This window comes from Hibiscus syriacus, unplaced genomic scaffold (genome assembly GCF_006381635.1).
Source record: "Hibiscus syriacus cultivar Baekdansim isolate YM2019G1 unplaced genomic scaffold, ASM638163v2 tig00111022_pilon, whole genome shotgun sequence".
Lineage (NCBI taxonomy): Eukaryota > Viridiplantae > Streptophyta > Magnoliopsida > Malvales > Malvaceae > Hibiscus > Hibiscus syriacus.
In genome coordinates, this window is record NW_024062956.1 from 1004126 (window position 1) to 1076214 (window position 72089).

General features: G+C 34.0%; 4 protein-coding genes and 2 pseudogenes across 4 annotated transcripts; 3 read left to right on the forward strand and 3 right to left on the reverse strand.

Moving 5' to 3' along the window:
- Window positions 1-793: 793 nt before the first annotated feature.
- Window positions 794-2245, reverse strand: LOC120150531 (cinnamoyl-CoA reductase 1-like). Its single transcript, XM_039163208.1, has 5 exons — window positions 2241-2245; window positions 1561-1691; window positions 1278-1435; window positions 1007-1195; window positions 794-916 (listed from the first exon to the last, which is right to left on the reverse strand). The coding sequence occupies exons 1-5, from the start codon at window positions 2243-2245 to the stop codon at window positions 794-796; spliced, it is 606 nt and encodes a 201-aa protein (XP_039019139.1).
- Window positions 2246-12643: 10398 nt separating this feature from the next.
- Window positions 12644-29415, reverse strand: LOC120150334 (counting factor 45-1-like). Its single transcript, XM_039163027.1, has 3 exons — window positions 29412-29415; window positions 15025-15033; window positions 12644-13041 (listed from the first exon to the last, which is right to left on the reverse strand). The coding sequence occupies exon 3, from the start codon at window positions 13031-13033 to the stop codon at window positions 12659-12661; it is 375 nt and encodes a 124-aa protein (XP_039018958.1). The 5' UTR covers window positions 13034-13041; window positions 15025-15033; window positions 29412-29415; the 3' UTR covers window positions 12644-12658.
- LOC120150532 (cytochrome c oxidase subunit 6b-2-like) lies at window positions 14500-15894 on the forward strand. Its single transcript, XM_039163209.1, has 4 exons — window positions 14500-14511; window positions 14899-15026; window positions 15108-15189; window positions 15724-15894. The coding sequence occupies exons 1-4, from the start codon at window positions 14500-14502 to the stop codon at window positions 15892-15894; spliced, it is 393 nt and encodes a 130-aa protein (XP_039019140.1).
- Window positions 17300-18479, reverse strand: LOC120150333 (annotated as a pseudogene).
- A 30422-nt stretch (window positions 29416-59837) lies between the features above and the next one.
- On the forward strand, window positions 59838-63646 carry LOC120150664 (very-long-chain aldehyde decarbonylase CER3-like). Its single transcript, XM_039163308.1, has 11 exons — window positions 59838-59903; window positions 59995-60215; window positions 60309-60541; window positions 60627-60846; window positions 61350-61477; window positions 61549-61805; window positions 62473-62580; window positions 62676-62882; window positions 62974-63084; window positions 63165-63338; window positions 63463-63646. Exons 1-11 carry the CDS (start codon window positions 59853-59855, stop codon window positions 63625-63627), a joined length of 1875 nt encoding a protein of 624 aa, XP_039019239.1. The 5' UTR covers window positions 59838-59852; the 3' UTR covers window positions 63628-63646.
- A 2056-nt stretch (window positions 63647-65702) lies between these two features.
- On the forward strand, window positions 65703-66307 carry LOC120150533 (annotated as a pseudogene).
- The last annotated feature ends 5782 nt before the right edge of the window (window positions 66308-72089 follow it).

Below are 72089 nucleotides of genomic sequence, written 5' to 3' on the forward strand. Positions count from 1 at the left end.
GCATCCTAATGGGTTGGCTAGGCAGAGTAGTGACAATCATAAATGATTCATTCGCAGTTAAATTTTCCTCACATTAACACACATGTTAAGAAAATAAACTTAAAATTTAAGAGAAACTTACGAACTTTTAGAAGGACGAAAATAATTATCAAAAAAAAAATCTTAAATTATATAAAAATGTAAAACTTTCAAGACGATCACCCTGTCAATTCCTTCGATCCACCGTCAATTCCCTCGACCCATCCCTAACGATATATATACATTATCTTATAACGTTGAGAAACTACTATCAAGGGATAAGGAAACCCAGGTTTTGCAATTATGCAGTGCCTTCAACCAGTCAATTTCTTGGTCCTCAACCTCTCAGCATACGCCTCGCTCCCATGGCTTTCATACCTGCATTTACGAGCCATCATAAATTCACCATTTTCATTTCTTTTGATCAACAATAGCAGCTTTTCACATTCTTACTGGGTTGTAAAGATATCAAAGGGCTGAGGCTTTCAGCAAGTTTAACAGCTTCTTCCCCGTATTCACCACTTGATTGAAGCAAAAGTATCGCCCCGTCGTAGACGAATCTTCGAAAGCTCGAATATGAACATCGACTAAAAACTCACATCAACGACGGCTAGAACTCCGTTTTCAAACATTTCAGCAGCTCCTATTTCGGATTGAAATCAAGATGGCGTTAGATACTAATTGCGACTCAAATATTATGATGGATGCGTATTGTATACCTTTAAGATAGGACATGGTTGAACAAGGGTTTTGCTGTGCACACCAGGGCCAAGAACTAGTCCAGCGTTGACAAAACCATGTTAAGCATTCGATCCATGGCAAGTGCCCAAGCAGCCTGCTCGGACAGTGTTTTAGCAAGGGCATACCAACTGCACATAAACAAGACATCAAGGGCTGACTACAAACCATTCTATAACTAAGAAAATTATGACAGGGTACCGCTATGAATTGTCAATAGCTAAGAAATTCTGAAAAGTAAAGGAAAGACCTTCATTTTGCGGCAGAAATCTTGATCACTCCAAGACCTCTCATCTACATCTTTCTGTGAACAAATGTTTTCTCTCCAAATAGCTGCAGTTAAGGAAGAAGTGAACACAATCTTCTGCATGCCATCTGTTTGTGCACAGGCCTCAACTACATTGATTGCTCCCCTCACCTCCAAATCCACAATTGAGTTCTGATAATGAAATTTGTTAACAAAAATTCCAGCCTGAATAACAAAAAAATATGGGAATTTAAGAGTTTTGGTCATCACTTACATCATAACTATCAGGACTCTCTAAACAACAGAACAAAGCAGAACACCTCAAAGCAACAAGAATGGTATGGTAATCAAGTATATCCACACTAAAAACTGATAATTTCTTCTCTACACTTTCCATTTCCTTAATTTTCTTCTCTATCTCTGTCTCTGATCCTGTCACAACCCCAAAAACAGGGAAACAAAAACGAAAAGATTCAAACAAAAACCCAACTCGAAGAAAGATCACCACAAGAAGAAGAGGTTACCAAGTAAGAAAGGGGGGAATTTTAAATAGTTACCCTTTATCTGAGCTGCATGAACCGTGTAACCTTTACCCAATAGCCCTTTGAGAATCCAAAAACCCACATAGGTTGATGCATCAAGAACACAAATGATGGCTTTCCGTGATCCATTTTCGTTGTTGTTGCCGCTTTTGATCAAAGTAGTTTATTTCTTCTGGTAATCAGCTTCCTTATATAGAAGTTAAAAGACGATATGAAGGTGAGAGTTCTCAAAGGGGATGACGAGTTGGTGAACTTTTGCTACACGTTCCCATCTACTCTCCCCCAAGTACTCTATTTTTTTTGGGGTAAATTTATGCATCTACTAACCTATTCTTTTAGTAATTAGAATGATTATAAAATAGTATAAATTTTAGAAGTGATTACGAGTTTGGTTAAGTTTAATTTTTGATCAATTCAATTAGAAAAATATCATTTCACTTAAATTCGATTGATTTGAAGAGCCGATTCGATTCGAAGAGCATATTCTCTTTTCCAAATCTGATTCAACTTGAATTTTTAGAGTATAAACCTTATTTGATCCTACTCGACATAAAATAGGGACCTAATTAAAAAACTAGAGAAAGAGAGTATTATATAAATTATCTCTACATTTATAGGAAAAATATACTATTACCCAGAGCCGTGTTGGATCAGATTGAGATTTCACCCTCACGCTAATTCGATGCAATTCAAACCCCATTTTTTATAAAAAAAAGTGACTTGATAGATTAGTCAAATACATCGGTTTCGAGTTAAATTGTCATCTTTAGATGTTCAGAATCTTTATTATTATTAACAACGTATATATACCATAAAACGTAATTTCGAGCTCAAAATATTAGAAAGAATAATATTTTTTTACAACAGAGACAATTAAATAAACTCAACGGTTCATTTCTGTTTTTATAACTAAATCTAATTACATATGAAATAATATAAAAGATGGATTTATTAAAAATTATTTTAATACATAAATACTGTAGAAAAATTGTGAAATGTAGAAATTAAAGCACTCAATAATGCACCAAGAGTGTGTTCAGTTATTTCAACGCATAAAGCCAAAAACAAAAAGATTTTTTTACTTTGAATATTATTATACTATTTTGGGAAATAAGGTAAATGTGAGCTTCTAGATGCCCAACGCACGGCAAGGCCAACTCGGAAGTTGGTCCCACACCTATTACAGACATCGACAATTATGTACGTGTACGCAAATTTTCAAAAACTTATTCATATATGCATTTTTCAAAGTATATCGTGTACTAAATGATGTGAGAGAGTAAGGCTGGGTGTTGGGCCTCTCTTCCAAGATAGAAGGAAGTTGTTTATATTCGAATCACGTCATGTTAACGGATTGACGGATGATTAAGAGTGTGTTTTGTAGATCAATTATTTAAGATATGTAGTGTCAATTCATTATCATATGTCTTATTAATCACATGAGATTATCTTATTTGAATAAAGAAAGACTCGCTTGAGGGCCACAGCTTCGCTCCACGAAGGAAGGTCGAGAGGGCCAGGTTTTGTGCGGATCCAACGCTCTACTTGAAAGAATATCTTATTGGTCATGTTCAATGGTACATTAATGGATTAAATACACATATACCTCATTAATTGAAGAAGGCGTTATACAATGACGTGATATGAAATTATTTCATTTTGAATGGGATGTATTAGTTTTTGAGGCTATGTTTGAGAGGGGAGTCATAGAAGCCACTTATGCTTTAGGCATAAGATTGATTTTACATAATCTCGAGCATCAAAGGGCTATTAGGTACAATCCTTTTTGGTCTTATATATTCAAGAAGAAAGATTGGGTTCTCATGCATTGTCAGGGTCGGGGACGGACGTAGCATCATATACTAGGAGGAGCAAAAACAAATTATCAACTGAAAATACAAAAAATAATTAAAATATATAATTTGAAATTTTTAGGGGAGAAAACTGCCCCAACCAACCCTCCTTCGATCCATCCCTGGTCAGAATGATCTAATTAGGTTGAATTTGATTATATATCCACTTTTATAATGTTTAAATGAATATAAATCTTGTTTGTAACTTTCTTGTTGGGGATTTAATACATGTTGGGTGTATTTTGATGTTAAATGATTCTTGTATGAATTACTTGATGATTAAGACATGTTTTAAGGGTATATTAGGACTTAAAGAAGGTCAAAAATTGAGATTCAATTCTAAAGTTTCAAAACTATGAAGTGAATATCGAAACTATGTAAAAAGTTTCTAAACTTTTAAAAGTTTTAACATCTTTAAACATCATGACCAAAAGTTTCAAACTCTTTCTAAATTTTGAAAATTTACAATTTAATTAGGAACCATAACTTTATCAATTAATGTCTAATTTAATCGTTATTTTTATTCATAATTTTGAAAAAAATATACGTGTTAAAAATAGGTTTAGTCAATAAATGAATATTTAAATGATCTTCAAAACTTTTAATATTATAATTAAGTCATTAAAATATGTAAAATTATATTTTAGACCCCTTTAAAAATTGATTTGTAATTGAACCCTCATGACTGATAAGTTTGATAATTTAATACCTAATTTGATGAGAGATTGATGATTGATTCTCTGATTTAGTTTATATTTGTCTCCGAATAAGTTTCAATCAATCAATACGATATCTCTAGCTCGGATTATGATTAGACTAGGTTAGGGTTGTTATGAAAACATTTTAAATATTAATTTAAATGTTCAAAAGTTCTAATGCTCCAAATTCTCCAACGACTATATGATGAGACGGGTTTTTAGGTATGTCTTTTATCTTCTCGAAATATACTTTGCACATTTTAGATATTTGAACAAACATCCCAAACCTCTCAAATTTGTGAAAACTCTCAAGCCCTAAAAATGATAGATTTTTATTTAAATTAAGAGTTTTAAAGAGGTTTTTAAAAAAACAAATCGATAAAGTGGCAGAAGAAATAAGACAAGTTTATCGATGTCGCGATTAACCATATAATTTAACATTTTTTATTTGTAATTATGTTTAAAATATTTATATTACATAAATTTTGATATTAATAATTAATATTATATAAATTTAATATATTTATTTATTCATGTAAAATTTATATTTTAAAACTTAACAATACAGACATCCGAAGAATACACTATTTCTCAATCCCATCACAATTCACAAGAGAAAAGCATAAAGAATAGAATAGGATAGCCAGCCCCAGACCCAGCCCCATAATTAAAAGGTGCATATTGTTAGTAGTTTTTCTTTTTATCAGTTCTTATTAGTAGATAAAGCCACATAATTCTAATTTAAGGACAAACTAAATTAACTATATAAAAATAGAAAAGATAAAATTAAATAAACTAAATTTAAAGGTTTAAATATATATTCATATATATTTAATGATGAAAAGTTTGGGGAGCAGTGGCCCCGACACTACATAGCTTCCCTACTACTTAGGAGAGGTGAAAAGAGATTTTTGCTCCAAATGATAATTGAATGAGAAATATAAAATGTCAACCGAAAACTTTAACTATATATTCTAATATTATTGGCATATTTTTTTTTATAAGAAACCATCAAACTAAAAAGTACATACATAGGTATACAGTTACATAAATAAAAAGTGAGAAAACTTAACAACATTTTATGAACCATAAAACTTAACAACATTTGATATGAACCATTAAATCTTATATGGACCGAGAGTTGTTATGCGATCGTAATTTTTGAAAATTTAAAATTTTATAATTAAATATTTTTATATTCTTTGTTAATAGTTTAAATTATATCCTAAAATTTTATAATTTATAATTTTAATACAATTTCTTTAAAAAAAACGTACCCTTGATATAAATTTTATATCTATACTTAATAGATGCAATTAATGGGCAATCAACCCACCCTGGTATTTCCAATTTCATTACATGTGTGGAGTTTACCAAATTAATGGGCAATCTCAAAATTAAACGATAACCAGTGTAGTATCATAGATTGATTATACTAACTTATACACTCCTCCCACGTTTCTTTACTTTGGGTAAAGTACATAAATGGTCCCCGACTATAGGGCGTTACGTTGTTGAGTTTCGACTATTAAAAGTTACAAATGATTACGGAACTATTCATATATTCAAACTCGTCCTTTTCTATTTAAATTGATAGTCTTTTGAGCTAAATGTTAATTTGTTGATTGAGATATAATAAAATCATATTTTAATGATATCTAGTGGCAACTCGTTGCTTCCAAAAACTAGCTTGACGACATAATGTTTCAAGCATTGGCTCGATTGCATGATGTAAATGAGAGTCGATTCACAAATACAGCTCAAACAGTTTTGAGATCATATTTTTATCATATCCCATTTAATAGGTTAACATCAAACTCAGACGACCGTCAATTTTTTAAAGAAAATAATGAGTTTGGAACATGAAAACCAGGGGACCTTTTATAACTTTTTAATAGTTGGTGGACTCAACAAAGCAACACTATAGTAGAGACCTTTTGTCATTTTTAATAGTCGATTGACTCAACAAAATAGTACCCTATAATCGAGGGACTATTTGTGTACTTTACCCTTTTATTTTTCATTTCACATTGATATATGAATTTATTAGTCACATCAATCTCCCTTTTTTTTTTGGATAAACCATACATATGATCACTTAACTATTGTATCTTTCATTTGACAATTGATTTCTCAATTTTGTTAATCATCATTTAATTATTTATTGACAATTAAGCCACTAGTTATTAACATTAACGAAGTAGTTACGTGATAGTTAAAAATTTGATTGATTACACACTTAATCCATGTTACTTATTATATCAATTGATCCTAATTTAATTTATTTTCCTTAATTATAGGATGTACTTTTAATATATACAAGATATATTTTATATGTTACTAATTATGAACTAATCTTCTTCTGGTTGAGCAGTTGCTTGGGGTAAGTAAGCAGAGCCTATATTCAAGTCTCCCCTCTCCCATTCTTTGTTAACGTATGGTAGCTTAATTGATAATATTTAAATAATTAAGTGGTCTGATTGATAAAATTAAAAAATCAGCAACCAAAATAAAAAAGACAATAACTAAGTGGTCATAGGATAATTTACTCATTTTTTTAACCTATGACAACACGCACACCCTACAAACGTAAATACTCAACCCATGACTCTAGGAAAATAACATTTCATTTTTACTGAGACCATTCATGTGTTATTTTTTTAAATTCTAAGACAAAAACGTTACATAATATCACTCATCACAGTCTAATTTTATAAAAGAAGGGTCAACATGTGAAAAATTAGGGGCCAATGCAAAGAAGTGTACAAATGAGGGGTAAACATAGTTAAGCCATTTTTTATGATCTGATAGGGAGTTCTAGTAGCAACCAATGACATCCACAAAACCATTAATATTGCAGAAGCCATTCATGCCTTAACAACTGCCCTTTTTCTCTATGTTTTTGGATGTAAGAGGAAAGATGAAAGTCACAAAAAATAAAGTTATGCGTGGGGAATTGTTAAACACTTCACCTGTCTTCATCAAGCACCTTGCTTCCCTACTGTAATAATGTTCAACACGAGATATCGTTTTATATACCATTCAATTTTATATGCTAATTTTATTGAGTGACCTCAATTATGGAGTGTGTTGTTTTTCTTGAGATTTTGAGTTGAATATTTGTATTTGTAAGGTGTGTACATTATAATGACTAAAAAAGATTATGAACATATATATCTTGTAATCACGTCAGACTATTCAAAAAGAAAAGAAGAAAACATAATCTTAAGGTTTATATCTATTTAGTTAAGAGTACATTCGATTCAATTTTAATAAAATATTAACCGAATCATACTATGTAGTTTTCTAAAAATGAAATCAAAACCACAAAAAAATCAGTTAGTCTAGTGAGATGATACATTAGATTTCTTAGCAAGTTCATGAGTTTGAACTTTGGCGTTTGTGAATTGAGCAAACTAGGTTGAGAGGGTCGCCCCCGTAATAAACCTATGCAAAATCTGATATGGATTAGATCAATAGATCGGATACCAATGATTAATTTAAAAATAATATCAAAATCGAGTGATATAATAATCTAAATTTTCTGTTCAATTAATTCAGTTTTATGATTTTTAATTGTTATCTATTTTTCAAACTCAACATCAAACAACAAACTTCAAAAATTGGGTTCAAAATTACAAGTTAAAATAATATTTAGTTTTAAAAGTTTATTTATTTAAGTTTCTCTTATAACAAATTCAAAATAATTTGATTTGGATCATTTTTTAATTCGATTTTATTTGAAACAAACTAATTCCATAAGAAAAAAAACTGAACTAAATCAAATTATGAAATTATATATTTAAAACGAACCAAAACTTAACTACAAATGAAAAACTCAAAGTAAATTAAATCACACAATTCAATTTAATTTTTTGATTTTCACAATTCATTATTCTATCCTAAATTCCTAATCTTAGGCGTTATGTATTATTATATTATTATTATTATTAAGCTAAAAGTAATTACAAAGTACTTTATATTCTAAGTACTCTCTATCATTTGAGAATGAACGCTCATCACCCTTATCACTGATGTTCAAACCTGTGACGTCTAAGATAACAAAACTATTCCTTTAACCACTAAGGTAAGTGGTTCATGCATCTTAAAAATTATTTTATAATTTATTTATCAGTTTGACTCTTATATTATCATCACGGTCTCAAGTTAGTCTATATTTTTCATTAAAAAATTGACAAAATCCAATTTTTTTTCTTTAGTCCCTTTTATTTTTTAATGATTTTACAACTTCAACAATAAAATTTAAATTCAGAACATGCATTTTGGAAATACTTTTACACTTTCATAATTTTAATTTTTATTGCACGTAACAATTTTTTATACCACATATTATTTTTAATAAAAAATAACAAATTAATATAATAACATAATTAGGGATGAAGCTATGCTTCGTCCAAGAGGATCACACCCCATAAATTTTTAATAAAAAAATTACTTGAAGAAAATACTTATTTAACCTTCTTAATTTTAGTTTAATTTCATTACTCCTCTCAATTTTATTATTAATCATACTTTGTCACTTTTGATTTGATATAATGACTTCATCTCTCAATCTAATAATAATGCAAGGATTTTAAACTATTAAGCCTACTCCTAAAAAAATTCCAATAAACCAATATGATTTAATTTGGATTGGATGGTGGACCTACTAAAAGATTTAAGCCTGATATCTAATTTTTAGGCTCATTTTATTTATCAAGTCCATTGGATCCATTAAATTTGTTATATTCTTTCAACATTAATATTAATTTTTTAATACAAATTCTAAATTTAATCCTACTTATACTTAGGGTAGGAGAAGGGGACTCTAAGAAAAAGAAGGGAGTGCTTTAGTGAGTCTGAAGGGGTGTGTACATTTTCAATTAGTCAATAAAATTTTGAACAAATACCATCCTCACCCAGTGCTTGGTACTGGTACCATTTCGAAAGACATTAGTTGGCTTTAAATCCAATTATGAGCTGAAGGGTGGGTCTGATACAAATGTAGGGGCCTACATAAGGCCCAATTAAACAAATTTAAACTAAGGTGTCCTAAGGCTAAAGAAATGTAGTCAAATCCTCAAGTACCGAAAAGGGAAAAGGGAAAAGGGAAAAGGGAAAAGGGAAAAGGGAAAAGGGAAAAGGGAAAAAGTTAAGTAAGTCACCCCAAGGCCTAATGTAATGTTGCGTGAAGGTGAAATGATCAACCTAAAGCCATAAGCTTTCAAATGCTTAAAAACCTCGCTTAATCCATTCTTTGAAGTGAGGAAATGTTCCACTCAATCGTTTTGAAATAATACTTGTGATACAGTCCTTCATGTGTGATGTGTATGGATAATATGATTGTGATGCTTTTGAGCTTGATTGTGAATCATATTGTGTATGAATATTTAGTCCAATGTTATGTGAAATCAGACAACCTCATCTTGAGAATTATGTGAAAATTGTACTGACACTATCTGTTACGGAATTTCTACTAATATGTTCAATGCTATGTCAAAATGGGAAGTCACATTTACTCAGGTGACAATGACTATTTCTAGTGATATGTGTTACCGGGATCCCTATACCAGCAATCGGTGCTATGTGATATTGGATGCTAATTGTAGTATTGTGTTATCTTGTGTAAAAATATATATGTGTAAGTAATGATTATTGTGATAGTCGATGATTGTAATGTGTATGATTTCTAATATGCGGACGTTAATAGATGCAAACAATGTTCCATTGATGCTAGTATGCTCATAATCATGCCTCTCTGTTTATACTATCTAGCATGCTTATGTTTATGAACTGCAAGTAGGATAGTAGAGTAGATGTGTACCACTGAGCTTTGTTAGTTCTATGTTCGGATATTTCCATTCTCAGGTCAATAGATTAGATCATTGAGGAGCATCATCACCACAAGATTACCAATACCGTTGGATTACCAGTGTACAATATCAATCTCTTAGTGGGCATATACTTTTATATGACCCTTATTACTGTGATTTGGTTTGTAAACTCTATTTGGATATTTTATATGGTTTTGTATTAAATAGTCTGGAGCTCCATTTTGTATAAACTACTTAAACTGTTTTATCTTTATCAGTTATAAATCATGTTTGATTTAAAAAAAAAGATTCAAAAATTTTGACGAGTGCTTTGACAACTCGATGTAGTATAGGCCCATCATTCCATGATCGGTTTGGAGTTTTACATTGACAGGTTGTGGACTTACAAAGATGTTTGAGTACGAGATGAGAGATTTCATCTCCTTTGATTCTTTTATGTCAAGAGGTGTTCCACGTCACCACACCAATTGTTGATGGGGAAAGGTAGTTATATTGACTGTTGACGGTTCGACCCTTCTAGTTTGTGTGGGAGTCGGAGTCGATAGTTGAACATTGTTTGGTCGGTCATATTGACGATAAAGAGATAAAAGAGAATATAGAGAGAGCGGAAATGAAGATCAAGAGAGAATAAGCCCTCTTTCTACCTTCATATGGATTTATATATTGATATTTAGTGTTGTTGTCATGTGTGGGGCCATGATGGTTATTTGTAAATCGGCAGGATGAATAGATCGGATTGTCAATAGATCACGTGAGACTACAAGTATAAGATCATAATTGATTGAAGGATATTAAACTTTAAAAAATTTAAAGAACTTTAGTACAGTCTAACGTGATCTGCAGAGAAGGTATAAAAAACTTTACTCAGAAAATAAACGTGTGCACTATAGTTGTGTATAGTGGAGAATTTTGTCTAAAGATTTCGATTATTTTAATGTTATAAAGATTTGGTTATAGTAATGAAAATGGAAATAGCAATAAGATTTGTCGGGGAGAAGCCGGATGAGAAAAGGAAGTACTTTCCCAGGCAGCTTACCAGCCCATTTGAGATCCACTTAACATAGTGCATGAGTGAACATCCACTATAGACTGCAATTCTTTTGTCTCGGGTACCTTGTTCAATTATTTGGCTGGTGGCGTAACCCTTTCGTTTGTATTTCCTTTTTAGCGAACTGCTAGTTAGCTCACCATGTGCTTTTATTTAGGTAAATAGGGTGAATTGAAGACTAGAAAAACACATTTAGAACTCTATGAATCATATATTACAACTTATCATAGTGAGACATCCAACTTAGGGTCAACTTCGTTGAACCGGTGGTTGCATCTCAAGTTGAGGTATCCCTATGATCTCCTTGGCATTGATCTAGCGATAAGGGTGTCCTAAGGGCATCTTCGTTTGTACAAACAAAGACAACATAATATTAAGGGCATTGACAGATTACCCTTTATTGATTTGGATAGAGAGTTACCTACCATCTCACTAGTGGATGTCTCAATACGAGCATCTCGTCTAGAGACATATCCCATTTACTTGTAGAGAGAACCCTCTCTATAGCAAAGAAGAAATTAGGATGGTTCATTTTTTATTGATTTAGGTGGAGAGCTACAAAATTAATACAATTTCTTTATCTCGATGTACTGGTGGAAGCATCTCAATTAGGGGCATCATGAGTATTCATAGCGTCAATCGATCAGTGAGGGATCTATACATATCTTTTTAGCTCAAAATAAAGGTCTGCGAAGGGTAGCATCAATCGAGCAGCGAGGGATCTATGCATATCTTTTTAGCTGTCTTCGAAGGGAGGGATATACGGCATTAAAGTCAATAGTTCTCGAAAGAGATCACGTAATTCACCTTTTATTAATTTGGACAAGAGCTCTCAATTTCAAAATTATGAATTCCAATGTTTTAATTCTAATTCGACAACATCATATGCATGTTGGTTTCCCTTTATCAGATTTAAAACGAAGGCAGCAAGGATCCTTCAAAGATGAACGCCGGTAGGGATCCGTTCGATGATACAAATTAGTGATCATAAAAGTTATTTCAGCATCAAACATTGCTATTTTATCATAACAAATTTATTCCGTTAGTAAGAAAAATAATATTTTAAATTAATAATATTTAGTTAACAAAAGAATACACGTGGAATATTAAACAATCTATACATAAAATAATTTTAAATTTAACTATTTTTATATAGTGTGTGGAGATTACAAGTTAGCATTTTTTTCATAATTTTTCTTAATCGTTGACAACATACACACAACCTGCAAACGCAGTTGCCCGAAGCTATGACCTCAAGGGAGAACAACACTCATTTCAATAACTAAAGTCACTCAATAATTTTTTTAAACTTTTTTTAGAATTCTGCTTAGTATTAAATAATAAATATATATTGCATACAAAAACAACTTAACATATATTTAAATTGTGGTTTTAGTCGTATTCTCGATTGAGTTACATTTATCACGATTGTAAACATAACAAATATAATTACAATGATTGTGAGTATCACGGTCATATAATAATAATATATGATGATATCGTTACAACAATATAACAAATGCTATTATTATAACATACCACTATTTAAATCCAAGTAACGTAATAAAAACTTGAACATCTATTTGGACTCCATTATAATTGCCACTAGCTTACATCAACACACAATTACTCATCGACACATTTATTCATGCACACTATTTTTCAGCTAGGAATGCTTGATTAGTTGCCACGGCCTCGTCCTGACCCAGCCCGGGAGCCAGCAGATGAACCTGCACCAGAGCCAGATCGAGAGCCAGCATAGGAACCAGCAGATGAAACAGCTCGAGAATCTGCACCACCAGATGAACTGGATGAAGAAGAGGATGAGCTTGATGAAGAGCTTGAACTTGAACCCCCAGAACCTGAACCCGAACCAGCCCCGGCTCCTGATCCTGATCCACCACCCAAGCCAACGCCTATGCCTGCTCCAATCCCAATTCCTATGCCTCCAAGATCAAGTCCAAGGTCTTTTCTCGCCACCCGGCTTTCAGATACAATAACTGACATGCTAACGAGTAGAGCAATCATAAGAGCTGTAAACCTGAAAGAAGACATCTTCAATACTAATCTGAACTCTCACTAGGGTTGATTATGGGACTTGAGAGAGACCAAGTTCAGCCATTTATAGCAGTTGAGCATTAGAAATACTAGAAGGGTGTTAAAGGAAGGATTTGTTTGTGTAAAGAAATACAAGTGGAATCATGATGTGGAATATCAACTTCTTAAAGTGGGTTTACCACATCTGTCTAAACGTTGACGACCCATTACCCATGGTGGACCCAGCGTCCATCACTACTCCGGTCTGTGTTTATTGCTTATATTCACGAGGAGCATAAAAACACGCATTTTCTTCTACAACGAACCAAACAATGAATTATTATTATTTTTTGAAATTTCAGATTCGAACATTACTTATATAAACATATAAACGTTTAATGTCAATGGTTAATTATTTGAATAGATATTATCTTATATTTATCTCGAACTGATAAATAAAAAATTAATTCAATAATCTAACTCATCAAGTATCCTCAATTATAAAATTTTGATTTAAACTAATTGGATTTAATTTTTGAATTTATTAGAATCAATAAATAAATTTTTTCAAAAAATAAATAAAATTAAAAAAGAAACTGTTTTGTTAAAATCCCAACCAAGTATTATGTTAATAAGATGATAAAATATATTCAGGTAGTTTTTTTCATAAAAAAATTATTAACAACATTAATAGAAGTGATTAATTTATAAAATTAATGATTTATTAAATTTAACTAAATATTTATGATCAATAAAAATGATTTAAATTCAATTATCAGAATAAAAATCCTTTTAATAAAAACAACAAATCACTTTAAACTTATTAAAACATAATTATAAATCTATATAATAATTTGTCCTAATCAATCAATAAATTAAAATTATATATTTTTATAAAAAATAAATTTTTATAAATAACAACAATCCATAAATCACTTTAAGCCTATTAAAAGTATTACAAAGATAAACAATCAATATTTTAGGGTAAACTATACATTTAGTATCCTGGGTATCACTTTTGTTTCATTTTGGTCACCTAATTACTTTTTGTTTCAAAATCATATCTAATGTTACGTTCATGTTTTATTTTGATCATCCACAGTAAAAAAATTAATTGTGCTACTTACATGTCACCATAAGATAATGTCATGTCATCATTAAAAATAAAAAAATGTCACGTCAACAGTCTATTAAATTTTTAACGAGTGATCAAAATGAAATCAAACATAAATTAGATATGATTGAAAATATAAAATAGTTGATTTATCAAAACGGAACGAAAGTAATAGTTGGGTGCATTAAACGTGTAGTTTACCGAAGATTTAATTTCCTAAATTTGAGGGGGTAAATAAAATCAGAATTGGACCTATTCTTTTGCATAGAATGTGGGGTGTTGTTATTGGTAAAAGGAGATAAATGGGATGATTTTAGTTTTTAATATTCAAAACCTGCTTTTGTTTCTTTGCTGGTTGATAGGATCAGTCATGGCAGACCAGGTAACCTTCTGTATCCCCTTTCTCTTCCATTCTTTTGCACCAAACTTGAAAACAGAAACAATTTTAAAGTTTCTTCTTTTTAGAAAATATTAACAATTTCCTTCATAAATCTCCAACTTATTCATTATTTTCTAACTTCTCAAGCTCCCAACTAAGCTCTCATCATTGTACACATACAGTTTAATGAATCAGATGTCACTTCGATTATGCAATGATAGTTTTCAGATACCATTTTCTGGGATTTTTAACTCGCAATTTTGCCTTTATTGTATGTGTCTTGGTATCCTATTTCCCGTGTATAATTCTTATACGTAGTTGTTGAGAACAAGTTTTTTTGTCGGCTATAAGCGGTTCATTCCAGTTTCGCATGGAATTATCATCTATTAGTTCTCACATACACTCACAATCTTTTCCTTGTTGTCCCAGATTGAACTGAAAACAGCCCCAGCCGATTTCCGTTTCCCTACAACAAATCAAACAAGGCATTGTTTCAGTCGATTCATCGAGTTTAACAGGTACACACTGCTTGTAAATTTTGCAGGTTCTGCTTACAAGAAAACTATCAATTGTATCTTTCACTTTAAAAACAATGACAGGTGCTTGGCTGCTAAGGGTAAAGGGTCTAACCAATGCGAGAGATTTGCCAAATACTACCGGTCTCTTTGTCCTGGTGAATGGGTGAGTATGCCTAGTTTTCTTAATCATAAGTAAATGAGAGTTTGTCTTCTTGTGGAATGTTATATTCTGATTGATATTGATGATGGTTTTTATCAAATGGCATAATGTTAAAAAATGTACTAACGTTAAACTAAATAGTTATTTTAGCTTCTATTCTTTTTTTTAGTATTTTGTTCTCGACATTTAGTCATTTTAAGACAATTGATTAGATGGTCACTTTAGTTTTTATTCTTTAGAACATTTTAATCTCAACATTTTATTTTATGACAAAAATATCTCTATTTTGGAGCGTTGACGGTTTGTTAACTAATAATTTTCATTAACGGAGGAGTTTTTTTGTCCCCAATATGAAACATTATAGGCTAAAATGATCCAAAAAGTAATAAGAGTTAAAGTGATTACTTCATCGAACATTGGGGCTAAAATATGAAAAATGTTTATACTTGAACATCTTATTAGTTCACGAACAGTTTCATAAAGTTGGAGAATTTAGATGGATGATCATGAATGAAGAGTTACTTGAAATTAGTGTAGATTGAGAAGTGGAATGAGCAGAGAGAGAATGGTACGTTTCAGGTCCTCTTGAGTGTGATTACACAACTGGACAACTTATATTTCATCATCGTCTTTAGCTATAGTTTCAATGGTTATTCTTTAAATCTTCAAATTAATAATCTACAAGTGGAGATTTGCGATAAAACCTGATGTTTTTATGTAAGAACCTGCCTTTTTCTTTCTTTTGCTGTAATATTTTGGAAGTGGTCTTTCATTTACAGTTTGGTGGTGTAGCAATGCTTGAATTTTTTAAATAAAAATATATAATTAATGGGGCAGGATTAGGGGTAGAGTGAAAAAATTTAAATTATAATATCTATATTAAATTGTATAAATTTAATTAAAAATATAAGATCAATTTCTTCTTTAGGTATGTCAAAACAAATTTAAAAGTAGTGTCATTTTTTTATTATATATATAATTTAATTAGAGATTTTTTTTTCTTTTAGAAATTTTGAGGTGTCGTTTGACACTCTCATCTTATATGGGCTCTGTCAATGGGCATGTTGTAATTGTATTTTGTGTAAAACTAAAAGTTTTATATATATTTAAGACCGTTGAATGAATGAAATAAATAGTTAAAATTAAAAATAAGAAATAAAAGGGTATTTACTAGAAAAAAACAAAAAATAATATATATATCTATCTATTTTATTTATCTAACAATCCTAAAATATTGTAAAACTAAAAGATTTACACTAAATCTTAATCCACAAATAATCACGACAAATTAAACCTTAAAAAGATAACTTGTACAAAATGTTGTACAGGTAGGCTGAACAACCTAAAGAAGTTTCGTTTTATGGTTGATTTTTTTTTTCCTTCTCTCCCGTATATTTTCCCTTTAGTTCTTTTATTTTCTAAAGTGAAGAAAATGACTGCATACATATATCCATTAAGAAAATGAAAATATTAATTCTAATTTATTTTTTAAATTTTATTAATTAATTATAGAATAATATCAGTGACATATTAGTTATGAATGAATGTCTTGCTCTCATTTTAGAAATGGAAACAGAATTTCTTTTCCTTTTCAGTATTATAACTCTGAAGTTTGAGTTCTTATTCAGGTGACCAACCCACCAACCTAGGAAATGGACATAGTTTAAGTTGGGTCAGATTTTTGACCCATACAAATTTAGATCTCTCAACCATAATCGTTTCCATCTGAATTTCAGAAGGGTCTGACCTGATTTGATTTTTTAAGTTAAAATCACTATAACATCTAATCTATATTTATCATTTTTATTAAATAAAATAAATATCTAATTGAAAAAATATCTATATAATTATTTTTAAATATATACAATATAATAATAATATGTTAAACCAAAATTTTCACTATAAATTTGAGATCGATCCGACTAAACCTTGTAAGAAAAACTCAACCCTACCAGATTTAAACAAGAAATTTTAAAATAAAAAATCGACCTTTTCAGAGGAGGTCGGAATCTATCAAATCCGGATAAAATGATCATCCCTACACCCACCCAGCTTCGCTTGCCCGGAAACACCATTGCTTGTCAACAATTAACAAGTGATGTAGACATTAAGATAACCATAACAACTAATAATAGAATCGATTAAGCATACAATATCCAGAATGTGAAGAACAGTGAATCCAAAGCTATACAATAAAGCACAATGCAGAAAATAACAATAAAAATAAAATCCAAAATCGGCAACCAAGAACAAACACCGCATCATGGCTTCCACGGCTGCTGCTGCTGCTGATAATAATTCTCTCTCCTATTGTTCCTGAAAGCACAGCACCCAACAGAGTAGACGATGAGGAAGACGAGAAAGACGATGTTGACGGCCGCCACCTTCTTCCACGAACTCCTGAGATTATCTATGAACCAGCCTGCACGACTCGCAGTTGAGCAGAGAGTGTCCAATTATTATCCCACAAATTGCAGTCAGGGTTTGCCGATACGGCACTCCCTCTTGTCCAGTTAGTCGGTCCGACATAGTTGAATTGACAGTCGTTTGATGGCTTACAGCAACCCGACTGCAAATTTCATTAAAAATAAGGATTGAATCCACAATAACAGCCAATCCCAGTCCGTAAATCTCAATATATGCAGAGAAATTTAAAACAAAATCACAGATCTAGGGGAGGAAAGCATACCTGAACGGAGGACAAGTGCTCCTGGTAAAACTCCGTGACAGAAACATTCAGATACTTATCGTGGAAATCAGTACAAACTTTACTATCAGCCAAACAGCTCTTGATCTTATTCCAGTTCTTCCATTGGTAACTCTCTTCTGTAACCAGTTTGAGTAATCACCAAGTCGGTATTCCTTGTAACCTTTCCGGACAAAGTTTCTCCGGCCCCTTTATTCGTCACCGCAAAAGCAAAGATCGTGAAGACGATGCCGAGCACAATGAGGAGGAACATGACGACTAGGTAAAGCCAGAGAAGCCAAGTGACGCGACAGCACGCGCCGATTAGTCCCGCGAGTGAGACCAACATGAGGAAGACTCCGATTACGATAACGGGTTTTTCTAAAAACCGTTCGCATTCCGTCACGCCTTCTCGACTGAGCCAGATGCCGGCACTGAGGATGGGGATGGAGAGGAGGAACGTTAGGAAGTTGAGGATTCCAACAAGGTTGTTGCTAAGGCGGAATGCCATCGTTTCAAGCTATGGGTCGGCTTTTTTATTTGGTTTTTCTTTTTCCTTTTTCTGTTTGGACGATGAGAAAATGACGGAAACCGATGGGAATTTATAATATTGCAATGAATTTGCAGAAGCTGCAAAGGAACTGCTCTCCACTAATGAATATGTGGTTTCTTGGAGATTACTATAACGCGCTCTACACGTTTTTCAACCGGCGCGTCCAATTGATAGTGATATTTAAAGCTAGATACGAATTTTTGGATTTTTAATAGTTAACTTTTACTTGAAAGGAAAAAACTGATATTTCTTTTTTATATATTGAGAAAATAACTTCGAAAAAGTAATATGCTTTTAAAGTAGGGTAAAGTACACAAGTGTTACTTTAATTATAAAGTGTTATTTTATTAAATTTTTTACTGTTAAAATTTATAAAATGATCATTTAATTATTTATATGTTTATAATTCGTTATTTTTTATTAAAAATTTGATGGTTTTTTGATCGTGATATATGATAAAATCATATTTTTAATGATGTTTATTGGTACCGTTGTTACTTTCAAGCATTGGTTCGACGACATAATGTTTCAAGAACTGGCTCGATAATGTAATGAAAACAGAGACTCGGTCCAAAATATACAATTCAAACAATTTTGGAATCATATTTTTATTATATCCTAATGAGCATGTTAACAACTAACTCAAACAGTCTCTGATTTTTAATAGAAAATAATGAATTTAAAACATATGAATACACGATTGACTATTTTATAATTTTTAATAGTCGAGAGACCCAACAAAGTAATATCTTATAATTGAATGATCATTTTATAAATTTTAATAGTCGAAGTACTCGATAAAACAATATCCTTTAGTTAGAGGATGATTTGTGTTCTTTTCCCTTTAAAGCAATTTATATATGCAAGGTTTTAAATTTTATATTACTTTGTATTTTTGGTTATTTTAAGTTTTACGTAATGTAATGTAAAATTATAATATAAACACAATTTAGGAATATATGATAGGTCATACCTCTAATTTCTCAAGTAATGTTAATGTTACATTTAGATTTTTGTTTTCGAAGTTTATTGTTTTATCAACGAATTCTTTTAAATGAAACTTGTTTATGGACCGGGTGAGCCATTGACTTGATTCATTAAGTTCATATCAATCTAAATATAATTTAAATATAGTTTTATTTATCAAAATTTATTTTTTTAATATATATATATATATATATATAATTTTCTTTATGAGTAATATAGTACATGTCACATTTCTGAATGAGTGATGTAACACATATTATGTTATTTTTATGAGTGATATAATACATGTCACATTAATAGTTAAGTAATGTGAAAACATCATATTAATAAAATGTATGAATTATTAATTAATAAAAGATTTTATTTTAACATAAAATATTTTAGTCAAATATTAAAATATTTTGAATTAAAATACTCTAAAATAAAGTAAAAAATTAATGATATTTGATGAATGGAAAAAATATTTGTTTAATAGGAATGAGTGGTCAGATTTGTCACCGTGAAATGATACAGATCTCAAGGAGGATCGCACATCTCAAAAGAGCATGGGTTTAAAAGTTTGGAAATGGAAATTTTAATATTGCGTTGCTGTTCCCGTTAAAGCTAAATCATAACGTTAGAATCTTAACAGTCGTTAAAGAATGTTTAAAAATGTAAATATTAATATCAAAAAAATTAAGATTATTTTTAAATAATTATTATATTTTATTATTTGGATTGATAAAAAATTCAGGTACCAATAATGAATTAAAATAGTATTACCCAGCCAAATTCACGCGTCACTACGCCGCCTCTTGTGTTTGATGATTCCTCCTCTTTTAACACGTGTTCTCTAAAATACACTTCTCAATCACATTCTTTATTTAGTAATCCATCTACTTTTAATGATTTAATTTGGTTACTATTTTTTTTAAATCACACTTAATATTATGTTTTTGTTATATTTTGATTATCTGTCATTAAAAATTTAACGATGTTGACATGTCATTATAAGATAGTAACATATTATCATTGAAAAATAAAAATTACAACATGAATATATTTGTTTATTTTTTAATGATGAGTGATTAAAGTAAAAATAAAACGTAACGTTAAATATAATTTAAAAAAATAGATGATGATGAAAATAAAAAAACAATAATAGTTGAGTGAATAAATACTTATTTTACCCTTATTTTTATTAGTTCTTATCCTTATTCCACCATTCTGTTATTATTTTATGTGGTCCAATAAAAATTTACCACATGTAGTACATGTTGAAAGTTTTAAAGAAATAAAAAAAAATAAAAAATTTATAAAAATATAAAAAATTCAAATTTGATTTATTTATTTATTTCTGAAATTATAATTAAGCCTAATATTATAAAAACCGTACCGGTAGCTGAACCGACTGAACATTTGGTTAATTTATAAAGGGTAAGCTAAGTGCAGCCCAACTTTTGAATATTGGGTTAAAATTTATAACAGTTTTAGAGCAACCCAAACACTTTTAAAGTCTTCAAAGGCCCAGTCTATTAATACACTGAATATATAATTATTTTTAGGCTTAACAAACTAAATAATTTCAGTGATTAAAGGATTTATTGTTATACTTTAAAGTTCTGAGTTAGAACATCACATATATAGATTAGGAAGTTTATTTTCAAATAATTAATATAATCTTTGAATATTATTACCCTAGATTTATATACTATATAAAAAAATGACCAAGATCCATCCTGACTAATACAAAGCCTGATACCCATAACAAACTTGGTTTATTAATCAAGCCCTCAATAAAAAAAACTCTAAACTTAATGGGGCCTTCAATCTTATTGTCAGCGTGAATCATGCCATTAAGATGTCTTATTTGCGTCGCCAGGCTGTATCTTTTGGGTCTTGGCGGTCGTCGAACACCTAACTATCGTCGGAGACCGAACGGCTTTTCATCTAATATATGTTGTTTTTGGAGAAGATAAAAGGTATATATAGGTTTAGATAAGAAAAAAAGGTTCGATTGGTGTAGAGTTTGCGGTTCTCTGCCGTTACTGGATGACGATCGCCATCGATGTACATGGTAAACGCGACGAATTACCCTGGTTTATGAGCGTTTGAGAGAAGAAAAAGAGAGATTCTTTTGTATTTAGGACTAAAAGAGAAAATTGAAGGTTTAAAAAAGTTGGCTTTGTTGAGTCGGGTCAAGCCCTGTCAGTGACCCACGCCTTTGCCCGAATCCATCCACACGTTTTACTTTTTTGGGTTTATTGTTGTTGTACTCCTCTCGCTTTTTTCATATATTAATTTAGTCCTTTTATATAATTTAAGTATTCATATTTTAGTTTATTTCAGTTTTACCCTTAACTTTTTGTCTTATTTAATTCCAGGTTTATGTTTTATTATATTTCAGTTTCACACAAAAATCTAAAAACATTTTGCACAAAAATCTCATCTTGCATGAAGACCCAACCACCATTTTTTCAAGAGAAAAGAACCTCAGTGACCGAAAATGCATTATAATATACGATGTTAACCAACTTTTTTTGAATTTGCCAAAAAAACCAACAAATTCGCAACGCAAACTCTAATTTCGCAACCCAGTTTCCAATATCGCAACGCGAATCTGTAAATCGCAACGCGAATTTGTAAATCGCAACACAGAAGTCAAATTCGCAACGCGATAGTCAAATCCGCAACACAAAAGTCAAATTCGCAACACAAAAGTCAAATCCACAACACAAAAGTCAAATTCGCAACGCGATAGTCAAATTCGCAACACTGAATTTCAAATTCGCAACACAAAAGTCAAATTCGCAACGCGATAGTCAAATTCGCAACACTGAATTTCAAATTCGCAACGCGGTAGTCAAATTCGCAAAGCGAAAGTCAAATTCGCAACGCGAAACACAATATTAATTTCGCAACACAAATGTAAACAGTATTATCGACGAAATCCGTCCCCATCTCCGGCGAAATCCGTCTATCTCCATCTCTCAGAGCAACTCTCACAACCATTCACGGTCAGAAATAGAAAATCAACCCGAGGGTTAGTTTTTTAATCTTATTTTTATTTGAAATTTTTGTATATTATTAGATTTTTTTATTGATGATAAATTTACTGGTAATTTCAAATATATAAAGATGAATCATTTCACTGAGATTGCTTAGTAAATTCTTTGTTGCTGCCAATACTGCTAAACTGTTTAGTCTTAACCCTGTGAAGTTAGTATTTGTCTTTATTTTATCTTTTTGTTGAAGAAATGCAATTCATTCAAGTTTCAATTTGCAGAAGAATATTTGAAACTTAAATTCGTAACAGGAAAATGAAAATCGCAACGCGATTTAGTTTCGCGTTGCGATTTCATTTTCGCGTTGCGATTTTGGTGTTACGATTTCATTTTCGTGTTGCGAATTTAAGTTTCAAAAACTCTTCTGCAAATTGAAACTTGAATGAATTGTATTTCTTCAACAAAAAGACAAACAAAGACAAATACTAACTCACAGTGTTGTAATTTAAGTTTCAAGAATAAACTACTACTCTTTATGTTTCCTTGAACCTGCACTAACCTATTGTTCTTTTAAATGTTTATATAAGTTACTCTGGAATTATTTGATGCATTTGTGAACTATGATGGAATAATGACAGCATGTGAATACCGTGCTAGTTGAAACATATTTGGCTTTGTTTTCACTGTTTAAATCATGTCTGTTTATAGTGTATAATTTTAGTTTTTGGTATATCTAACTGGTATGTTTATGTTTTTGTAGAATTTTTTTTCGGCTGCATTGACCTTAAGGAATAAATTAAGCATAGCCACTAAAATTGCGTCGACGCTTACACCTCTACAAAGAAAATTGTTTGAGGATACTTGCTTCGGCCATGGCTGAAAATAAACATACGGGTGGAGATGCTATGTTGACACATTTGTTTCTTCAGACCATGACTAACGATCTACCGAGAGGATACAACATGTGATGAAGAGATATGTTTCATTTCCTCCGGCACCGACATATACTTGTTTTGGGGGGAGAGTTTTGCTTAATCACTGGTCTACGCTTCGGACACGATGAAGTAACCCGGTACACTAGTCATATCTCCCGCCCATCATGGTTATCTCGGGTTTTTTCTGAGCTGGCAAAGTCGAAGCCGAGTTTACACGTCGATGACTGAAGAGATTATTGTTAAAGATGGTTTTACTTGGATGGATGACCTTGATGTTGTCCGAGTATGCCATTTATTACTTTTGCATGCCGACTTTTTAGGCAAAGAGGTAGACAACCTATCTCTAAGGACCTAATATTATTGGTAGAGGACCTAAATGCTGGAACCTGTTTCCGTGGGGTTCATATCATGGAAAGCTACCTGGAAGAAGTGTCGTCTGCCTTTGAGGACCAAAAAGTTTGCGGGCGATGGTTCTAAATACACTTTGACAGGCTTTACTTGGGCCTTTAAGGTAAGAATTCTATAAATGTTTCTAAAATTATAATTAATATTAACAATTACTAATGTTTGTATATTATATTGTTGTAGATTTGGATATTGAGGCTTTCCCCAACATGCAGACATATGCGATAAAAGATCAAATGATATTCCTAGGCTATTACCTGGAAGAGGATTCACATGTTGGATTGGGAAGAGTTACTCCCATATACGACATGAATGATATAAGTTAACACACAAATAATACCATATAAACAAGTTATTACTAATACAAGTTTAACTTTGTTTGAGCTTTTATATTGTTAGAAGGCCAATTATCCATTACATAGGCTGACACCCACGAGGCTGAGCTTGCCACTGATTGGTGGCAAGCTAGTAAGTGGTTTTTGATGGGAGGATGATGAGCACCCTCGCTTCGAGAGCCATCACCTGATCGGGCCGATTCTACAGCTCGACACCCGGAGCCATCATCTGATCAAGCCTCTTCTCCACTCCACCATCACCTATTCCACATCATCGAGCCTCTTCTCCACCATCACATCATGATAGGCGACCACAAAGAGGCACAACATTTATCTCCCTGTTCTCCACCTCCACGATGAGTTACTGGAGTTAGTGATGAGGTCGGTGCTTTGTGTCATGAGATCGATACTTTACGTGAAGATAATGGTGCATGTGAGGTTCGGCTTTACGTGGTGAGGAGGATTTTTACGCGATGACAATGGTGTTACGTGGTGAGGTATCTACTTTACGTGATGAGGTTGCCGCTCTACGCGAGTTTTTATCGTTACAGAATGAGGTTCATACTCTACACATGAGGTAAATTTGTTTAATACTATACTAAAAATGCAAATAACCTTTTTTCGGCATTATTTATTTATTGATTATGTATTAATTTATTTTAACGGCCCGATAAGGTAGATGCTTTACGTCAGGTTTTTCTTGCACGACAGGGTTCACGTATCAGACGTCGTGCACGTGCTATTACGTCTCGTTCACCACTAGTGCCAAGACTCTAAGAAGAAGACTGATGCACTTATCATCATTCAAGACGCCTCCTATCATTCAAGAGGCCCTCTCATCATCAAAGAGGCCCCTCCCACTGTTCAAGAGGCCTCTGTCATCGTTCAAGAGCCCGATTCACATGGCGTCATATGTCGACATATTGATAAACCCCTCCCGTGCCCTATATGATGGATGCGAGTTGGCTTTAGTATATTTTACCGGCCAGTACCATTCCTCAGCATGAGAGGGAAACACTACCGGACACAATTACGGATAATACCCTTTGGCTAAGACCAGTTGATTTTCTATATGAGCGGAGCAAGGGGTGTTATTCTGACCTATGTCAACTCGACAATGTTTGCACTTGTTTCTTGATCGGTCTTGGTGGGGTATTTATTAGGGGTTGAAGATAATGGCTATCTCGAAGGGGTGGTAAGTCTTATATTCTTCTTATTGCATTTGATTAATTTTTTAAATTATTAATAAATTCACTAATATATGTATTTTTTTTAAAACAGTATATTGATGCGTGGGTGTCACGTCTTCTAATAATAAGGAAATTGAGGAAAATAAGAAATACTCGATGGACTATTGTCGACGTCTTTTCACGTAGCTCACTTGAAGGATCCGAGAGATGCTTCATATACGTTGGGTAATGGAAAAACTAAACTTTATCCTGCGTGGTGGGGGTCGATAAGGTTAGTATTTATTTTTGAATTTTTAAAGGTTGCATAAATTTTTTTGATGTGCGTAATTATTTATGATTACAGGTGTTTATCCCTGTTTTGAAATTCATCATTGGCTTCTTGTCGAGCTTCAGCTCCCATCCCTGAAGACAATGGTATATGACAGCATGTTGAATTAATACCATTGTCTGATTTGAGAGATATTTTGTAAGGGATGGAGCGCTCATTTGGCGAAATACTTGAACGCGATTGATTATTGGACTAATTCTGGAAACAAGAAGCCAAAAAAGTTCAAAGTTACAATGATCAGAGATACCGCGCCATAACAAATGGAGGGAGCCAGAGGGATTTTGGTCCTCTTATTGCATGTGCTTGGAGCTTTGACGACATGAAGTAAACACCCTCTACCTCCCACAGATAGAGATAGAACTACAGTAGGCTTATGGTTCGGCATTTTATGGCTCGAACGATATATGCGAGACGTTGCCTACCTGCATCTGCGTGCTAAGTTTGCATAAACAATTGATAAGTTTGAGCAAGTGTTGTTAACATATATACTCTTTGTTGGTTTGAAAATGTTTGGTTAAGTACCTAGAATTCAATAATTTGTGTTTGTTGGTTTTAGATGTGTAGAAAGTGTTGTTTGATCAAATGTTTGGTTTCTGCAGGTTATTCCTGACGTGAGCTGCGTGAAATTGATGTATTTGTGCATAAACAACAGTCTGGGGTACATTTTTTTGCTTGTTTAATTGAATTTTGCATTGAAAGTTGATTTTTTAATTGATGAGGAAATAAGAATTATTTTTTGCTTGTTAATTGATTTTAAAGTTGATTTGTTTAATTTGATGTGTAAATAAGAATTATTTTTTTGCTTGTTTAATTGATTTGTAAAAGTTGATTTGTTGTTTTAAATTCAATCTGCATTATGTTGAAGGCAAAAAGACCTGTTGAAGGTACAAATTCGCAACGAAAGTAAATTCGCGTTGCGATTTTCGGTTTGGATTTCGCGTTGCGAATTTGACTTTGCGTTGATCGCAACATACAATATCAAGTTATATACAACATCAAACACATTTCAAGCTATAAATACAAGCTAAGGACGCTTGAAAAGCAAGAGACAACTATCCAAGCAATCAAACACAAGAGAAAGTCCAACATGATAACAACTGAACAAATCATAGCAATGTTCAAACTCAAGTTACTAATAAATGTCTAACTGAAAATGTATGCATTCACACATAAAATACACATAATACAACATTTGCATTTAAAATTACCTAAGTTAATAAGTCCCAAAAGGTGAAGCCGGTTGTGATTGAGATTTTGATTTTGATTGCGATTTTGATTTCTTTTGCTTGGCACCATATGAGATTTGGATTTGATTAGGATCCATTTTTTGGTAGAGGAAAAGATAATTGATGGCACTGGTGATCCAGGTCAACCTTGTACCACTTTCCTTGCACCGACTACATGTCGATATCATCTTCTCTTCACCCTTAGACGGTATATGATCGTGATTTTTTGGTCGGCCAGGTAGCCTACTATCCATGACTGGTGGCAAAACTATTTGTAAGTTATTTGGTATGTCCCACTCAGAAGGATGTGGACATGGGTAGACAATCTCGGCATAAGTCTGTCGATATACTTCTGTAGTGTAGCAATCCATAGCGTATGCGCTTGAATCATCTTGGTTTAGATGAAGAGCAACTTTATAACATGGCCACACGGATAACCAGATGTTTGCCATTTCTTACAATTACACGTCTTTGTATTTAGATCGACAAGCCCATTTAAGTTATTATCCAATACTTCAAACAAAGTGTTTGAACATGGTTCAACTCTCAATGACGTTGACTTCACAACACGTTTCATTATCTTTTTTTAGTCCATGGTGTAACACGACGTTCCAATGTTCCTGTAAATTTAAATAAATAATACTTAGTAAAATATATGATAAGTTACGAATTTAAAGAAATAATACATGCATGGTTTCTTTTCTAGTAGTACCACTGTTGAATAGAGGCTCGAAAAAACTCCATTAACATAGTAATAGGTAATTTTCGGGAATGACGACTTAGAGCGTTGATTGATTCTGCACTATTAGACGTAATGAAACCATATATTACTCCAAGTTGATGTACTCTTGACCATCTTTCAAACCCGACATCTTCTAGTGTTTGAGCACATTGAGGCAAAACACGTCTTAAATAATTTATATACTTATTAAAATCCACTTCCCGATAAGCTTTTACAGCCTTCCAGTATGTCCATTTGTGATTTTTTATACCAGCAGACCTTGATTTTAGATTTCTGTACAAATGAACACCACAAAGTCCATGAAAAACATCTGGGAAACACCTTCTAATAGCGTTGTCAATTGAGTTTGCCCTATCGGATATGATTGTCATATTGCTAATAGGACCTATGCAATCCCTAAGATGCCCCATAAACCATGTCTTATGAATCAGAGGTTTCAGATTTGCCAACCCCGTAAGCTATTGGCAGTATCCCATTGTTAGCATCCATGGCTACTACTAATAAGTTTACTCCAAGGTATCGACCTTTCAAATGTGCTCCGTCAACTATAATAACTGGGTGCATGCAAGTAATAAACGAACGAATCTACAAAATCATATACACAAGAAATATAATCATTTAAATGTGAAATGCATGCAACTAACAAAAATGAGTCAACAAAATTATAATTATTTACGAACCGCAGCACCAATGGAGATAAACATCAACTCAAAGCGTCTATCTCTATCTGTTTTGATATGAGTTACCGACCCAGGATTTTTCAGCTTTAAATTGTCACAATAAGCCGGCAGTTGGGCAAACGATGCTTCTAGAGACCCCCTCAACAATTCCAAGGCATAACATTTGGCTCTCCAAGCTTGAGAATATGAGATACTAATCTTGAACCGAGCATTCATGTCAGTCATAATTTCATGTCCCCGATATACCCTTCCATTCAAAAACATTAACTCAGCCAGAAAACCACCCAACACCTTTTTGTTTGCCTGTCTATGGTGAGGAAAAACTTGGGTTCTTGAACATGTATGTTTATCAATAAAAGTCCTAACTTGAACATTTCACAATCTTTTATCCTCTTTGCAATCATACGCCACGTACAATTTTTGTCAATCATACACTTTGTTTTGAAACGATATTTGCTTGATTCATTAACTTTTATTTGATATCCATCTTCCACACATTTTGTATACAAAGTTATCTTCAAGTCTTCCTTTGTATCAAAACAATCATCTTTCTTGATATGAATAACTTTTGTGTAACAATCAACTGTTATCTTTACCAACTCTTTTTCCGGTATCTGAAGTAATTCTGGCATATTCCAGTTATACTCCCGTGGCATTTTCTTCTTTTTCTTTTCTTCGGGGACTTCTTCTTCTTCATGGTTATATGAATTACAAAATGGATGTTCAACATGTTCATTCATAGTCGTAACTTCCTCCTCATTATCATCAACAACATCTTCCTCGGCAATGGCTGTTTCATCATCAAAATTCGGGTATTGACCAATATCAAAATCATTACATGCAGGGTCTGTTTCTTCTTCCATCACATCATCAAAATCTGAGTATTGACCAGGATCAAAGTCCGGGTATTAACCAAGATCAAATTTTGAATACTGACTAGTACTCATAATTTTTTCTGTTGGCTCATAATCGTCTAACTGGTCAATACGAAAACCAGAATTTGGTACTAAAAGTTGATTGGGATTTGAATTAGGAAAATGTTGTGGGTTTTGAGATTGTGTTTGATATTGTGTTTGGTATTGGAAATGTGGTGAAACAAAATTTTCTTGATGATGAAATTGTGGTGGAACCCTTAAATTTTGAGGTTGATAACAACGTTGTACAATGTGAGCACCATAAACTGGGGTTGAAGAACTTAGTTGATTACTACCCGCTACTGACCCAACTTCACTACTTCTAGGTTCAACAACATACAATGTAATATCATCTTCTTGCGAAACACTAATGTAAGCAATGAATCGTTCAACATCTTCATTGTCGGTTAACAAATAAACTTTACCTTTTCTCTAATAAGATAACCTAAATCCACTTAGAGGCTCTAAATTCAATTTCTTTGCAACACATAACATTAGAGTTTCATAAGTTAACTTTTTTAATGACAATTTTAGTTGAAGATTCATGGGTAAAGGCATATATTGTAAAACACCATGAACATTCTCCCATGACCCTCCAAAACACAAATCTATCCAAACATGATCAACATTAGATGATTTCATTCTACAAATTGTAAATTAATTTACTAAACAAACGAGCTATAAACTAGATATCATCACTAACTTAGAGAAAAGCATACCTTTATTAAGTTGATAGTTGATAATTTGGGAGATAAATCATTGAAAAATTATATAGAAATAAAATTATGTAAAAAAAAGAATGCCGTTGGATATAGAAACGAATTTCGCCGGAGAGAGTGATAGATGAAGATGGAATGAGTTGCGATTTAGGGATTTAGATTATGAGTTGCTGCTGTTGCGTTGTTATATACCCAAAATATTTGTGTTGCGAAACTAAAACCTGTTGCGAATTCGAAAATCTAGTTGCGAATTTGAAATTCAGTTGCGAATTTGACTTTTGTGTTGCGAATTTGACTATCGCGTTGCGAATTTGACTTCTGTGTTGCGATTTACAGATTCGCATTGCGATTTACAGATTCACGTTACGATTTACAGATTCGCATTGCGATTTACAGATTCGCGTTGCGAATTTGACTTATGTGTTGCGATTTACAAATTTGCGTTGTGAAATTGGAAACTAGGTTGCGAAATTTGAGTTCGCGTTGCGAATTTGTTGGTCATTTTGGCAAATCCAAAAAAAGTTGGTTAAAATCGTATATTATAAGTCATTTTCGATCACTGAGGTTATTTTCTCTTTTTTCAATAAGGCAAATTGTTCCTTGTATTTCTTATCTAGCTGGGGAATACCGCTCCTCATCATTTGACCAGGTTTGCTCCACCACAAAGGAAAACCAAAACCTCCTGGTAACTTCTGAGTCACCTCAATGAATTTTGAGCGCTTCAAACACAGTTTTTGCTTGATAGTCCAATTTATAATGGGTTAACTAATAGCGAGTCCCTTCGCATGTCTCCTTGTAAAATTTAAAAGACCCACATGGTATGGCAAATTTAAATCTACTCTCAACCAGTCATATTTATTAAGTATGTCAACCTACGAGTAGTTATCATGACCCTACGCCTGACACTAGTACTAAAAGAATGAATTGCCTAGCGTGTCACAACCCCAAATATTACATTCAACAATAATGATATGGAGTGACAAAGAATCAGAGGCTAATGACTATGGTGATAAGAGTCAAATAGACAACTACGTTATATATGCGACATCAGTTGCATCTCGTGTTGACAATTCATCTAACTATGGTAGTAAAGATGTAACAAACAATGATTGTGATGGGTTTTCTTTGACAACATATAATTCATCTAACTATGGTGGTAAGGATGTAACAAACAATGATTGTGATGGGTTTTCTTTGACAACATAAAAGTAATATATCAAGAGATGGTGAAAAAAATGGGATTTGTTAATTGAATTGAATCATGCCTTGAAAGATGAAAAAATATAATTGTGAATTATTTGCAGCTTCAAAGGAGAAAGATGACAAGCTTAGGTTATTGATAATGAGACGGGTAATAAGAAGCTTACATGCTATTATTGTGGGAAAATTTGACATATAAGGTTATACGTTGATGGATAACAGAAGGAGAAAACAGAACTGTAACATCCTCAATACCGGGTTAGTGACTAAATTGTAAAGTCTCAGAATTTGGTGGTTAGAATAAAATGAATGAATAGTATAAAGATTTACTTGTAAATTATTGTGTAGGATGGAATTGAAAGGAATAAGGAATGGAAGGACAATAGAGTAATTGCAAGGAAAAATAATTAAAGAAATGACAAGTATATATATATATATATAAGGATACACGTGGGTGGAAGGGGAGAAAACACCCAAGGCTTCCAGAGTTTTCTTCTTCTTCTTTCTTCCTTGTGCGTGTGAACCAAAGCAAAGGTAAGATTTCTGATTATTGAGTTTCTTGTTAAATTTAAGATTGGTTTTTGATTATTAGATGATAACTAAGCTTAAGGAAAGCTTAAGTTATCTTAACATCAAAGGATGATGAAGTTAAGAGAGATTTAAGATTTGAAGTTCTTAAATGAAATCTTGGAATAGAGTTCATAACTAGAATTGAAAGTTAAATTTGACTTGTCATCAATCTAGTTAAGATATTCGAAGTGTTAAAAGTGGAATTCAAATATGTTGAATTATTGATGTAATTCTTGAATTACATATGAATGATAGGATTTAGAGGTTTAAGATGAAATAAATGAGTATAAATTGGTTTAAGGATGTGTACTAGAGTTAAGAATGAAAAAGGGGATTAAACATGAAGGATTTAATCCAAAATGAATGAATTTTCGGGTTCTAAAAGAGGATTCTGGGCAGAGTGCATCGATGCATATTCATAGTGCATCGATTCATCAAGGTTAAAACCCAGAAATTGTTTGAAGGTGTATCGATGCACAGGTAGTGCATCGATGCACTCTTTTAAAATAAAAAGATCGAATGCAATTAGTGCATCGATGCATAAGACATGCATCGATGAATTCCATTAATAATAAAACATCGAATGCATTTTATACATCGATGCACAAGTAATGCATCGATGCATACCTTCATTAAAAGAGGAAATTGGCATTTATCTTAATCTAAAGAGTGAACCATTAGAGTATATTAGCTATAATACTGATATAGATTTATGTGTGATTATGTAGATACTAAAAGTAAGCTTATTCCGGAACGATCAAAGGATTAGAATCGAATCAAAGCAAAGCTAAGGTGAGTGCATACTATATGTATAGTATAATGGAATAAGACTTGTGATAAGTCTAATCCCTATATTGATTTTCATAGTACAATAGTTGTGAACATGCATAATGATAATTATTGTAATACATGCATAAGGCATATATATGTTCATGTGATTGGGTAAATGATGTATATATATGAATATATTCAAATACACATGTGATATGATATGTGATATGAGAACATGACATGAAGTAAGTAACATGAGCTACATGATCACAAGAGAAATGACATGAGTACATGAACATATGAAATATAAGAATAATGCCATAGTATAAGATATGAGAGTTATAGGTGTAATTGGCATGCCAAGAGTAGAGGGTATAATAGTCATTCGGGACGTAGTCCTTCGGGATGTAGTGGCCCTACGGGACATATATAATAGTCATTCGGGACAAATACTGAACTAAGGTTCGGTGTCCCATGAGGGAATTGATACGAGCTGTGGTGACAACATTAGTGCACAACCTCAATGTACTCACATACCTCTATTCTCAATAATATATATGGGCAATTAAAATACAAAGTAAAGTGAAAGTGGTACAAGAAGGTAAGTTTCATACATGCATGATATGATTATATATGTTATTGTGTAATAGATACATGCATGTTGAAATGTCATGAAGGAAATAGTAAGAATGCATATTCATGAAGATATTGTTGCATATTCATATATTGTCTCACTAAGTCTATGACTTAGCGTGTAAGTGATTTACACGTAGGTACCAAGAAATAAGAAGATTTAGAATAGAAGTGGCACGGACAACAATATATTACTAAGAAATCAGATCATAAGTAATTGACAAAGTAGGTATTTTGTTGTGTATAGAGTGTTGGTATATAATAAGTAGTTAATTACGAATGCTCTGATCGATTTTGTATTAAGTGGTCTCTTTTATGTAAATTAAAGTATTTTATTTTAATGAAAGTTTTAAATTTCTCTATTTTTTTAAGAATCCAAGTTTGAAAAGTTAATGTGACATCTCGGACTTGTATTCGGGTTGAATATGAGTTAGGGGTGTTACATTTAATGGTATCAGAGCTACGGTTTAGTCGATTATCGGCACAAACCGGAGTCTAGAGTGTCTGATAATGTATACATACCAACAAAATAGTGGAAACTTCTGATCTGATGGAATAGTAAGTATGATGTTTTGCTAATAGAATTATATGGTTGTATTTTTATAGATGTTCGGACGAGGTAGTTTTAGGAATGAAGCGGGAGATGATAGACCCGTTTGAAAGCAGTAATTCACCTGCCCTGGCCAGGCAGAGTGAAGAACAGACATCTTCTGGAATGCCTGGAAATGATCAAGATATATTCTTTAGAACGTTAGACGCGGTATTAACACGTTTCCAACCTCCTGTTACCTCAACTCCAAAAATCAATATTGCGAAAGAGTTGAAGGGATTAGGAGCTCCAGCGTTTAGAGGGGAAGCCGATGAAGGTCCTGTTACTGTGGACCTTTGGCTTAATGACGTGAAGGTCATGCTTACGGGACTTCATTGTTCCGATGCTGAGAAGCTGGATGGAGTAATTTCCTTGTTGAGAGGACAAGCAAGGATCTGGTGGATCAATGTTACATTGAGGATGTCTAACGCCTAAGTAACTTGGTCATTGTTTTTAGAAGAATTGAAGCATAAGTACATCGGAGATCAATTTGTTCGTCAAATAAAGTAAGAGTTCATGAATCTGAAGCAATGGAATCACACTCTATATGAGTACGAGTGTGAATTCAATAAGTTAAGTTGCTTTACTGCCGAGCTAGTTCCTACGGAGAAGGATACTTGTGAGTGGTTTGTAGAGGAGTTACGCCCTCGGTTGAAAAAAAAATGATAATTGTCTTGAATTTATACTCGTTTCAAGAGGTAGTCAACCGTGTCAAGGCTCTGGAAAGAGCTCAGAACGAGAAGTTTAAAAATTCAAGAGCTCATACAGTCAAAAGAACGGGTGCTTCTTCGAGTTCTGCACCATCAAAAAGGGGCAGATATGCTGGTTTTCGACCCCAAGTTAGATCAGAGTCAGTGGCATCCTCTGCTAGAGGATCAAATCAGATGAGAGGTAGACAAACTCAGTCAGTGGGATATGGAGCTGGGAGATCTAATCAGAGTAAAGCCAGACAATGCCCACATTGTGGAAAGAAACATTAAGAGATATGCCGGATGATTTCTAGAGTCTGCTTTAGATGTGGGGACGCTAGGCATTTTGTTCAGGATTGTTCAATGTTAACCAGTGAATCTACACAGCCAGAGAGATCTATTTCTGCAGGCCAGAGATGAAGAGGTAGAGGCAGAGGAAGAAGCCAATCGGAATCCTCTGCTTAACAGGAGATACACTCTACTGCTGGAGTGTACAACCTCAAGACCAATGAGGATTGTGATGACCCAGATATTATAATAGGTACCTTTCTATTGTTTGACAAAGGTGTTATTGTATTGATTGATACGGGGTCTATATATTCATATATTACAAGTAAGTTAGTGGGAGAATTGAACATTCCGTTAGAAACTACTAGCAATGAGGTGATAGTGACGAATCCGTTAGGACATGGTGCTCGGGTAAATATGGTGAGTCGAGGATGTCCCATACGAATTCAAGGAATTGAATTTCCTGCTAATCTGATGGAATTACCTTTTGACGAATTTGAAGTGATACTGGGAATGGATTGGTTATATCGTTATTACGCTAATGTCGATTGTAGATTGAAAAGAGTAACGCTGAGAAGTCCAGAAGGGGTAGATGTGGTGGTATTTAGTGAAGGATGGAATCCATTGGCAAATGTAATTTCAGTAATGTAGGCGAAGAAGTTATTGCTACAAGGATGTCAATGGTTCATTGCTAATGTGTTGGATGTTATAACCAAGGAGAAAGGGATTGAAGGAATTCCTATATTTAGATAATTTCCCGATGTATTTCCTGCAGAGTTGCCAGGTTTACCTCTGGACAGAGAGGTAGAATTCCAGATTGAGATAATATCGGGAACATCGCCCATTGCAATGGCATTATACAGGATGGCTCCAAAATAATTGCAAGAATTAAAGATTCAATTACAGGAGTTACTAGACAAAGGGTTTATTAGACCAAGTGTATCACCTTGGGGAGCTCCAGTTCTATTTGTTAAAAAGAAAGATGGATCAATGCGTCTTTGTATCGATTACAGACAGCTCAATAAAGTGACTATCAAGAACAAGTATCCACTTCCCCGAATTGATGATTTATTTGATCAATTAAAGGAAGCTTCAGTGTTCTCAAAAGTTGATCTACGTTCGGGTTATCATCAATTAAAGATTCAAGAGAAAGACATTTCAAAAATGGCGTTTAGAACAAGATATGGTCACTATGAGTTTATCGTGATGTCGTTTGGAGTTACGAATGCACCAGCTGCTTTTATGGATCTAATGAATAGGATATTCCAACCTTATTTGGATCAGTTTTCTGTGGTGTTTATTGATGATATTTTAATATATTCAAAGTTAGAAGAAGAGCATATTTCACACTTACAGGTTGTTTTACAGATTTTACGAGACAATAAGCTTTATGCTAAATTTTCTAAATATGAATTTGGGTTGAATGAAGTGACATTCCTTGGACATGTAATTTCTGCAAAAGGAATTCGAGTGGATCCCCAAAAGATTAAAGCTATTCTGGAGTGGGAAGTTCCAAAGAATGTATCAGAAGTTAAATGTTTTCTAGGGTTAGCTGGTTATTATCGAAGGTTCGTTAAAAACTTTTTGATCATAGCATTACCCCTAACTAAACTGCTGAAAAAGGAAGTAAAATTTGTTTGGACTCAAGAATGTCAATAGAGTTTTGAAAAGTTAAAGAAGATTCTTATAGAAGCTCCAGTGTTAGTTCAACCCGAGTCTGGCAAGAACTTTATAGTGTATAGTGATGCGTCTCATAGGGGTTTGGGATGCGTATTAATGCAAGAAGGCAAGGTGGTGGCCTATGCTTTGAGACAACTAAAACCGCACGAGAAGAATTATCCAACACACGACCTAGAGATGGCGGCAATAGTGTTTGCTTTAAAGATCTGGCGTCACTACTTGTATGGTGAAAAATGCTACTTGTATACGGATCACAAGAGCTTAAAATACTTCATGACTCAGAAAGAGTTGAATTTAAGACAAAGAAGATGGGTGGAATTTCTCAAGGATTATGATGTTGTGATTGATTTCCATCCCGGAAAGGCAAATGTGGTAGCTGATGCCTTGAGTAGAAAGACGTTTACAGCTTTGTGAGCTCTTGATGCTAGATTATTGTTAAGAGAAGATGGTGCAATCTGTGCATAACTGACTATCAAGCCAGCATGGCTAGATCGAATTAAAGAATTGAAAGCTAAAGATGGAAAGTGTTTAAAGAAGATACAACAGATAAGGAATGGAGAGGGTATGAATTATGATATTAAGTCTGATGAGAACTTGTATTATCGAGAAAGATTGGTAATTCCGAATGATGATGAATTAAAGAATGATTTGTTAACAGAAGCTCATTGTAGTCCATTGACAATGTATCCGGGAGGGAACAAAATGTATATGGATCTCAAGAGTCGATATTGGTGGCCGGGAATGAAGAAAGACATTACGAAATTTGTATCAAAGTGTTTGACTTGTCAACAAGTCAAAGCTGAGCATCAGGTTCCATCAGGATTGTTACAACCAATTTCAATTCCTCAATGGAAATGGGAAAACATAACGATGGATTTTGTGACAGGGTTGCCTTTAACTCCAAACAAAAAAGATTCAATATGGGTGATCATAGATAGATTGACTAAGTCAACCCATTTTATTCCGGTACGAACTGATTTCTCCATGAATAAGTATGCGAAACTGTATATTAGAGAGATTATACGTTTGCATGGTGTGCCTATTTCCATAGTTTCTGATCGAGATCTTAGATTCACATCACGGTTTTGGAAGTCATTACATGGAGCATTGGGAGCATTGTGTCATTGAATTCAAAGGATCGTGGGAAAGGTATTTACCACTTGCTGAATTTGCGTACAACAATAGTTATCAGTCAAGCATCAAAATAGCTCCCTATGAAGCTCTATACGGAAGAAGATGTCGTACGCCCTTGAACTGATATGAACTTAAGGATCGAGAAGTTATTGGTCCTGAATTGATTTAGAATACGAAAGAAAAAGTTCAAGTAATTCAGAATAATCTGAAAGCTGCAGCTGATAGACATAAATCGTATGCTGATTTAAAAAAGAAAGAGATTGAATTTCAAGTCGGAGATAAAGTGTTCTTGAAAGTGTCTCCGTGGAAGAAAGTATTGAGGTTTGGACGGAAAGAAAAGTTGCATCCTCGATTCATTGGACCTTACGAGATTACTAAGAGAGTAGGACCAGTAGCATATCAGCTAATTTTGCCACCTGAAATGGAAAAGATACACAATGTCTTCATGTCTCAATGCTTAGGAAATATCGATCTGATCTATCCCACATTGTGACTACTGAAGAAATTAAAGTTCGACCAGATTTAACTTATGAGGAAGAACTTGTTCAAATATTAGCTCACGAAGTCAAGCAACTAAGGAACAAGACTATTCCATTGGTTAAAGTCTTGTGGAGGATTCACAAAGTAGAGGAAGCAACATGGGAACGTGAAGAGGACATGAGGATTAAGTACCCCTACCTCTTTGCATAATGAAAATTCGAGGACGAATTTTCTTAAGGGGGAGAGTTGTAACATCCTCAATACCGGGTTAGTGACTAAATTGTAAAGTCTTAGAATTTGGTGGTTAGAATAAAATGAATGAATAGTATAAAGATTTACATGTAAATTATTGTGCAGGATGGAATTGAAATGAATAAGGAATGGAATGACAATAGAGTAATTGCAAGGAAAAATAATTAAAAAAAGGACAAGTATATATATATATAAGGATACACGTGGGTGAAAGGGGAAAAAACACCCAAGGCTTCCAGAGTTTTCTTCTTCTTCTTTCTTCCTTGTGCGTGTGAACCAAAGCAAAGGTAAAATTTCTGATTATTGAGTTTCTTGTTAAATTTAAGATTGGTTTTTTATTATTAGATGATAACTAAGCTTAAGGAAAGCTTAAGTTATCTTAACATCAAAGGATGATGGAGTTAGAAGAGATTTAAGATTTGAAGTTCTTAAATGAAATCTTGGAATAGAGTTCATAACTAGAATTGACAGTTAAATTTGACTTGTCATCAATCTAGTTAAGATATACGAAGTGTTAAAAGTGGAATTCAAACATGTTGAATTATTGATGTAATTCTTGAATTACATATGAAGGATATGATTTGGAGGTTTAAGATGAAATAAATGAGTATAAATTGGTTTAAGGATGTGTACTAGAGTTAAGAATGAAAAAGGGGATTAAACATGAAGGATTTAATCCAAAATGAATGAATTTTCGGGTTCAAAAAGAGGATTCTGGGCAGAGTGCATCGATGCATATTCATAGTGCATCGATTCATCAAGGTTAAAACCCAGAAATTGTTTGAAGGTGTATCGATGCACAGGTAGTGCATCGATGCACTCTTTTAAAATAAAAAGATCGAATGCAATTAGTGCATCGATGCATAAGGCATGCATCGATGCATTCCATTAATAATAAAACATCGAATGCATTTTATGCACCGATGCACAAGTAGTGCATCGATGCATACCTTCATAAAAGAGGAAGTTGGCATTTATCTTAATCTAAAGAGTGAACCATTAGAGTATATTAGCTATAATACTGATATAGATCCATGTGTGATTATGTAGATACTAAAAGTAAGCTTATTCCGGAACGATCAAAGGATTAGAATCGAATCAAAGCAAAGCTAAGGTGAGTGCATACTATATGTATAGTATAATGGAATAAGACTTGTTGTAACCCCCTAGACCTGGCCTATGCGTTTCGACTAAGTCTAGTGGATCACATTATGATTATTAAAGACATTTTTCGCAACCGTTATTCCATCAATATAAAATCACATTATAAATAACATGAAATTATAAACAAATTATACTATCAAAATCCAACTCGTAAATATAGTACAAATAAGTAATAATTTAATTTGAAACATGTCTTCAAATTCAAAATCACAATAAACCGAGTAGTATTAGCAAAAGAGTTATCATTATAAAATCTGATATTTTAAAATACGGTCCATGTCACCAAAATAAAGTCAACTTGCCAGATAAAAACATTACAATCTGATTTACTTCAAGATATATGTTGATCCTCCAAGTGCTCGAACCAAGGTATCTAACCAACAGTATCTGAAAGGGGGAAAACATTTTCAAAAGGTGAGCTAGGCTCAGTGTGTCCCAACATTTCCATAAAATCACAATAGGTACAAATCATAGTCCAGTAATCTCACAAATTCGTAAAAGAGTTTAACTTTTTGAAAATCATAGTTTAAACCCTTTTCTGGTACACCATCAGTAGTTCCCAAAATTATTTTCCATATAGCTTACTTTATGCACATAGCAAAAAAAGAAAGTCGACTTAAGGATAGGCTCTGAAGCTTGTATCCTTAAGCCCAAGTCAATAAGTCCATATAGCTTACCCTAAGCACACAGCAAAGGAAAGCCGACCTAATGAAACATCTTGGGGCCCTCAAGAGTCACATTAGGCCCAATTAGCTTGATCAGAGCTTTTCCATCGTAATTCAATTCCAAAATTCAATTGCACCGTGACATAAATTCCATAAATCCAAAAACATGGTAATCATATACCATTTCAAAACAAAAATTAGATAGCAGCCATATTCCATAAATTGTCACATTAAATTGGTGCATCCATAAAACAATAACCAATGAATTCGGTGTACCACATATTAAAACCAATAAAACAGTTCAATAATAAGTAGGGAACACACATCGACAATAGATTCAAATAACAAATCTACTGATTGCTGGTTTCACCACGCTCTGCTACAGTTTTCGAACGGGTGAATACTGGCACACGTGGTTTAACTGATCTAGAAGAGCTGGGTCGAACTGTCGAACGATCCGGAGAGTCTCTTGTACCTTCAAACAATAATATTTATCAGTCTCAAATCCTATTTAATTGTTCAAAGCTAAACTTCTTAAGTATATACGCATTTTTCGGGTTTGACTATCAATTTGAGGTATTTCGAGTCTGAATTTGGCCAAACGGATTGCGGAATCGGAATCAGGGCGTCGAAAAACATAAAGTATGACTTTTCGAAAATTCAAATTCTTGGTCAAAGTCAAAGTCAACCACTTTGACCGTAGATTTGGAGACCTTCGGATTCGAATTTGACAAAACGGACCACGGAAACGGATTCAGCACGTCGAAAACTATCAGGATAGGTATACTCGGAAAAGATTAACGGTTGTTTAATGCTCGGTCAAAGCCATTTTAAGTTTTGGTCAAAGAAAGTCAACGGTCAACGGTCGGGTCGGGTCGGGTCAAACCGGTTAAGACCGATCAAACCGGTTCGAACCGGTTGAAACCGGTCAGAAACGGTTGAAAACCGGTTAAACCGGTTTCCAGCAGCCACTCGCCCTGCGGCGGCGCGTGTGGCGCGTGAGGCGTCCTCCGGGGCCCTAAAAATCCCGAAAAAATTTCTAAAAATTATTTTGAGCGATTTCAAGATACTTACAACGATCGGTTCAAATTTTTGAACGGCGGAGAGCTCGATTTCAAATCGTCCGAATCTTTGACTGCACCACCTCCTCACGCGCCACCGTCTATGGCGGACAAGGTTGACACCAGTGAACTCGGAACGACACAAGGAACACGATGGTGCGGGAGGTGTCGTAAACAGAGCAACGATCAGCGGTGAATTTAAGATTTCCTCGGCGATAGAGCTAACAAAACCGTCGCTACTTTGACTGGAAATTCCCGACGTTTGGTCGCGTTTCGCTTCAATTAATTTGAAGGGTTTGTTCCTCGCTCGATGATGAACACAACGGTGGTTTCAAAACAACGATCGGAATTCGGACGGCGTTTGGATCGGACTTGAAAATGGAGGTGTGAGAGGAAGAAAATTGAAGAAAAACTTTTGTGTTTTCTGATTGAAATCAGAAAACACGTTAGTTATAACAAACTTACCGACACTTTTAGGGGAAATTCAGGGCTTGGTCCCTGAATTTCCTTTACTTTGAAAATGGCATACAAGTTTTCATAAATTATACTTTAGTCACTTAATTTCACCCATTTTCACAATTTACCTCCAATTTCAATTAAATATTATTTTGAAAATCGGGTTGTTACAATTCTCCCCCTCTACAAGAAATTTCGTCCTCGAAATTTACCTTATGAGAAAAGTTGAGGAAACTGAGCCTCCATTGACTCCAATGTCTCCCAAGTAGATTCTGAGGGGCCTCGATTACTCCATTGAACTTTGACCATTGGAATTCGTCTATTCCGAAGAACTCGTTCATCTTTCTCCAAGATCTGAATGGGCTCCTCTTCATATGACAAATCAGGTCTCAACTCTACTTCTTCAACCTGAATAATGTGACCTGGATCTAGACGGTATCTCCTCAACATTGATACATGAAAGACATCATGAATACGACTTAGCTCAGAAGGCAACTCAAGCTGATATGCAACAGGTCCTACCCTCTTCAAGATACGAAATGGTCCAATAAATCTTGGACTCAATTTACCCTTACGCTCGAATCTCAATACTTTCTTCCAGGGTGAAACTTTCAAAAAGACCCGATCTCCCACTTCAAACTGTATATCCTTCCTTCTTTGATCTGCATAAGATTTCTGCCTATCAAATGCCTCTTTCAGACGGTCACGGATTAATCTGACTGTGTCCTCCATCTCTCGCACTAATTCAGGTCCCAACGTTTTCCTATCACGCAACTCAGTCCAACAGATCGGAGTGCGACATTTACGCCCATAGAGCGCTTCATAGGGTTCCATACAATGCTGGTCTGATAACTGTTATTGTAAGCAAATTCAGCCAACGGCAAAAAGTTCTCCCAACTACCATGAAAATCGATTACGCAACCCCGCAACATATCCTCCAGAATCTGAATTACTCTCTCAGATTGACCATCAGTTTGTGGATGAAAGGATGTACTATAATCCAATCTTGTTCCCAAAGACGTATGTAACGCATTCCAAAATCTCGAAGTAAATCTCGGATCTCAATCAGAAATAATAGACAATGGAACACCATGTAATCTGACAATCTCTGAAATATACAATCTTGCCAGCTTATCCAAAGTATAATTTACTCGCACAGGAATGAAGTGAGATGACTTTGTAAGTCTGTCAACAATCACCCAAACTGAATCTTTTTTCGAAGGAGTCATCGGTAAGCCAGTAACAAAATCCATAGTAATACGCTCCCATTTCCATTCAGGAATCTTGATAGGCTGTAACAAACCTGATGGATGTTGATGTTCTGCCTTAACTTGCTGACAAGTCAAACACCTAGCCACAAAGTCATATATGTCTTTCTTCATACCAATCCAATTATACCACTCTCTCAAATTCCGGTACATCTTATCTCCTCCGGGGTGCATAGCATATGGACTACTATGAGCCTCAGTAAGGATAGTCTGCCTCAACTCAGCATCATCTGGCACACAATATCTACCTTTAAAGCATAAAACTTCATCCTGATCAATTGCGTAATCTGTGTTTGTCCCCTGCTCTACTTGCTCAAAGATGGAAAGCAAGGAGCTATCAAGGGGCTGCTTAGCTTTGATCTCATCAACCAAGGTCGGCTTAACTTGCAATTCTGCTAACAAAGTGCCATCGTCATATAAATTCATCTTGGCCATTAAAGACCTCAACTCTGATACCGTCTTTCGACTCAAAGCATCTGCTACAATGTTAGCTTTACCAGGGTGGTAATCAATCACGAAATCTTAATCCTTTAGGAGCTCTAACCAGCGACGCTGTCTCAAATTAAGTTCCTTCTGGGTCAGAAGATACTTTAAGCTCTTATGATCTGTGAAAATGTAACACTTCTCTCCATAAAGATAGTGTCTCCAAATCTTCAAGGCAAAAATTACTGCTGCCAACTCTAAATCATGAGTAGGATAGTTACTCTCATGCGGCCGTAGCTGACGGGATGCATAAGCCACCACCTTACTTTCCTGCATTAAAACACAACCAAGTCCTGAATGTGAAGCATCACTATACACTGTAAAATCCTTTCCAGACTCTGGTTGAATCAACACCGGTGCTTGAGTCAAAACCGCCTTTAATTTCTCAAAGCTCTCCTGTTGTGCCTCGCCCCAGTCAAACATCACATTCTTCCTTAACAACTTTGTCAAAGGAGAAGCAATGATCGAGAAGCCCTCAACAAAACGCCGATAATAACCAGCCAAGCCCAAGAAACTGTGGATTTCAGATACGTTCTTAGGTCGTTTCCAATTCATAATAGCCTCTATCTTGCTGGGATCAACCTGAACACCTCGCGCAGAAATAATATGCCCCAGAAATGACACTTCTTGAAGCCAAAACTCACACTTGCTTAGTTTGGCATATAGACGATGCTCTCTCAAAGTCCGCAGAACGATCTTCAAATGCTCGTCATGCTCTGCCTCAGTACGAGAATAGATCAGAATATCGTCAATGAAGACCACCACAAATTGATCCAAATATGGTCGGAACACCCGATTCATCAAATCCATAAAAGCTGCAGGAGCGTTCGTCAAACCAAAAGGCATCACTAAAAATTCATAATGACCATATCTAGTGCGAATGGTCGTTTTTGCAACATCAGATCCTTTAACTTTCAATTGATAATACCCCGAACGAAGATCAATCTTAGAGAATACAGTAGCTCCTCGCAATTGATCAAATAAGTCATCAATCCTGGGTAATGGGTATTTATTCTTGACCGTCATCTTGTTCAATTTCCGATAGTCAATACATAATCTTAGCGACCCATCCTTCTTTTTCACGAATAGAACTGGAGCTCCCCATAGTGAAGTACTATGTCGGATAAATCCTCGATCGAATAATTCTTGCAATTGGACTTTCAACTCCTTAAGTTCCTTTGGAGCCATACGATAAGGTGCCATAGAAATAGGTGAAGATCTTGGATAAGTCTCAATCTCGAACTCTACCTCTCTATCAGGAGGTAACCCAGGCAACTCCTCCGGAAAAACATCAGGAAACTCGCTAACTGTACGAATCTCCTCGATCGTGGACAATGCACCTTTGGTGTTCAAAATACAAGCAATGAAGGTCCCATATCCCTTCCGGATCATATGATCAATTTCCATCGCTGAAACTATATTGGAGAGATAACCACACCGTTCACCAATTAACACAACAGTCCGACCATCTGAAGTCTTCAGAGTAGCCCGCTTGTATTCCCAATCCAGCTTTACCTTGTGTTTATTCAACCAATCCATTCCAAGAATTAGATCGAACTCCCCTAAAGGAAGTTCCATAAGATCAGCGAGAAAAATTTCTCCCTGAACCTCGAGAGGACAATGCCGAAATACTTTATTCACTTATACCGCTTGTCCTACTGGACTTGTAACTGTAACAGTATTTTCAGTGTTCTCGATCGAAATCTGAAGGTTTCGAGATACTGAGCTCGATACATAGGAGTGAGTGGAGTCATTGTCCAATAATGCAAAGTATGGGGTAGAATAAATAGTAAATGTACCTGCAATAACCTCAGGCTCATCTCTGTCATCACGACGTCTAGTTGCATAAACTAAAGCTGGCTGTCTAGCCTCAGAAGCTGTTGGCCCTCTATTTTGCTGAGGTCGGGCTCAACTGTCTGTCCTGGACGCTGATCCTCGAGTCTTTTCTTGACTACGATCTCTAATTGGGGTCTGTACTGTAGTCTGCGAAGGCACAGGAGTTTGGGTAGTGGTCTGCTCAAACGAAACTAACTGAGGACAATCCCTCCGATAATGACCACTAGATCCACACTGATAGCAAAGACCCATCTTCTTACGACACTCTCCTGAGTGCTGTTTACCACAATACTCACAAAGGGGCCCATTATAATACGACGAGGAACCGCCTCGACTGACAGCTAAAGGTGAGGATACTGCAGGCCTGAAACGTGTATTGTTTCTCTGAGGGGCTGAAGTACGAGTCCTCTTCCCGGACTGTGCTGATGACTCCATCGGGCCTGAAAATTTCTTAGATCGATCTTGATCAACACACTCTCTACCAGAAGCTAAAACCTCCATCTCTTCCGCATCTTTGGCTCTGCCCACCAGCACATCAAATATCTCATCCTGATGGGTTACAACTTGCCTACGCAGCTCGTATCTGAGTCCAAGGGCAAATTTATGACATCGATCTCTCTCCATAGGTACCATACTGAATCCATACTTCAGCAACTTCAGGAACTCGATCTCATATTCAAAAACAGTCATGTCTCCCTAAACCAGATCTTGAAACTGTTGTCGTCTCTGAGCTAAGTAGCGCTCTCCCAGAAAACGGCTCCGAAAGCGATCCTTAAAGAAATTCCAGGTCAAACGATCGGTAGGAACACTACTGGTCACTGACTCCCACCAAGTGTAGGCATTGCCATCTAACATCGCCACAGCACCCTGATATCTCTTAGTTGAGTCCAAACCCAACTGATCCATGCTCCCTGTATTAACTGCAGAAATTGTCTACCAAAATTCTCATCCAAAGCAACTCCGGTAGACTCTGACTCAATATCGGTCGCTCCTATTATCGGTGTAGTCATGCCAATACCAGCGGCAGGAGGCAGATCCGTTGGGGTCGTAGGAGCATGATCACCTATCGGAGGTGGGGGATCTACCCGTATCTCATCGATCGGATCTGCGAATCTAGCCACTCGACCTCGTCCACGGCTAGTTCGACGACTACGTCTAGCACTCATTTTGATGGATCTCAAGTTTACTACAGAAGATAAAACTTAGGGTTAGATAAGCACTTGGAGTCTCAAACATAGTTAAAATCTTAATAACTTTGTGACATGGCCTTAGTAACGTTTTGTAAAATATTTCAAAACCGTATTTTCAATGTGGACTCATACACAGTCCGAGGGTTAAAAACCAAAAGCTCTGATACCAATAAATGTAACCCCCTAGACCCGGCCTATGCGTTTCGACTAAGTCTAGTGGATCACATTATGATTATTAAAGACATTTTTCGCAACCGTTATTCCATCAATATAAAATCACATTATAAATAACATGAAATTATAAACAAATTATACTATCAAAATCCAACTCGTAAATATAGTACAAATAAGTAATAATTTAATTTGAAACATGTCTTCAAATTCAAAATCACAATAAACCGAGCAGTATTAGCAAAAGAGTTATCATTATAAAATCTGATATTTTAAAATAAGGTCCATGTCACCAAAATAAAGTCAACTTGCCAGATAAAAACATTACAATCTGATTTACTTCAAGATATATGTTGATCCTCCAAGTGCTCGAACCAAGGTATCTAACCAACAATATCTGAAAGGGGGAAAACATTTTCAAAAGGTGAGCTAGGCTCAGTGTGTCCCAACATTTCCATAAAATCACAATAGGTACAAATCATAGTCCAGTAATCTCACAAATTCGTAAAAGAGTTTAACTTTTTGAAAATCATAGTTTAAACCCTTTTCTGGTACACCATCAGTAGTTCCCAAAATTATTTTCCATATAGCTTACTTTATGCACATAGAAAAAAAAGAAAGCCGACTTAAGGATAGGCTCTGAAGCTTGTATCCTTAAGCCCAAGTCAATAAGTCCATATAGCTTACCCTAAGCACACAGCAAAGGAAAGCCGACCTAATGAAACATCTTGGGGCCCTCAAGAGTCACATTAGGCCCAATTAGCTTGATCAGAGCTATTCCATCGTAATTCAATTCCAAAATTCAATTGCACCGTGACATAAATTCCATAAATCCAAAAACATGGTAATCATATACCATTTCAAAACAAAAATTAGATAGCAATCATATTCCATAAATTGTCACATTAAATTGGTGCATCCATAAAACAATAACCAATGAATTCGGTGTACCACATATTAAAACCAATAAAACAGTTCAATAATAAGTAGGGAACACACCTCGACAATAGATTCAAATAACAAATCTACTGATTGCTGGTTTCACCACGCTCAGCTACAATTTTCGAATGGGTGAATACTGGCACACGTGGTTTAAGTGATCTAGAAGAGCTGGGTCGAACTGTCGAACGATCCGGAGAGTCTCTTGTACCTTCAAACAATAATATTTATCAGTCTCAAATCCTATTTAATTGTTCAAAGCTAAACTTCTTAAGTATATACGCATTTTTCGGGTTTGACTATCAATTTGAGGTATTTCGAGTCTGAATTTGGCCAAACGGATTACGGAATCGGAATCAGGGCGTCGAAAAACATAAAGTATGACTTTTCGAAAATTCAAATTCTTGGTCAAAGTCAAAGTCAACCACTTTGACCGTAGATTTGGAGACCTTCGGATTCGAATTTGACAAAACGGACCACGGAAACGGATTCAGCACGTCGAAAACTATCAGGATAGGTATACTCGGAAAAGATTAACGGTCGTTTAATGCTCGATCAAAGCCATTTTAAGTTTTGGTCAAAGAAAGTCAACGGTCAACGGTCAACGGTCGGGTCGGGTCGGGTCAGACCGGTCAAACCGGTTTAGACCGGTCAAACCGGTCAGAACCGGTTGAAAACCGGTTAAACCGGTTTCCAGCAGCCACTCGCCCTGCGGCGACGCGTGTGGCGCGTGAGGCGTCCTCCGGGGCCCTAAAAATCCCGAAAAAATTTCTAAAAATTATTTTGAGCGATTTCAAGATACTTACAACGATCGGTTCAGATTTTTGAACGGTGGAGAGCTCGATTTCAAATCGGCCGAATCTTTGACTGCACCACCTCCTCACGCGCCGCCGTCTACGGCGGACAAGGTTGACACCGGTGAACTCGGAACGACACAAGGAACACGATGGTGCGGGAGGTGTCGTAAACGGAGCAACGATCAGCGGTGAATTTAAGATTTCCTCGGCGATAGAGCTAACAAAACCGTCGCTACTTTGACTGGAAATTCCCGACGTTTGGCCGCGTTTCGCTTCAATTAATTTGAAGGGTTTGTTCCTCGCTCGATGATGAACACAACGGTGGTTTCAAAACAACGATCGGAATTCGGACGGCGTTTGGATCGGACTTGAAAATGGAGGTGTGAGAGGAAGAAAATTGAAGAAAAACTTTTGTGTTTTCTGATTGAAATCAGAAAACACGTTAGTTATAACAAACTTGCCGACACTTTTAGGGGAAATTCAGGGCTTGGTCCCTGAATTTCCTTTACTTTGAAAATGGCATACAAGTTTTCATAAATTATACTTTAGTCACTTAATTTCACCCATTTTCACAATTTACCTCCAATTTCAATTAAATATTATTTTGAAAATCGGGTTGTTACACTTGTGATAAGTCTAATCCCTATATTGATTTTCATAGTACAATAGTTGTGAACATGCATACATGATAATTATTGTAAAACATGCATAAGCCATATATATGTTCATGTGATTGGATAAATGATGTATATATATATGAATATATTCAAATACACATGTGATATGATATGTGATATGAGAACATGACATGAAGTAAGTGACATGAGCTACATGATCACAAGAGAAATGACATGAGTACATGAACATATGAAATATAAGAATAATGCCCATAGTATAAGATATGAGAGCTATATGTGTAATTGGCATGCCAAATGTCGAGGGTAAAATAGTCCAAAAATCATATCGATTTTAGATTAAGTAGAGATTATTCATTTTTTAAAAGAATGATTTCTAACATTTTTCTCAACCAAAATACAATGAGAACACCCTCAAAATCCCATATTACAATCTTAAAATGCATTTAACTATAATACAAAGTATATGATTACTGGCGTAAACAAAAAAAACATTCGAAGAACTGTCGTGAATATTTCGTATAACGTTCGTTTATTAAGTTTGATATAGTTATCAAAACAATTAATGGAAAATGAATACGATCAAATAAAAAAAATAAAAGAAACAAAAATTTATGTGAAAACCCAAAAGAAAAAAATCTCAGTCAAATGAGAAGAAACTTCCACTATGTCGAAAAAAGTACAAGATATTGTTACAATTGTTACATCACAAAACTCCAATCCCTATTATACAAAAAATACAAGATTCTTTTACCACTGTTTTGATTATAACTTCGTGGGTTGGTCAAGAAGAAATTGGCTCATAAATGTAACAAGATAAATAAATAAGCATAAACAAGATTTTATGTTCACTTAATAAACGAACGATCACGAACACGTGTCTACGCTTTATTTATGTTCACACGAACAAGCTCACTTGAAAGCTCATTTATTGACTTGCTTATAAGTTCATTTGTCGACTCATTTATGAGCTTGTATTCCCGGTTCTTCGCTTCTTTCTATCTTTTTACATTTTAAATATTAGTGAAAGTAGATACTACATTGAACATGAAATGAACTTTGAAGTTCAAATGGTGAAGTCTAATGAGCTTGAGGATTAGTTGGATAATTTCAAAATATATAAACAAACATGGTTGTTGTGAACGCTAAAAAAATATGTTTATTTAATTTTGTTTTGTTTGTTTGTTTAGTTAACATCTATGAATATATAAATAAAACATATTCACGAACATTAAGCGAACATGTTGACGAACACTAAATGAATATATTGACAAATACTAAATAAACCGAACACAAACCCTTTTAAAATAAACAAACTTACACAAATAAAATATTAAAAATTTAAACATACACAAATTGAAATTGAACACCTTAAAAAATAAACAAAAGAAAACCTTATTCATTCAAACCCAGAGACAGCACTAAGTATGTCAAAAGATAGAGATCCCAAACTTTAATTCCAACTGTTGGTTCCTTAAAAGATATCATAGTGTGGGGAGTATGGAAAACACCCAATTTTCGTAGTAATTGCGGTAGAGCATATTCCAATACACAGCCCCACGCTGTTGACAACAAGGTTTTCCGTTTCATGTATCCATCACTCTTAATGAATTTTCCTTACTTCTTCAGTACAACTCACGTTATTAATTCTCGGTTGGAAGTTAAGACATCCATGATCTTTCATTTTCCCCTTTTAGGCGATACCGGTGCCGTCCACGAATTTTACACTTTATTTTTGCTTCAAAATTTGTCAATAGAATAACATTGTTACTTCAAGTACTAAACAACTTGATATCATTTAAATAGGTTTTGAGTTTGAGTTTTTGTGTATGTAAAATATTCCTACTAGAAGACTCACCCACTAAAACTAAATATACGAATTGAGTTGGTTCAGATTAGTTAAAACGAAACCTTAGAAACCAAGAAGACAACCAAAAAATATTTGTCAATGACAAGACAGAGATAAACATAAAATTTTATGTTAAAATGATGATTTATAAAATTTTAAGATAACGAAAAAATTTAGAAAAATAAAAATATATTGTCAATAAAAAAATATAAATGAAATATTTAAAATATATAAGATTTTTTTTTAAAGATCGCTCATCTGCTTTTTTGTAAGTCTATCCCTATGGAAGTGCTGGATTTTAAGGCAGACCAACGCATATTAACTACACATACATCAATTTTAAGCTATGGTTCCATCATATCATCCATATTATTGTATGTAAACGTTCCACGATCAAGATAAGAATTTTGGAATTTATCAAATAGGAGGCTTTTCGTCCGTGATATTTCTTTAATTTCGGACATTTAATGTTAAGTTTTTTTTTTAATGAAAAAAAGTCAAAAGAGGGATGGAATTTTATCAAATACGTGTTGTGTTATAAAAGCTTCATGCTGTCGAGCCCGTTAGGCAGAGAGCAATTAAAGCTTATGCCGCTCAAATGTCATGTCCATACTGTTGCCACCCCTAATTGATAAATAAAGATTTTAAAACGTTTGAAAATTCACTTTTTATTAATTTAAAGTTATTATAAAGATAATATTTATTTATAATTTTTTAATTGATTAATAATATATATATTTTATAAATATAATTGTTTGAATTCATAATTTTTAAAAAGAATAATATTATTTTTTACTACTACACCACTTGACGAGTTTTACATGTAATTATATATATATAATAATTCATATATATTTTTTAAAATTGAGTATAATTGCTACCTCTGATTACATGAAAATTAAAAGGGCGTGAAGAAAAATAAAATTGAAATATTTCATTGAATATATACTTCATCTTCCAAAAAAACTCGAACAACTATCAACAATCTACATGTCTTTGTTCGTATTTAGACATAATATTAATATAGGTGTGGAGATTAAGAGAACCAATGTAATAGATTGCTCCGTGAACTGTTTTGAATGTATCAACTAACTACAATAAATAAGAATTTAATTATATAATATTGTCAATAATTTTTTATTAGAATATACACCGTGATGAATACAAAGCAAAAAAATAAAAGAATTTTATTTTAAAAATAAAAGAATTTTATTTTAAAAATAAAGTAAGAATAAGAGATGTGGGCCATGTGGTGATACTTATGTGGCCGCCTAATACCATACTTTAAAAGAAAACTCGAGAATCTTTAGAGAGAAAATTAAGGTTTTTTAACTTATATTTTAATTGCTTAATGGATGGGTGAGAATTAGTATATTAATTACAAGGGTAATAACATTATTTAATTATATATTTACTCTTATTTTAAAATCTAATGTGTGTTTAAATATCATGATGTAATTATATAATTCTCTAATTATTATCCTAATAATTAGGGCAGGAATTTTAATTACATAGACAAGTTTGATAACTACAATGTAATTACACCTTAATCAGGGAAGGGATTTTAATTATATATTTTATCTTATTTTAAGATTTAAGTTTTCTCTCAAATTTTTTTTGTATTAACTTCCTCACTTTCTTTAAATTTTATTTAGTGAAGATAACATTAATCTTAATATTAGATGTTGACCCTCTATAATTATTAATTCTCTTATTTTTTTTATATTAGAAATGACCATCTAGCTCAGTTAGTAGAGCACTAGGTTTCTTAACCTTGAAGTCGTGGGATCGAGTCTCATGGAGGGTATTTCATAATTTGAAGGTCTTCTATGGAAGTTGCTCTCAACTTAGTGTTGGGGGCAGCCTACTATCTTACCTCCCCCTTACCCCATTACATATGGGAACAAGGGACAACCATTTTTTATTTTTTTTATATTAGGTCCATCATTTTTATTTTTAGTTTTAGTTTTTGTATGAACTAGAAAAAAAATTACACACTTCAACAAACTCAAACTCGAATTCTCAAACTTATTAAACCACAAAACTATTAATAGTCCACAAAAACGACATTTAACTAAGAGGAAACGAAGAGGAAGGTATATCCAACGTGGAAAAAAGATTTTGCATAAAAATCCACATTTACCGACATGTGACTATATTAAAATCATTTAATTAATTATATGATCATATTATCAAAATTAAAAGTACGATGGTCATATCGACGTCAACCCATAGTTGAGTGGTGTTTTGATTAGTTTATCCAAAATTTAAACACATAAATTAGGTGTCACGCAAGTAATTCTGGAAACTAAAAAAGAACACATGCAACAAACAAAATAAGTTCAACAAAAATTATATAATTTTGTTTTGTTGAAATTATGCATTGTATTAATTTGTTTAATGATTGGGTTTGTATCCCCCAACTATTCCGATAATTACACCACCTTCCATCCGCCAATTTAATTATCGACATTTTCTTTGTGGTTGTTGGGAAGGAAGGAAGGAAGCCCTGCCCAAAATTTCTTCATATTCCAACTAATCTTTGCTAATTGCAGCTATTCCTTTAACAATAAATTTTGGTTTACCTCAGTGGTATGCCCACCCTCCCTCCTGAGGTTCTTGGACCAATTACTCCAACTGGCATAATTCTCTTTTTGTTTGTTTTCTCTTTGAATCGATGGTGGCACGTGTTATCACCTGATTGATGAAAAAAAATATTCAATTAAAATATTAAAATTAATTTAAAAAATCTCCAACTAAGCGGTGGTGTCGATCACTAGTGAAATGTATCGCAATAAGTTAGTATTTTTTTCATAATCTTTATTATTCATTAACAATGCACACAGACTGTACAGACACAACAGCTCGAGCCTATAATCTCCAGAGAAAATAATACTCTTCTTAACCATTAAAATCACTTAACGAATTTCGTCATTGATGATTTTATAGATGTAAGATCGATTAAATTCAAACCGAATTAATAATCGTTGTACATTTAATCTTTTCATTACAAATCATTTTATATTAGTTGATAATGAATGCACACACAATCTATAAACGTAATTACTCAAATATAATATCTAAAAAATAATATTTTTTATTATTAAAATTATTTAATAAGTTTAAATCTTTTTCTATTATTAAACACAGGTTAATTATTAAAAGGGGATAAAGAACACTTTCTCCAACAATCTTTAGCTGCTAATAGTTTAATAGAATTTGATTAATCACGTCGTTATAAAAAAGTTTGAAGTGCAAATTTCTACTATTATCGTAATGATGTTTTTTTCGTTTTTTATATAATTTTAAAATAAATAAAATTTATAATTTTAAGAATTGAATCCATATTTATTAGAATTTATGTATAAATTCTCTACAATTCCACCGATAATCAATATTGATAAAATTTTACATAATATATTAAAAAAAACTCATATCACCTTATACCAATTGAAAAATACATAATACCAAAAAATACTCTGATATTTGATTAAACAATCATTTTGATCCATATTTTGTTTATTTTAAATATTGTAGTCCCAAAATTTTATTTTATAACAAAAAAGCCTTTAATATTTGAATAAAAAGTTAATTTATTCCTTACTATTTTTGGAACATTTTAGCCCTCCAATATTTTATTTTAAGATAAAAAAGACCCTGAAACATTAATCGTTTGTTGATTGATAATTTCTATTCACATATGAATCTTTTTGTCCAAAATAAAATGTTGAAGGAGAAATACACTTAAAGAAAAATAATAAGGGTCAAATAACTTTTTAATCCAAAATAAAATAACCTTCCTAAGATTTGTTCAATTAGGTAACATAATATAATAAGATTTGTGAGCGTAGATGAACTCTTAAAGCACTCTTTCAATTTCAAGCAGAAGTGTTGTACATAAACCATAAAGTTAATAAAATTTACACAAAATCTAAGTCATAATCTTTAGAGGGACCATTTTTAAACAGAATAAAGTGATGGTTGCGCCCCCTATCTAACCCCACTCCCCAACCGTACTAAGCCATTATTGCTGAAAGCTATACAGCTGTGCGCCACAGTTCCCACCAGGGAAATGGGAACACGTTGAGCACTCGAGCTTAGGCCACCGTTTGTTTTTAATTTTACCTTTCTAACACCATTTGACCAATATTTTTAAAACTAGCACCCTTTCTGCTGAGTTGGTAAAGGCGCGTCCCCGGAGACGCGCTTTACCCGTGTTTTCGCTGAGTTAGATGCCACGTGTGAAAGGCGCGTCCCCGGGGACGCGCCTTTGCCATATCAGCATACACGTGTGGAAAGCGCATCCCCGGGGACGCGCCTTCTATTAAATGTCATAAATACTCCCATCCGTTTTTCCTAACTACCCCTCCTCCTCCCCTATATAAACCCCCTCAACCCTCACTCATTCTTCACACCAAAATCATCTTCTCTTCTCTTATATAACTCAAATTCTCCAACTATTTGAGTTTTAAATTTGTTATTAGTGGTAAGAAATTTATTTTTATGTTAATATTTTTTTAAATAGTTATTATTTTTATATTAATATATTTATGTAAATATTATTTTTTATTAAAATAATATTTATATAATTATTATTTATTTAGAATTATTAATTTTTTTGCTAATTATATTGTTTTGTCTACAGTTATAATGGAAAACGAAATGCTGTTGCGATTGGATATTGATCATATCTCCAGACATTTTAGTGATATGGTAATATTTTTTATAATTAATGTTAGTATTTAAATTTATTTTTATTTTAAAGTTATTATGAATTTATATTAATTTTTTTTTTATAATATATATTATTAGGATGCTGATCGTATTTTAGAAACTTTTATTAAAAATCCACGTATACCGACACCGGAACGTATTTTGCCATATTTGGCTTCTGCGGGGTTCGGGTATATTGCAACAATTATAGGCGGTTGCAAACTCGAACCTGTCCTAATTTCTGCACTGATTGAGAGGTGGAGGCCCGAGACACACACTTTTCACCTTCCATGTGGAGAGGCAACAATTACATTGGAGGATGTCTCTATGCATCTGGGGCTTCCCGTCGACGGAAATATGATGTGTGGTATGGCGGATGGTGATTGGCAATCAATGTGCATTGATTATCTTGGAGCTGCTCCGCCAGAGTTTAATGGAGGTAGAATAGCTTTATCTTGGTTGAAAGCTAATTTTGAGGTTTTAAATGAAAATGCTTCAGAGGATCAAGCAAAGGCATGTGCTCGGGCATATATTCTACGAATAATTGGAGGAATATTGATGCCCGACAAATCTCGCAACCAGGTGCATTGTATGTGGTTGCGGCATCTGATCGATTTTGATGAAGCTGGAAGATATAGTTGGGGTGCTGCAGTTTTGGCATTTCTCTTTAGAAAAATGTGTCGGGCGACGAATTATAAGAAAACTGCTATCGGTGGATGTCTTCTGCTTCTACAATCATGGGCGTGGTTCCGCATGCCTTTCTTATGCCCGATCGTGAATGAACCATACGTATTCCCCTTATTGTTGAGGTAATTTTCGAACTAAATTTTGATTTAAATATGGTGATATTTAGTTTATATTATATTTCATAGGTGGTCGTTGAAAAGAAAGGACCATAAAAGTATACCTACTGGGTTAGAGGAAATTCGTTTACTTATTGATACGAAAGCTGGGTCTGAGGTATGTTTTTAAATTTGTTTAATTATTAATATTTTAATTTAAAATGTTAGATATAATTAGAATATTTTATTTATTTGAATTGTATATTTATATTTCAGTTTCAGTGGATACCTTATGCGAGCGATGAAGTGAAAGCTTGCATCCCACCCCACCTTAGTGGGTCATTAGAGGTATGGATATCGGTTATACCTTTTATATGTTATGCTATTATTGAGTGGCATCCAGTTGATCGCGTGCTCCGCCAGTATGGTTGTACGCAATATATTCCTGGAGCTCCTAGAAATTTAGACGACGTGCATAACATAGATAGACGGGGAAAGAAAGATGTTAACTGGGTGGTGAGACACAGAGATTGGATTGCGCTTTGGGAGAACCGATATACACTGTTGGCCCCTCGACAATATTACGCTGAAACTGGTCATATGGTTACGGATAACTATATGGACTGGTTTAATGAAAATGGGAAGCTGTTTCTACTTTCGGCGGAAGCACGAGGGGTTAACATTCCTAGGCGCCGAGAAAAACGTCAACCGTCTCAATATCATCGTCCCCCGACGCGTGGACGGAGAGAAGGCGCTACCGGTTCTGCATCAGTCCAACCACAACATCCTTATTCGTCGATGCCGCAGGGGTACATGCCCAGCCCTCCACTTCATATGCCAAGCCCACCAGTTTATATGCCATCTCCGCAGGGTTACATTCCGAGCCCGCAGGGTTACATTCATAGCCCGCCAGGTTACATGCCTAGCCCGCCAGGTTACATGCCTAGCCCGCAGGGTTTTATACCATATGGAGGTGCATATACGACTATGTTTAATGATCCAGCATATGGTTCATATGCATCTTATTTGGCTGGTGGTGCTTCTCCGCAGACACCTCAATCTTCATCTGGATCACATACATCGATGCCAATGTTTCCACAGTTTCCACAGTTCCCGGGGAGCGGTGGGATTGTTACTAGCACTCCTCCAGGGTCGTTATTTTATACAGGCCCTTCAGCCCCTTCAGCGTCATCTACACCAAATGAAGAAAATGCTGCTGATGATGATAGTGAAGATGAGGAGACTGAAGAACAAGTTCCACGAAGAAATCCTCCACGAAATAGGCAACCACCGCCATGTGGAACTCATTCGAGAAGACAACATCGGTGATCCAGTTATATTTAATGTTATTTAAATAATTAAATTTCAGAATTTTATGTAATTTGGTTATGTTATTTAAATGTTTCATGGTTGTTACATACATATTTTTTAATGTTATTTTTTATTCACATTTAACATTAAATGTTTGATAAATGTTTTTAAAATACAAATTATATTATTCGAAATTTAAAATAAAAATAAAAATAATATTATTCAAATTTAAATTTAAAATATAAATTATAGTATTCGAAATTTAACATTAAATTTCAACTTAATATTCCAATTGTATTCGAAATTTCAACTTAACATGTTGTCACCAGGGAACGACTATGCATTATTTCAGACCGAGGAGCCGGGATAAAAGCAGCAATGGACTCTTTGGGTACAATGTATAGACCTCCACATGTTCAACATCGTTATTGTGTCCGTCATATTGCTGCAAACTATTACGGAAAATACAAGAAGAACGATGAACGTCAGTTAGTCGTGCGGATGGGTATGTTACTTTTTCCCAATTTTTCTATCAATTTCTTATTACTTATTTATACTTCATATTAAATATTACATATTCCTAATGGCTTAGGTTACGAACTCTTACCTCAAAGGTTTGAGTCGATGCTACAAGAGCTGTTTGGCAAAAATAAGAAGGGGTGCGAGTACACTATGGACATCAGCAAAGAAATGTGGACAAATGCATATGACGGGGGGTATCGCTATGGTCATATGACAACAAACTTGGCTGAAGCAATAAATTCAACCTTAAAGGGGGCGCGTCATTTACCAGTCACGGCGTTGGTCAAAACGACTTATTTTCGTTTGGGTCAACTCTTTGCAAAACTCGGTGGACAAGCTCTTACTTGGATGCAAAACGGACATATTTACCACCCAAGACTAGTAGCCGATTTACAGAAAAAAGTGGCTGCATCAAATGGGATGTTAGTTACAAATTTTTCTCGCACCCGTGAATTGTTTCGTGTAACCGAAATGCCACGTCCGCTGCAAGGGATTGAAGCTAACTCTTTCAGAGTTAATCTGCAAGAGGTGGTGCGATTGTGGTTTCTTTCAAGCACTCAAATATCCATGCTCTCATGTCATTGCTGCTTGCTCACATTCGCATTTGGACTACAAAATTATGTTGATCCCGTATACCAACTTTCACAAGTATTCAAGGTATATGAATTTGAGTTTCCGCCCATAGGAAACGAAAGAGACCCAAATGAGATTCAAACTTGGCTTACAATTGTACCAGATCCATTGCTATTGAGGGACTCAGGTCGTCCAAAATCTACTAGAATACATTGTGATATGGATATTCGGGAGAAGTCAACAGAATAAAAACGATGTGGGCATTGTAGAAACATCGGGCACAATAGAAAAAAATGTCCAGCTCTGTTATCATCATATAACCGTTAACTCTTATGTAATTAATATTGTATTTAAATGAATGTTTTTATTTCTAATAATTTAATGTTATTGCATTTATATAATTTGTCAATGTATGTACACCTAAATAATTTGCATTTATATACGATGACACATTTCATGTTCTGATTGGAAGATTAAATTTATTAAATTAAATTTTCAATAAGACTAATTTTATAAAATATGTAAGTCTTGAAGATTAAATATGTAATTATACTAATTTATTAACTTATGCATCAATATTTCGTTAAATATTGATATGAGATGACTAGATTGATAACATTTAAATAATTAACTGATAAAATTAATAGATCGATAATCAAAATCAAAAATACTCGAAACTTGATAATTCTTACATTATAATCGAAACATTTTACATAATATATTATTAATTTATAATAATAATAAAAATAAACTATTTATTATAAAACAAAATACGTGTCTGCTGAGTTGGCAAAGGCGCGTCCCCGGGGACGCGCCTTTCACACGTGGCATCCAACTCAGCGAAAAACACGGGTAAAGCACGCCCCCGGGGACGCGCCTTTGCCAACTCAGCAGAAAGGGTGCTAGTTCTAGAAATATTGGTCAAACGGTGTCAGAAAAGTAAAATTAAAATCAAACGGTGTCAGTTATGTAAAAACCCTCGAGCTTACACGGTCATCATTGACGACCGCACCCCGATCCTCGTTGGCAACCGCCGGTAAAAAAAAAAAAACCTACGTCACAGTTATCTACTTGATTATGAAAGTTAACTGTAATTTTTGTTTCATCAGAAATCAATCTTTTTGTTTTCTGGGGCTATAAATAAGGCTACATTGCCCAAGTATCACAAAGTGTAAGAGCTCTGCATCATCTGTAGCTGTTTTCTCTCCTCTAAGAGACAAAAAACAAAGCATTTCTTGTCTGGGATTTGTCAGCAATTTTTGTCCTCCATATATATAAACCATGGTTGCACCTCTATCAGCTTGGCCTTGGGAGAACCTGGGAAATTTCAAGGTAAAAAGACAATAAATTGTTGCCTGTTTGTATTTGTTTTCAATGTTTCTTTACTGATATTTCCTTGAAATTGTTTTCCGTGAACCCCAAGTATTTGCTATGTGGTCCTTTAGCTGTTAAAGTTTTTCATTCATGGAACTATGAGGGTACCATTGAGGATCACTGGTGCCTTCATGTACTCCTTATATGTGCTTTGAGAGGATTGATTCATCAGCTATGGAGCTCTTACGGTAACATGCTGTTCCTAACTCGGAATCGCCGGATTATACAGCAAGGAATTGATTTCAAGCAGATTGACGGAGAATGGAACTGGTAATATGTATATATATATGATCAATGACTCATAAGAATTCTTGGTAGTTCTTACAGTACATAATTATATGATTTTTAATGTAACATTTTCAGGGACAATTTCATAATCCTTCAAGCTCTGTTAGCTTCCATGGCCTGCTTGATCTTCCCATCTTTGAATAGCCTTCCTCTCTGGAACACAAAAGGGTTTATTACTTTACTGTTACTACACGTCGCCGTGTCGGAGCCTTCGTATTATTGGTTCCATAGGTTTCTCCATGAAAGCAACCTTTTCAACCATTATCATTCACTTCACCATTCATCTCCAGTTCCCCATCCCTTTACAGGTAAATTTCTTCACTGTCATATAAAGCTCATCCTTTATATTTACTATATAGTTTAAGTTTTTTTCTGAAATTCTTGCTGCTGCAGCTGTACATGCAACGTTTTTAGAGCACCTTGTACTATGTATCGTGATCGGAATTCCAATGGCGGGATCAATTACGATGGGGTACGGATCGACAAGCATGATCTATGGTTACTTTGCGATCTTTGATTTTTTAAGATGCTTGGGGCATTCCAATGTTGAAGTTGTTCCCCATGAATTGTTCAACAAGTTACCTTTCCTCAGATACTTACTCTATACCCCCACGTAAGCAATCTCCCCTTCCTTATCTTCCCATGCAATTAATGTGTTTCAGAATTTCCTTTTAGAGTTTCTTTCTTCTCTGCTCCGTATCTTCTTCTAGACGGTGCCCAATTCTATTTTTAGACCAGGAAATTAGATGTTCATTTAAGTGCGGTATTTCACCCCACGTTACGTGAACAGGAATTTATGGCTGCGAGACGGAGATAACGTTTGCCAAAACTAGCAAGCTCCAATTAATTGATATGGAAAGCTCATTTAAGAGTTTTCCTCCAATGGAGTTTAATTAGCTTAATGGAAAACGTGTTTACTACCTAATCTTGAATACTATGTCCAAAATAGAAGCTAATTCTTTAGTATCATCAACTAACATCATGAACGAACACGAAATTTTATGTTAGGGACGACTGACATTACCCTGTCTCTCGATCCATCCCTGACCAACATAATAATCCAAAGTTTTATTGAAGTTTGCCAAATTTCTGGGTGGTTTGTGGAAAAATTGTCAGGTATCATAGCTTGCACCACACTCAGATGGGGACCAACTTCTGTCTCTTCATGCCTTTGTTTGATGCGATGGGGGGTACACTTAACAGCAACTCATGGCAGATGCACAAGAAAATTAGTTCAGATTCAGGTAGTTGGCACTTATATTTTCATTACTTTTGAGATCTGGGAAATTAATTTTGGAGTTAATGGTGAATGCAGGAAAGAATGGGAGGGTACCAGATTTTGTGTTCCTGGCACATGTGGTGGACATAACATCGGCTATGCATGTCCCTTTCGTCTTCAGATCATTCTCATCCGTACCCTTCTCCACTAGGATCTTTATATTGCCTCTTTGGCCTTTCACTTTCTTGTTCATGTTAGTGATGTGGGCTTGGTCTAAGGCTTTCCTCCTCACTTTCTACAACCTTAGAGGCTATTTGCACCAGACATGGGTGATTCCTAGATTTGGCTTTCAGGTTCGCATTTGATTTAGAATTTTAAAAAGTTTGGCCAAAATTATTAGGCATAATGTCTAAATTTATCTCTAACGTTTGCTAAAATAGACACTTTAATTTCTATTTTTTCCTAAGTATTATGTTCTCAACGTTTCATTTTGGAACGAAATATTGGTTGGAAACCTTAGTTAAACAATGATCAACACAAATGATTGACGTGATAAGTCTTATGTTTCTAAAGTAATAATATAACATATTTCACATTATCACTTTAAATATGTCACGTCATCACTTTAAACATGTGACATGGATCACGTCATCACTTTAGACATATGGTACGCGTTATGTTGTTATTTTAGACATGTGATAGATGTCATGTCATCACTTTGAATACATGGTATGTCTCATGTTATCACTTTGGATACATAACATATCACGTCATTGTATTTGACATGTGATATGTGTCAAGTGTTGATTGTTGGTTAACTAATTGATTCCATTTAATTAAGGGTGTTTTATCTCAAAATGAATCATTGGGAGCAATATTCTTTAAAAATAAAGAGATTAAAATAACTATTTAATCAATTGTTTGAGACGTTATGTTAAATTATTATCTCGAAGATAAGGTGCATAGGGTAAATACATAGGATAGCCGATTAATCAGCTAGAGCATGACGATCTTTTGCAGTATTTCTTACCATTTGCAATGGAAGGCATCAACAAACGCATAGAGGATGCCATTCTAAGGGCTGATAGAATCGGGGTGAAGGTCATCAGCCTTGCTGCATTAAATAAGGTCACTACTTTTCTGTAGATTTCTGGCACTGTACTATCTCTCTGGTTTAGCATCTGTCAATGCTTCTCTTACAATCATTTGTGTAATGCCTGCAGAATGAAGCTCTGAATGGAGGAGGAACACTGTTTGTCGAAAAGCATCCAAACCTTAAAGTGAGAGTTGTCCATGGTAATACCTTGACTGCTGCTGTTATTCTCAACGAAATTCCTAAAGACGTGGAAGAAGTGTTTTTAACTGGAGCCACTTCGAAGCTCGGTCGAGCCATCGCCCTTCACCTTTGTCGAAGGAGAGTTCGAGTTCTTGTGAGTCTTCTACCAATATTGCGTCCTTAATTTCGATGGGGCTAACCTTATTGAAGTTGATTGCTTATATGACTTTGGACATAATGTGCAGATGCTGACTCTGTCAACCGAAAGGTTTCAGAAGATTCAAAGGGAAGCTCCTATGGATTGCCAAAACTACCTTGTCCAGGTGACCAAGTACCAGGCTGCTCAAAATTGTAAGGTATGATACGATATTTAGCTCATTGATACACAAAAAAATGGCATGTAGAAGAAATGATTGAATTGTTGTTTATGTACTAGACATGGATCGTGGGGAAATGGATAACACCGAGGCAGCAAAATTGGGCACCATCGGGAACTCATTTTCATCAATTTGTGGTGCCACCCATTTTGGCATTCAGAAGAGACTGCACCTACGGTGATCTTGCTGCCATGAGATTGCCTGATGATGTTGAAGGGCTTGGTAGTTGTGAGGTGACCAATCTTTCTCCTTAATCATCCAATTTTTCTTTATTACCGCCTAGAATAGATCGAGGGGTTGGCAGCCCCTAAAATTGTATAGAGTCATCCCTTAATATAAACTCTTGCGTCTATACAGTACACGATGGAAAGAGGAGTGGTGCACGCATGCCATGCAGGAGGCGTGGTTCATCAGCTAGAAGGATGGACACATCATGAAGTCGGGGCGATCGACGTCGATAGGATCGATCTTGTCTGGGAAGCTGCTATGAAGCATGGTCTAAGGCCGGTGTCAAGCGGCTGAACAAGCAAAAAAAATGCCATGAAAGAAACAACAAAACAAAACCAAAGAAAGAAAATGAATTTAGGATTTGAAAACATTGATGTTAATGCCAATTTTTTACCATTGTCAGAGATGTTATATATATATATTGCTACCAAGGGAATACTAAATAATATCACCCTTTTGGATTTGTTTACACTTGTATGCGACTCAGAAAATGAACTACCCGTCTTCCTCTTTTTAATTGAAGTCTCCATTTTAACCCAAAAAATAAGCAATGAACAGATTCTAATACGTTGGAGAGTAAAATTTAATGTAAAAATACATTTCTAGTTTGTTATTTTGCATAAATTGCATTCTAATTATTTAGTTTATTTTATATGTTTTTAATTAATTTTAGAATAAACACACGAATGGTTGTTGAACTTTTAGGGTGTTTTCATTTTGATTGGTTAAATTTAAAAACTTTCATTAGTCACTATTTTAAGAAAAACTTTCACTTCGGTTACTGTACTGTTTAAACCATTAACGACAACTGATATGACACGCTACATGTCAACGATAGTTAAATCAACAGCTCAATTATCCCTTAACTAATGAGGTTACTTGGTTCGTACGAGTTTTGAGTTTTTCTTTATTAGTCAGGGTGATTACAAGGTAATATTCGTTTGAAAGACTCAACCATTTGACAATGAATGCTCAAACACCTCTACAGATAATGTGCTCAAACTCGGTATCTCTAAAGATAATAATCATCCTTTTAAATGATAAAGTTGTTTAATTCGTGCGAATTTAGGGTTAAACATTATGGGATGTTTTTAAGAAAGAAAATAAAATTAAAAGAGAAAAAGGGAGACTGTTTTAAAAGTTCGGAAGCTGAGTGGAACCCAATGGGTCAACGGAGCAATAGCCTAGCAAACTCAGCAACCCAAGTTAGCCGAAAAACCTGCGAGCCCAACTTCCTTGAAACTTTGCTACATTTAATTCCACCATCCCCGTGTTGAGTTTAAATATAGGATAAATTACAGGTTTAGTATCTAAATTATCATTTTTATTCATTTAGTACTCAAACTTTATTTTTTAAAAAAAAGTTATATCTAATGTTTAGTTTAGGTTTCAACACCCATTGTTAAAAAATTAATAGAATTGCTGACGTGACAATTTTTTTATTTTTTCAATGATGATATGGCATTACCTTATAGTGACACGTCAACATCACCATTAAGTTTTTAATGACATGGTACCAAAATGAAATCTAAATTAAATGTTAAATATAGTTTTGAAAAAAAATAAAGTTTCGGTACCAAAACTGAACAAGAGTAATAGTTTAGATACTAAACATGTATTCTTTCCTAAAATATATTACTTTATTTGCATCCATAACATTTAAATGGTTGGTTTGATTTTTTTTTTAAGTTTACAATATGATTACAAGATAGTATTTATATTTGATTTTAAATATAGACAAATTCATACATCTAGAAACAAAATTACTCGAATTTTAATAAAACTGTGCCATGTTCAATCTACTTATCAAGTAGCAATTGTTTTTACCAAGTCTCTCTATACACCAGTCTTCCACAAATTTATTGGTAAGATGGGATTCTTATATATTCATGAAGCATTATTTTAAGGGGGGCTGTTATGTAGTTTGTTATTTTATTAATGAGTTAGTAGATAATTATTCATTTTAAATACTAATATAAGGTTATAGTAGGTTTTCATTACATTACTGAACCTCTTTTATTTATATATGCTGTATGTGTATTAGAAAAAAAAAATAACATTCATTCGAAGGTATCCATCCTCTAGGGTTTGTGCGGTGGGGCCATGCCATGCATGTGATGTGTCTTGCTCTTAACAGTCCCACCACTGCTTTTTCACTTAGGAGCAAATAAATGGGGTTCCTACACATTTATCTTTCTCATTCCCTAATCTCTTTCATCAATCTCTTTCTTGGATTCTGATACACTTTCTTGGATCTGTTGAACTCTGCAACTTCCTTTCCATTCAAGAACAAGTTTTCTCAAGGTTTGCACTTAGTTTACTTCTCTTTGAAACTCTAGTATTCTTCTTTATCTTTAAACATTGATCTTCATGCCATATATTTTCCATTTTACTTCAATATATAACAATTAGGATGATAGTTATCATTCAAAGGGTTTGTGCAGAATGCGTTCGCCTTGTTCACTCAAGCAAGAATTTCTAAAGAAATGGATGATTGGTCTCCAAAGATTAAAGAAGAATATGAGCATCTTGGAGAGAAAAAAGGCTATAAAATTGTCAGCAGATGTGGCCATGGCTTCTTTAAGAAACGATAGAGCTTGTTGGAGTCGAGCTCTCATTGCTAAAGCTGTGAATGAAGGCAATAATGAGAAAGATATAGTTGAGCAAATAGTGAAGAAGGTTCTTCCATTAACAACAGTTGCGTGCAAGAAGAGGATCAGAAGCAAAAAGATCCTGAAAATGAGCTGCGGAAGAAGGAGAAGATGTGCAGCACAAGCGACGAGTCGACCGACCTCTATCGCCAAAAGCTTGGTTAGGAAAAGAAGGAGGATTTTGAAAAGTCTAATCCCAGGGGGGAGAGTTTATGAATGAAGTCACTTTGATTGAGGAAACCCTAGATTATATCATATCACTCCGAGCTCAGGTTGATGTAATGCAAAGTCTTGCTAAATTTTCAGAGAATCAGAGCTACTGATCCTTAATCAACACCATCGATGGTAAATTTCTCTTTAATAGTCTAGTAGACACACTTGAGGCATGCATGCATGCACTACGGTGGAACAGGTCTGTGGTGGCTTTTTTTTGTTTTTTTTTCCCCTTATGACTGAGTTTTAAAGCGTTGTTAAAAACATTCCCGGTAACTGTACCATACAATGACAGCATTTTTTACATAAACGCCACTAACCTATGCGTCAATAATGGCTTTTACCCACAAACACCACTATATATCAATTTGTCGCGGCTTTTTTAATAAAAACTCCACTACATATACATGAATTTTGCGGCGCTTTTGAGTAAACGTCGCCAATGTTTCAATTTTGTGACGTTTGACCCGTAACACTGCGTTTTGTAAAAATTTAGTGGCGTTTTCTCTATAAACGCTGCTAAAAAAGCTGCTACAAAACTATTATGCTGTAGTGATGTACAAATGAACTATATATATATAAGTCAATCAAGGCTTTAATGTTCATCTTCTACGAGAACTAGTTGACTTAAGTGTTTAATCAGAATCATAAGTTTCTTGATAGATTAGTACTCGTAGATTAGTGCATGATAATTATTCTTAGATTGACCAGTTGAATAGATATAACTATCTAATAATGGATTTGATCTGATAGATTACCGAGTCTATCAGGACTTACATCAAGGGGTTATTTACTGTTCCAGAATGTGGTATTCTGGAAACTTTGAAGAACTCCAGAGAATATGTGATATTTCGGAGATCTCAACTTCCAGTAAATGACCGGAGATAGGCCTGTAAATGAATTGAACGTTCAGCGAACCGTTCATGAACCGTGCGGCGGGAAGTTCGTTTATGTGCGTTTATTTATTAAATGAACGAACATGAACAATATTTTTTGTTCGTTTAATTAAATGAACGAACATGAACATAGGTCTCGTTCGTTCATTTACGTTCGTGAACGTTCGATTATGTTCGTTCGGTTATGTTTGTTTATGTTCGTTCGATTATGTTCGTTTATGTTCATTCATTTATGTTTAACTCAATCTTCTTAAATCAATTTTGGTGACCAATTTGTAAGTATCTTAAAAATATTAATTAATCTGATATTCTGATGACCAACTCCATAATTAACCCAATTTTATTTGGAGATTAAATCCAATATGTTAACCTGTGAGGCACATCGCACCTATATTCATTTCCCCCTTTTTCCCCAAACCCTAGTGTTCACTAGAGAGTGGAGACGATCATTGAAAGCTTCAAAACAAGTTATATTATAGTGCAATATGAAGTTTTACAGGTATGTTTTCATCTCTTTCTCTGTTTTATTTGGCTTAATAGTTGATATGTAAAGTTATTGCAGGTATTTTCACATCTAAAACTCAAGAAAACATCATACTTCTTTCTAGAAATAGATGGGAAGATAAAGGTAACAATCGGAAGTATATGAACATCAATAAAGAGAAAAATATATAGAATTTGCCAGAAAACAAAACAAAGGTTTCTATGCAATTTCTGAAAAGAGTGTAATAGCGAAAAATGATTGTTCATATGTAATCATGGACCACTAAGATAAATGTTATAGCGTTAAATTAAAGTTGTGTGAATCATTTAATATCTTTAAAAGATCGATCAAAATATTTAATATCTTCAAACATTTAATCACTGCTAATAAACTCTTACGCTATTTATCACTGTAGATTTGGTTATTTGCATTGTCGACTATTTTTCATGAAAGAACAATGGAAGGTAGGGTCTCCAACGTTTATGTTCGTTTATGTTCGTGTTCATTTATGTTCGTGTTCGTTTATTTATTAAATGAACGAACATGAACATATTATATTCCTTAATAAACGAACATGAACAAAAAAATTTTTGTTCGTTTATGTTCGTGTCCGTTTATGTTCGTCTATTTATTAAATGAACGAACATGAACATACCTCCGTTCGTGTGCGTTCGGTTCGTTTACAGGCCTAACCGGAGAAGATCTGGAAGAGGTATAAAAATTAGAAATAACATTTAACTAGTCGATGAATTGATGTTTAGGTGTGCATGTGGAGAGGGGGGAAATGTGAGGGAATAATTCAGTGGGAACGATGAATGCATGCGAAACAAAAAAGGCTTGCCATTTGGAGTATTTCTTAAACAGCTGTGTTACTCTTTTTTGTGCTTATTTTGGTTAACAGAACTGATCAAAGGGCTTTGTATTATTGAGGCACATGTAAGAAAGATTTTTTTTTTAAAAAGGCTGCTTTTGTACACATTTCGATGAAAGGTAGCTATAAGGAGTAAAAACTGCACATCTTCACTTCAAAGCAGGCAAAATCAGTGGAATAATGCAACGGGAAAAAAAATTCATGGAATAATGCAGTTCATGAATGATTTTCTCATTTGGGGTGATTGTTACAGTGATCCAAGAGGTCACCGGCTGCTCCGAACGACCAACATAAGTCGTCATGTGCTCCGAACGACCTCCATAGGTCGCACAGTACGTCTTCGGCTAAAAGCCTAATTACCGATATAGGTAATAGGTGTTACCTAGGGAAATTTAGGTAATCGTTGTTCGGAGCAGATGGCGACCAACGTAGGTCGTTTAGAAGATATGACGACCTATGGAAAACTGTAGCATTCACCCAAGATGGACAAATAATCCTTCGACTGCATTATCTGAGCAAAAAAAATTTCAACGCATTATTCCACTGATTTTGCCGATCAAACAGGTAGTTTTACTATCAAGAATAAGATATCATATATTTACCTAAATTTTAATTGTCATCTACTTTGGATTAAAGTATAATTTTAATGATATTAGATTATTTGGTGATTAATTTTATTTAATGAATAAATAGACATGATAAATTTTAAGGGATATGATTTTTGTTGTTATAAAATAACAAAAAAAAAATACAATGATTACTCAATAAATGGGACACTACGTGGAAAATCCTAAACGAGAAAAACCAATAGATAGAGTAGTAAAATTCACTAATATAAAAATAATAAAAATACAAGAAGATTGCGACTATGTGCGGCTATTAAGACTTAAAAGACTTACCGTCTAACATTAATCTCTATTATTTATTTATAAAGATAATTATTTTATTATAAAGAAAAAGTGTAGTAAGAAATATAATGTGTCAAAATAGAATTCGAGTTAAACTTTAACAAATTTTATATCGACACAAATTTTAAAGTTATCTATCACCATGGAGTCTTATTTATATTAGATTTCAAGTATGGTACATATTTCTTATTACTTTTTATGTTGAATATTTTGAGTACTCATTATATTTACTGTTGGATCACTATAGTAAAATTGGCTTTTTGTCATTTTTTTACTTATAGCGGCGTTTTTAATCGCCGCAAAAAATACCTGCGACGTTATGACAAACGCTGTAAAATGCGCCGCTAAAATTCGCGGCGTTTGTTAACAAAAAACGACGTAATAGGTAACGATATATAGCGACGTTTGTTGAACAAACGCCGTAATAGGTAACGATATTTAGCGGCTTTGTAAGACAACACTGCAATAGGTTTTGATATTTAGCGGCATTTTTCCCACAAACTCCGCAATAAGTGTTGAGATTTAGCGACGTTTTCCTGGCAAACGTCGCAATAGGTGTTGAGATTTCGCGGCTTTTTTATACAAACGCAGCTATGGTATATAGTGGCGTTTTTAGGATATAAACGCCGCTAAAGGTATAGTATATAGCGTTGTTTTTAGGATACAAATGCCGCTAAAGGTCTAGTATATAGCAGCGTTTTTAAGATACAAACGCCGCTAAATAACACATAATTTAACCAATTTAAAAATTATGTTCGATTACCCCAAATATGTTTTTTCAACCTGTTCCATTATCCAACAAACATGACAGCAATAACATCAAACTCTATATTCATAACAAGCAACATCAAATCCAATATAATAAATAAAGTTGTCATTAACGTAATATAAGTTCAGTTAAACACGGTTCAGTAACATTAAAATGCTGATAACATAAATGATACTATGATGATGAATTCCGAGGTTGTGTTTTCTGTGTCATCTGCATCATATCATTGAGTCGTTTTTCAAATTCTTCACATCTCTACTGATATGCTGCTTCTATTGACAAAAACACCCAAAAGAGCAGCTTAGAGTACAAGGTGTCATAACTGACGAACATACGGCAAAGGATACAGCCCATTTTGCAACACCATCACCAAACAGGACAAGCCAAAGTTTATACCTCACCAGCTGCAGAAAACATGGACTGTAGCAGTCGTGGGGCTTTAATCTACAATGAGCGAACAACTGGTATAAACAATATTTCTTCGGCTTACTCAATACATTTTTTATCCTCTCTTCGAAAACAATTGTCTACTTCGTCCAAACAAAAGAAGTAAACCGCAATGGGCAGCAACTCTCCTACATTTTTGGTTCTGGTTACATTGCTCGAAAGCTCAGCAAAATTAATCGTGAGAATAACACGTTGGCTCTATAAAATCTTGGTTTACTTGAAATCAGGGATATAGTTAAGACTATTGATTGAAAGGACAGATTTATTGAGTATTTAAATTTAAAAATTGAAAAAAAAAATATTTGACTAATACTTAAATTAGCAAGAACTTAAAATATTATTTTATCAAGAATTTTGAGGGTAGACTCGCTAGAAATCATCAATAAAACAGCTCGTTAAAATGTTAGACTCTCTAGAAGCACTCAAACTTAAAATATTATTTTAAATTAATTCTTAAACTTTTAAATATTTTAATTTATCTTCAAATTATGACTCTTGTTTCAAATTAGAATCATACTTTGAGGACATGTGATGCAATTAATTTAAAATTTTAGATATCAACTCTATAAAATATATATACTTTAGGGGGGAAATAATACTTTATTCCTTTAAAAATGATTGAACCCATTACAACATGTCATGTTCATGAAAAATAAAATAAATTATTTTTAAAAAGTTAAATTAAATTAAATCATAAAATACCCAAAAAATTATAAAAGTATTTTTGAAAAGCTCATAATATTTTAGAATTTTTTATTTTTATGAATTTATGATACTTTTTTAAATAAATTAAGGAAAGAATATAGTTTAAAACATAGATTTATATTTCAGAATTTTTTTTGAATTAATTGCATCATATGTTCCTAAACTATAACTCTCATTTTAAATTGGTTCTTAAACTTTTGGATATTACAATTTCATTCCCAAACTATGACTCTCATTCTAAATTAGTTCTTAAAATTTTTAACATTCTAATTTCATCTCTAAACTATGAGCCTCTTTCTCAATTGGTTCTCAAACTTTTGAATATTCCAATTTCATCCCCAAATTCATCCAAATACGTAATTAGTTTAAATCATAATTTAACCCAAATTTTGTTTTTTCAAACATATAACAATATAACCTGGCCTAACTATTTTATTAACAATGGATGTGATTAGTGTATATGTATAATTTGGGATAAAATTAGAAAGTTTAAAAAGTTTGGGAACCAATTTAGAGTTAAGGTAATAATTTGGAGATGAAATTGAAATATTCAAAAGTTTGAGAACTAGTTTAGAGTAATAGTCATAGTTTAAGGATGTAATTGTAACAGTTAATTGTTTAGGGAATATTTTAAAATGAAGATCAACTCTGAGATTATATGATGCAATTAATCTAATTTTTATAAAAAAAAAAGTATTTTCCTATCATCCCTAGAAATTATAAAAAAAAATTAAACATAGATGTACAAAACTGAGTCACGTTATAGATATAATTTAGGTCAATACCCCGGGCATAGCGTTGTTTTGGTCTTG

What these genes read in the sequence shown, in the direction of transcription:
- LOC120150531 (XM_039163208.1), bottom strand. An exon ending in TCATGCAGCTCAGATAAAGG is followed by an intron (nt 1,436 to 1,560) that starts GTAACTATTTAA and finishes GGGTTGTGACAG; the next exon opens with GATCAGAGACAGAGATAGAG. An exon ending in ATTTCTGCCGCAAAATGAAG is followed by an intron (nt 917 to 1,006) that starts GTCTTTCCTTTA and finishes AATGGTTTGTAG; the next exon opens with TCAGCCCTTGATGTCTTGTT.
- LOC120150334 (XM_039163027.1), bottom strand. Translation starts at nt 13,033, where the DNA reads ATGTCTTCTTTCAGGTTTACAGCTCTTATGATTGCTCTACTCGTTAGC.
- LOC120150532 (XM_039163209.1), top strand. An exon ending in CGATTCATCGAGTTTAACAG is followed by an intron (nt 15,027 to 15,107) that starts GTACACACTGCT and finishes AAACAATGACAG; the next exon opens with GTGCTTGGCTGCTAAGGGTA. An exon ending in CTCTTTGTCCTGGTGAATGG is followed by an intron (nt 15,190 to 15,723) that starts GTGAGTATGCCT and finishes AAATTAGTGTAG; the next exon opens with ATTGAGAAGTGGAATGAGCA.
- LOC120150664 (XM_039163308.1), top strand. Translation starts at nt 59,853, where the DNA reads ATGGTTGCACCTCTATCAGCTTGGCCTTGGGAGAACCTGGGAAATTTC. An exon ending in TACTTACTCTATACCCCCAC is followed by an intron (nt 60,847 to 61,349) that starts GTAAGCAATCTC and finishes AAAAATTGTCAG; the next exon opens with GTATCATAGCTTGCACCACA. An exon ending in TTCCTAGATTTGGCTTTCAG is followed by an intron (nt 61,806 to 62,472) that starts GTTCGCATTTGA and finishes GATCTTTTGCAG; the next exon opens with TATTTCTTACCATTTGCAAT.